Here is a 60,948-nt window from a genome sequence, read left to right as displayed (position 1 = left end):
TTGTAAAAACCACACAGCTGCTGAATGAGTGCACTTTCGAAATTGCAACCCTGATCAGAATGAATGCGGGCTGGAACACCAAACCTCGAAAAACCACTCCGTGACGAGCACCTGTGCCACTGTAGAGGCACTCGTGTCAGGGGTGGGAATGGCAAGAGTATATTTACTGAAAACATCCGTCAACACAAGGACGTTTTCCAGCCCATTATGGGTGGGTTCGAGCAGGGTGAAATCTATTGCCAGGATTTCGTTAGGCTCCGAAGCAAGCAGATGTCCCATACTGGTGGCCCGGAGTCCTTAGCCACTTGGCACCGCTCACAAGTTTGACACCAGCGCCTCACATCCGATGACATCCCCGACCAATAGCACCGCTGCCTGAGCAACTCCAGAGTCCTGCCCACCCCCTGGTGGCCATAATTTTGATGGACCTCCATGAGGACTTGATCCACGCTGGCTAACAACATTTAGCAACATAAGCTCACCATGACTCACCTATGCTCCAGTCAGCGGCGGTAAACGAGCCGAATAATACGTAGCTTCGACCACAATGGAACTGCCGGATTAAAAGGAGTTACGGGTTGAGTTCAATGAAATGTTGACGAATGTAAACAAACAGCCTGCTAAAGTGTGCCTACCTGTGCTCCAAGGTGAGCGGCAAAAGCAGCGACCCGGAAGTGGGCGGGCCGAAAAGACAGGAAGCGAGAGGTCGGTTGAAGGGACACGTCTTACTTTTATCCCCTCTGCTGTACAATGATTGGCTAATAAGCCAGAGAGGGCAAGGTGAAGCAGAAGCTTGTGACAGTGGTACCTCGTACCACTACACACGCATAAAAACACATTTTAAAGCAATTCTTACCTTTCTGGCATTTTTACGCTTTTTTGTTGTAATCATAAAATGCTCCTAATAAGCGTATAGCACAATAAAATGTAAAAGAAATCAACTAGGCGTTGAAACTCATCTTTTAATTCTCATATATTTCTGATAAAAGTCTGACCAATCATTTTATTCGGTCCGAATAAATTGATTTGCCGAGCTTCCTGTCTGTCATCCGTCGCCGCGTCCCTCCCAGTTGCACCACTGTCATGGCTCGCAAGTCGCGTGCCTCTCAAGTCACGCGCCTCTCTGGTAGAGCAGTAGAGCGGTGAGAGAGAGCAAGGAACGGAGAACTGACAATGACTGACCAAGGCGAGCTGCCACTTCCATCATCAGCTTCCCCCACAGAGAAAATTATCAGGACAAAGAAGACTATTTCACAAAAAGCTGCCTTAAAGAAAGAGCTTGATCCGACAAGAGGCAAGACTGGAGTCAACATCGGCTCTGCTTTCCAGCAATGGAGGAGGCTAATGCAGCTTCATCTGGAGCAAAAAAGAGATGAGATGGTCGCAGAGTTTCTGCTGGACAGGTACGTTAAGTTTGCCTAATCCTAAAACACAACATTACATGTGATAACATCAGGTACCAGTTACTGTCGTTCTGTAATATTATGTTATTTGTGCAGGGAAATTTAGCCTAGCGTTAGCACCGGTAGTGTAAACAAACTGACTCCACAGCTTGGTTTGTTTAACGTTACACTACCGGTGACGTTAGCTTCAGCGTTAGCCTCAGTGTTTATTGGGAAGTTGTCATTAACCCAGTTTTAGTATTATAACTCGGGGTTGCGTTTGACTTGGTTGGTTGTACAGTAACCAGAGCTAGTTCAGCACATTGCTAGAAGACTTCTCCGGCTAATAGATAATGCTGGCTAGCTGACATCTGTGTAAATAAGACCGATCTGTCTATGTTTGAGACTTTTTCCATCCTTGGGAAGAAGTACTATTTACCAGTAGGGAATTTTAAATTGTAATAAGTTGATACATAAACTTGCTCCACTTACTGTACATTGTGATAACATCACTCTGTGCCAAAGCAGCCTAAGATCTATATAAAATCTAGCCTGTTTGAGTTTATGCAATTTATATCCTGTGTCACGTTTCTATTTTTTTTTTACTCTTTGTCAAGGTACACCACTCCCACAGTAATGGAGGACATCCAGCACCAGCCAAGACTTGGTACCCCTGGAACTCATGAAGAGCTGAATGTTACATCTAAAAGATTTGTTTGCATTACTTAACAGTAATCTTGCAAGTGCCTTATGTTATTTATTTGCTTTTTTATTGGGACCAAATAACTAATTTCTTATAGAAGACAGCTGTAAAAAAAAAAAAAAAAAGATAAACTGTGTACAATATAAATGTTTTTCTAAAAAAATGATTTTAGTAATTCACTGCAGTTCATTCAGATGAAGTGGGAATATGAAAAAAGGGGCATAATGGAAGTAAAGCATAATAAACATTACGTTATGTGAGTAAAAAGACCAAGGCAATTATACAATGCAAGGTTTTATTGAACAACGTGAATAAGAAAAAATACAAAACTATATGAACTGCTGGACTCGGATGAGATCGTCAGGACTGAGTACAGCAGGTCCACGTGCCCTCCGACTGGCTCTTGTTGTGGATCCTGGAAGGACCTGCCCTTCTCGGGGCTCTTACACCTCCTGTGCTGGTTCCTGCTGTAGGCTGCTGCTGTCGGCCCCTGCCTCTGAAGATCCGGAACGTAGTCGGGATCTCCAACCACACTCTCCTCCAAGAAGCATCACAATTTAAAAAAAAGAAAGAGCCTTTTACTTTGTGACTATATAACATAAAGTTAAAAGAAAAAAATGTTGAAGCTAAACGTCTGAACGAGGGCTAAAGTTAGCTACCGTTAGCTGACAAAACAGGTTCTCAACAAAGTTAACCTGTAAACAAAACTGCTTGTACTGCTCCTAATTTTATGACAAACGTTACCGGGACAATTCAGGCAAGGTAAGACGTTATGACAGCAAGAAAATATTAATTCTGCCGAAAAACGACGCATCTGACTGTAAACAAACAGGCGATGAAATGCTATAATTACGATAGTAACGTTGGTAGTTCGTCAGACTACAAAAGGTAACTAAACGTTACGAGGGAGGGAATTTTATTTTATACCACATGCAGAATTGAATATTATTTAATTACCGTTGGTTAGTTTTAGACTTTGAAGGGAGGCGGAGTTGTTCTTGTTCAAATTTTAACTAAGTGCTAAGGGACATGCCAGAAAGGTAAGAATTGCTTTAACTGTGAATTATGTAAGATGGCAAATGTCTTGTTTGTCATGGGAAAGGTTGTGTCTGCTGCTAGTTATGTAACTACACTGTCACGAGCACATTTGTATACACCCTGAGTAATTATCAGTCACCTGTCTGGTCGTGTTAGTAGTGACTCATTCCTGCGTGTTGAACAAAGAAGTTTTAACAAGATTGAACAGGCTCTATCAAACCTTTGGCGCTTCAAGTGAGGACAAGGAAAGTCTCCCTCCTGCTGCAAGTTGAACTCGCTTCAACAATGTGGATTTATAAGTTTCTGCTGGGTTTAGACCTCAAGTGGCTACTCCTGTTTGTTTTTATTTTCATCATAATAGCAGACTATCTCAAACACCGGAATCCTCCTAATTATCCTCCAGGACCATTGGCTTTACCAATTGTGGGGAATTTCTTAAGTATGGACACAAAACAACCTCACATTTATTTTTCTAAGGTAAAGTTTAATACGACAGCTTCATTGAACAGTGTGTGTTCAGAGGTTAACTGTGGTAGAATTGCTGAATGGTTTTAGTCATACACTTTAAATTTGTTAAAAGTTAAGTATTACCTGAGCATGTTTTCATGAATTAGGTCTGTACTGTCTTGAGACATTGTCATTAAAGACGTTGAGCAATATCATTCAGGATGAGGCCTATGTGGACAATAATATGTAAAACTTTGTTGAAAGAAATGGAAATTCAATTCTTCATTTAATGGAGGTAATACATGCAGTAATGTGTGTGGTTCGTAAGTGTTCATTTATTGATTTACTATCCACAGCTGGCTGACATTTATGGGAATGTGTTCAGCTTCAGCTTTGGCAGAAGAAAGATGGTGTTTGTATCTGGCTACAAGGCAGTGAAGGAAGCCATTGTGACACAAGCTGAGAACTTTGTGGATCGACCTCCTGATGCAGTCCAGGACAGGTTCTACTCAGGAACCTCAGGTTTACAAATCTCTCCTTCTTGTCCTTGGCTGAAAAAACATTAGTCTTGCTGCTTTTACCCTACTTAAATTGCATGCATTTGTGAAGGTGGTCTGTTCATCAGCAAGGGTGAAACATGGAGGAGACAGCGACGCTTTGCCATGTCTACATTACGCAGCTTTGGCCGGGGCAAAAACACCATGGAGCAGAGAATCTGTGAGGAGATCCGACACCTGCAGGAGGAGATAGAGAAGGAGAAAGGTGGTTCACAAGGACTACAACACAAGCTCATAATCAGAAGTAGTAGGTCTTTAGCAGTGTTGTGTAAACAGAAACTCCTTTCCTGCAGGTGAACCTTTCAACCCGGCAGACCTCTTCAACAAAGCTGTGTCCAACATCATTTGCCAGCTGGTGATGGGGAAAAGGTTTGACTACAGTGACCACAACTTTCAACGCATGCTGAAATGTCTGTCAGAATTTTTTTTTCTGGAGGGCTCTGTATGGGCTTGGGTGAGTTAATAATAGCTTATAGTATTCAGGTGGTAATGTGACAGTCAATACTCCCAGGCTGACTGAGAGGTCCATGTCTATGGTCAAAAGTTTCTCCCACCTGTTTTCTTGCATGTAGCTCTACGTGATGTTCCCTGGAGTGATGAAACACTTGCCAGGTCCTCACAACAAAATGTTCAGTCACTTCAAAACCCTCTTAGACTTCATCAGTCAGGAGGTACAAAGGCACAAGAAGGACCTTGACCACAAAAATCTCCGGGACTACATAGACGCTTTCATCATTGAAATGAAAAACGTATGTAAAAACTACATTAATACCTTAAGTAATACCTTGTAGCCCTTCCTGTCAATCTACCAGTCATTGACCCTTGTATCTATTCTGCATTTTGGAATAGCACAAAGAGACTGATGTGGGCTTCAATGAGAACAATCTGGCTGTGTGCTCTCTGGATCTGTTCCTGGCTGGCACAGAGACAACCTCCACCACTTTGCTGTGGGCTTTGGTTTTCCTCATCCAAAACCCGGATATCCAGGGTAGGTGCAATGCTGCAGTCTTTACTTATCTAACTGTGACAACAAAATAAGATCAGATCAGATAAGATAATCCTTTATTGACCCAAAGAGGGCAAATTCGGGTGTTGCAGAAGTACAAAGACATAATAGCAAGTAAGTAAATACAGTATAAAAATAAGAATATATAAAATAAATACAACAAAATAAGATAAGAGGTATATAGCCTACAACTGGTATACAAGTAGTGACAGTGACAGTTATGAGATAAAGTGACATACAAATGCAAAATGCAGCAAAATGTTATTAGTATGAAATAATACAGTATGAGGAATAAGGTATAACATGTAGTAATGTATAGGTGCAGTATAAAAGTGGCAATAAAATACAGTATGGTATATACAGTATGTTTATGTATATAATGTAGCATGATATGGAAAAATAAATGAATAGTAAAAATGTCATATAAAAGTAACATTGCAATAATATAGTATATTAGTATAATATGATATACAGTATGTGGTATCAATAATAATAATAAATGTATGATAATAATGTAAAGTACAGCAATAGAGACAAGTCATCGGATATAATAGGTGTTGTACTGTACAGTATTCATAATATATTATGAATATATACATATAGAATACTAGAATATAATACTATATAATATACTATACTATATAACAGTAATAATAATAATAATTATAATAGTATTATATAGTGCAGTATAATATGAAGGTAAATAGTAGGTACAATATAGTATATGAGGATATAACAGCACAGTATATAGTGAGTAGATAACGAGTAAGTCTTGCTATAAGTACAAGAAAACAAGACCGTGCTGGTGGCACTGTGAGGCAGCTCTTTGAGCTATATGCTAACATCAGCTCGCAAACTTCCCTTACAAGGACAATGCTAACATGCTAATGCTTACCCTATTAGTTTAGGATGTTAGCATGGTAATATTATACAAAATAGTCTACAGTTTAGGCTACAGCTGGGGCTGTTTGAAATTAATGTTCGAGATGATACAGATGATGAGATTAAGAGTAGTCACCAAGAGACTAACAAACTGAGCAACTTTGCCATAGAGCCATTTCACTACGGCTAAGAATGATAGGAATTGTTTGTATACGGCTTATTTTCTACATAGAGAGTTTACACAAGGAGATTGTTTGCATATGTCCAAATTTATAAACTTATCTAGTGGGTAATGGATAAAGCTCTGAAGCAGATAAACAGTTCAGATGAATGTTTCTTTTGAGCGATAGTTACAGAGGCTTAAAGTTAAAGCAGAGGAAAAAAGTGTTTTACACTTAAAAGTTGTGGAGTCAAGGAGTGAAATGTTCAAATTATGTCGAATCTGTCTAAAACAATGCTCACATGCCTGTATATTTTAGTTCAGTGTAATCACTCCTCCTGTCCAAACTGGTCACAAAGCTATCAAGGGAAGAAACTCATGGACCTCATGAGTTACTTGATCATGAGGTACAACATTTTTTTCACTTCCTCTGTCACCACAAGCTTCTTTAATTTGATTTTATTTTAGACAAAGTCCAGGCCGAGATAGACAGGGTGATTGGACAAAACCGCCTGCCCACTATGGCTGACAGACCCAACCTGCCCTACACTGATGCTGTCATCCACGAGATCCAGAGATTTGGAAATATTGTTCCTCTAAATGCACACAGAATGGCTTCCAAGGACACGATACTGGGAGGTTACTTCATCCCCAAGGTGCATGTCGTACAAATTCAATACTTAACTTGAGTAAATCTGAGAGCTGCTGCAGCATCGCTTGAGTATAACCTTGTTGTTTTTCAGGGTACGACACTGCTTCCCAGCCTGACCTCTGTGCTCTTTGACAAAACTGAATGGGAGACTCCAGACAGGTTCAACCCTGGACACTTCCTCACTTCTGAGGGAAAGTTTGTAAAGAGAGAAGCTCATCTGCCTTTCTCTGCAGGTAAACTACGTTCAGTTCAACCTTAAGCTTAACTTTAACCAGAATTCAAACTTCCTCCTGAGCTTTTTCACTATTATGTGTGTTGTTGTTTTTGGTCATTTCAGGGAAACGTGTGTGTCTAGGAGAAAGTCTCGCCAAGATGGAGCTGTTCCTGTTTCTTGTTGGTTTACTACAGAAGTTTTCTTTCTCTGTTCCTGACGGAGTAGAGCTAAGTACAGAAGGAATTGCTGGAGCTACTCGAGTACCGTACCCGTACAAGGTTTACGCCAAGGTGCGTTGAATTGAATAACAACTATCTATCAGCATGTAATAGACAAGAAAGATCAAAATGCTTCATGTCTGTCACTGTTGTGTGATTGCCTTTCTGTACTGAGGACCCGTTTATTTGCATTTGATTCTGTGTGAATGTTATTCTTTACAAAAATGTCTTTGTATTGACAGGACTGTTTATATGATGTTCTCTTTGTCTTTGTTATTAATGAAATTGTACAGAATAAATATATTCTGTAGATGCACTCTATCTGTAAGGGTAAACTTATTTTTTACAGTTAATTAGCATATATATTAGTGAATATTTATTAGTGAATATTGACAGAACATTTACCTATCTAACATGACTACTTCATGATTTGTGTGACAAATCTGGTTATGACTCATGATGGACAATTTCAAAAATACAAATTTTGTCTTTTTCATATTGCACACATTTTTCTCCCTTTTCAAACTGGTGCCTACATTACCTCATGCAAGAAGCGATATACGAACACATTTTTTCTTATTTTGTTCGTATCCATTGGTTTCTGGGGTTCACCAGTTTTTTCTTATTTTTGCTCTTCTCTTAGGTAAAAGAACATTTTAAGATTGGTGGAGAGCACTCTTACCAAGATAAGAAGAAAACCTCCAGTTTTCACAGTCCACAAATGTTTGTCCAATGCACGGAAATATACGTTTTAAAACTGAGAAACATAAAAAATGCATCATACAATCAAATTTAGATTATTATATGTTTTAAGGGGAATTTTGATGATAGGATTAATTTAATTTTGGGCTAACCCTAAAGAGATACTATTAGTCACTTGATCCCAATTAGGCAGAGAGTGCACTTTTAGAGATCGCACAGATGTAACATGAGACGGATGAATGCTTCTGAGCCGTTTTAGATTGCAGATTCCATCTTCATATCAAACTCATATCATATTCATTTCACTGTTTTTTATTTCAGTAACCGTGCGTCACTCGGCTGACTCGGCATTCACAGCATCACAGATCTTTTGCCATTGCTGCATTTTTGATGTACCTGTTACGCAGTTCTCAGTTTTGTGCTATGTGGCGGCACCTAATGCACACGTCCCGATTTAAACAGATGTCCACAGTTGGTTCCCGTTGTCATGGTGTTAACTCTTGATTTGCAATAGGTTCAATCACTATTGTGTCACATCATTTGGCGATAGATAGTGACCTCACAGAAATTTATTTAAATGGAAATCTTTGTGATTATATCTTTAAGTTGATTTAAAAGTACTTTGATTTCGCAACTGCTGTAGTTCTTCTTCTTCCTACCTTTTTTCAGTGGCATTTCTTCTTCTCCTTGTGCCCGATTTGCACATGGCACAACATGCACCTGCCCTTAAATGTTGTTTAAGGGGCATTACCTATGCTAATTGCAAAAGGTCAACCATGCCCCTCCAGTTTCAGATCAAGTGGGATTCATCATTCAGCTCTCCTGGGTAAGAGCAGATTGGGGTGGTTAAGAACGTTTGGGGACTTCTCTTTTTTTTTCTCTTAACAGAAAATTAAGAGAAAATTTAAGAGACTGTTGCTGCATGAGGCTCATTGTTTCAGCTATCAAATACAGGAAGAACATCTGCCAAAAAAAGTCTTTCAGAAGCCTTTAATTAAAGCCCTCCCCGCAGAGGAGGCTATCATGCGGGCGCAGGCTAGTAACCTCCAGCAGCTGAAGGAGCCAGATACCAAAAAAAAATCACCAGCACTTAGTTTGCTAACAGAGACTGTGGAAAAAACAACGCCAACTAAGCAGTAACTCACTGATGTTGAGAACATTTAGCTGTGAGAGCACAGGCGCACATAACTATCAGGAGAAAGTCTGAAACGGTAACACTGCCTGGGCACTTCACAAAGATATTTTCAGCCACTCCGCCATGAAACAACGCTGAACAGTAGCCACATTGAGAACAAGCTAACGTTAGCCCAACTGCAACACCATCGTAACACAACGTCTCAGTAACCGCAGTCATCTTAGCAGTGTGAAACAAATACAGCAGAAATTAAGCTGGGGTAATAACCGGTCGAGCAGAACTGTCTAACTCAGCATCGCTTTTTAACCCTCTCAGGTCCCGTAGCTCTCTTCACCTCAGAAATGCCGCACTAATGTTTACTCTCGTTTCATTTCTGTCTTGGTCCAACTCTTTCTTTTTAGCTTGCTTTTTCCTCATTTCTCAATTGTTTTTAAGCCTTTGTGGACACAAACCGGCCAATGCTGCGCACACTGAAGAAATTGAGCTTTACCGTGTGAGCATGCGCGGAGTAGCGATGCTGTGCAGCGTGTGATTGACAGCAGCCTGAAAGTCTGCTCAGCTCTGATTGGTTGTGTGTTTCGGTAGCGCTTGTTCCTTACAAATGCCATTAGGAGCAGTAGGAGGAGCCAGACAATAGGGGTTGTCTGCGGCCTGCAAGACCATTCAAGTTACGCTTTTCCTCTCTTTTTTCCCCATACTGCTTTGCCAACTCCCTCTACCTTCATCATCAGTCTCCATGGTAGATGTAACAAAACATGGGTGTTTTATTAAAAAATAGTCCGAAATGGCCAAAGTTGAAGCAGACTCAGCTTCTCGCAATCCTCCCTCTGCGCTGCCAGCCTGCTGCGCTGCCTTCCCGCTTTTACATCTTGCAATGTTATGTGTTTTTGGTGCATTCCATTTGTACAAAGAAGTCATAATTTTCAAGTTCCCAGTTGGCTGACTTGGAAAGTCAGAGGAACCTCATCAACCCCAACCTCATAATCTCTGTGCATCAATAGTAAATAAAAGCTGTAGTATTAACTGTTTCACTTCTGTCTTATTTGTGTCTCATTGACTCAGTCGTACACACAGTACTGTCCAATTCCGACTTGTTGTACTGGAACGCAGTCAACTTGGGTGTGACGTCATTCCTAGTTCTGAATTCCAACTTCCAAGGTAAATGGAAGGCACCATATGATCAACTTCAAAGAAGGAGGCGTTTCTTGTAACAGGGGGCAAATCTTGTAGCAGGGGGGCGTAACTTGCAGGCCACAGACAACCCCCTCTCGAAAATAGGGCTTTAAATGAACAGAAACTGAGAGGGTAAACACTGATGGTGGCAGTAATGCAACATTGTGTACACCAATTGGTGTAAAAGCCTTGAAGAAGAAGAAGAAGAAGAAGAAAAATAGGAAGGTTGTTAACTTCCCTGCTCCTTTTCCTCTGCTCCGCCAGGTGCAGTGTCACTTTGCCTGCACTTTGCCGATGTCTCTCTCTTGCTTTACCAGTCGCTACGTCCCCGCCCCCCTGACTCGAGTTTAAGCAGGAGGACAGGTGAGATGTCGCAGCAATCATGTCATTGCTGAAATAAACAATCTCTCCTGGTTGTTCCAAAACAATAGTAGGAGTAAGAAGACCCTGAGGTAACTTCTTCAAATATTACATTATGCACGTTTCTCTTCATCATGATAGAAGGTGCTATTGTTTAATTAGACCACCATTATTGTGTGCTCACACAGCATGCGAGTCAGACAGACAGACGTAGATAATAAACATCTTGTACTTGTACTTTTACTTTCAATACTTAAGTACAATCATGACAACAAAAACTTTTGATACTTGAGTAAAAGTTTTAAGGTATCTGATCTTTTTTGTACTTAAGTAATATTAGAACAGCCAAATGACAAAGTCATTTTCTGGTTTGATATCTGTTCTTTTACTCATGTAGCCTATTGCTTTCAGGTACTTTATCCACCACTGCTCGCGGGCCATGTGGGCATTTGCTCGTGTGGTGAGATGGTGGCAGTGAAGGTTTAAGTAGATTGCAAACAACGATAACTCAAGCAGGAGCAGGCAATGCCACCTTGGGAATTTCATCCAAGGAAATAACAGCCAATATCACTACTGACACTCAAAAAGACTTTCAGCTTTGCTTACTCAGCGGCAGGAGATGTGATTCCATCAAAATATCAAAGCTTTATTATTTAAAAAAAGGAGCACTATATTAAAAGGAAGGCCAGTTCACACACACAAAATTCAATCACTCAAGGGGAGCAGCAGAGCTGAGGCCTAGACCTAGGCCAGGTGAGAGAAAATGTGTGCTAAATTAAACAAAAGAAACAAAACAAAATAAACTAACTGACACTAAATAACTAACTAAAAAACACACAAGGTTACCCTTAGAAAGTAATCAACAGATGTTGAGAAACGAGGAAAAATAACAAAATAAACTACATGAATCCAGACTTCATGAATAGTGAGGGACACGTTGGTTCAAAATAACAGGAATAACTGAACCTGACGGAACAATATTAAACCCCCGCGGCGGTTGGATGGCCGGCCTGAGGGAAATAAACAAACAAGTCATTAAGGCAAACCCCACTCACAGAAAGGAGCTTGCATTCATGCTGAATTGGCCCACGGTTAAGAAGACAGGCTAAAAACAGTAATACCACTGCATTAAACAGAACCCAACTATCCATAAGGTAGGGTAAGCAGCAAAGCAACGCAGGGTGAACAAAGTCAGGCAAAGCAGCAGCGTCCTTGCAGCATGAGCAACACAGCAGTTCCCCAGTAAGGCTGCTAATCAGTCTCTGAAATACATGCACAGAGGAATTAAAATTATGGGAGGGGGCTACACACCTGGGATATCTTCAGATATAAATTATCAGAGGAAGAAACGTCACCTTTAGTTCAGAAAACTCTTGCAACCTTACATCATGACCATCATGGGAAGTACAGCCTTTTCTGGCTCTGCACTTTACACTCTGAGTTGTCTTGGTATATTTTCCACTATACTAATAGTACTGACGCCCCCTATTGGTCCTAGCCTGCATTAGCATACAGCAACCACTTCATAACATCCCTCCCCTCTTAAATCCAAACTACTATGTAGTCATCATCATCTCAGCGGGTAACAGTCCAGTTGTTGACTGTGGAGTGATGCGATAGCCAAACAAAGCCCTGTTCAACTTTATCTCCACTGTAACACCGGTGCACTTTTTCATGAGCTCTCAAGTTTGTACAGCTCTTTCAGCCAAGCCGTTAGATGAGGGGTGGTATGGTGCTGATGTGACATGTGTGATTCCATTTCGTGTCATGAACTCTTTGATTTGTTCACTGAAAAAATATTGTGCATTGTCAGACACAATCATCTCTGGGATCCGATGTGAGCTGAAGCTGTTTCTCAGACAGTTTACTGTGATTGCTGATGTAGCTGAGGTCACCGGGTACACATCTAACCACTTTGAGTGTGCATCCACAATCACTAAGAACATTTTACCCATAAAAGGACCTGCATAATCTATGTGGAGTCTTCTCAGGCCACTACCAGGGGTGGAGTGATGCACATGCAGGTGCCTTTTTGTGTTGAAGTCATGTGGTGCATGACTTTACCTTGTTCCCAATGTCAGTGTCCATGTGGGGCCATCACATGTAACTTCTTGCCAGGCCTTTCATGCGGCTCATTCCTGGGTGCGACTGATGTAGCTGTTCCATCGTAGGAGCTCGTCCCCTCTCCGGGATCACAATGCGGGCCCCCCACAGTACACAACCATCCTGTACACTCAGTTCATGTTGTCTCTGTCTGTAAGGCATAAAGTCACTGTCATGGATATTTGGCCATCCTCTCAGGACATACTCATGCACCCTGGAGAGTATGGGATCCTTAGTTGTCCAATTCTGAAGCTGTTCTGATGTCATCAAAGGTGTCTGCTCTCCAACATCCAACATCAACACATGTTCCTCTGGTGCTGGTCTACCGTGTTTCTCTGGTAGTGGAAGACAGCTAAGAGCATCAGCGTTACCTGAGTTTACCCGCTCTGTACATGATAACATACTCATAGGCTCTTAACAGTACAGCCCACCTCATTATCCTCTGGGATGCCATCTGCGGTATAGCTTTCATCTCATGGAATAGAGTTATCAATGGGTTATGATCTGTGCAAATCACAGATTTCCTTCCATACAGATACTTGTGAAAATACTGTACTCCAAAAATAACAGCTAATCCCTCTTTATCTAGCTGGCAATAGCTCTTTTTAGCAGCTGAAAGTGTATACAATGGCAGACACACCAGTAAAAACCTGAAATGACGATCACCGCAGCCGTTTTATTACACCACCAAAACTATCAAAGCAGATACACATCAAACCTGTGGAAATCCGTGTTTTTACTGTGAACGGTTATCTACAGCTTATTCTACTTGACAAAACCACCAGCACAGCAGAAAAAACAGAACCAACTAAGCAGTAACACACTGATGTTATGAACATTTAGCCGTGAGAGCACAGGCACACAGAACTATCAGGAGAAAGTCTGAAACGGTAACACTGCCTGAGCACTTCACAAAGATATTTTCAGCCACTCCTCCATGAAACAACACTAAACAGCTGCACCATCGGGAATAAGCTGACGTTAGCCTGACTGCAACACCAACGTCAAATGACAGTAACCGCAGACATCTTGACAATATGGAGACATTTTTTGAAAACAAGTGTTGTTTCTCAGACATCAACGATGCGCAGGTGATGAAAGAACCTCCGTTGACACTGACTTGTTTGCATAAGAATAGGTTTATTACAAAGTATCAGCATCGATCAGGCTTCTAGAATACCTGGGAGAACACCCTCAGCCAAAATAGTGTCTCCTCGAATCACAGTTCAACATGCACTTATATATGATCGAGTTGATTGCATGTTTCTTTTACCATATTTGGACGGAGACCCCTTTTCTTTCAGGCCGAGGGGCGCATGATACATCAACTTAAAAGGAGTGGTCCTCTTCTCACTGTGCATGTCCATAGCGTCATATACATAATTTAAGACAGGGCATATACCATTATTTTACTACTCTTACATGAAACATTCCAGAGCTACTTGTGTAAGCAAGTCACGTCTCAGGTCAGATACTACACAGGTACTGCAGAAATTAAGTTGGGGTAATTACCTGTCAAGCAGAACTGTCTAACTCAGCACCGCTTTTTTATCCTCTCAGGTCCGGTAGCTCTCTTGACCCCAGAAATACCGCTCCATTGTTTCATCTCGTTTAATTTGTGTCTTGGTCCAACTCTTTCTTTTTTGCTTGCTTTTCCTCATTTCTCTTCTTTGGTTTAATGGTCTTTGTAGTGTAAACCGTAGTTGGCAATGTAGGGATGGGCAGTATTTCATTCCCATGGTTGTTTTTTAGCCATTGTGGACACAAACCGGCTGATGTTGCGCACCCTGACTTGGCTTGACCATGTAAGCATGCGCGGCGTAGTGGTGTTGCGCGGTGTGTGATTGACAGCAGCCTGAGAGACTGCTCAGCTCTGATTGGTTGTGTGTTTCGGGAGCGGTGGATTCTTACAAATGCCATTAGGAGCAGTAGGAGGAGCCAGAGGAACATTAATTTTTTCACAGATGATCTCTCTCATGTAATACTGCATGTTAAAAGTGACAGTTTGAGCAAATATGATAAAACGTTAGTTTTAATTTTTTAAGTTTTTAATCCTCTTATCAACATGGGAATGGACAAATATGCTTCCTTCATGCAAATGTATATTTATAATTACTGCAACATTCCAAAACAATGACAAATGTCCAGAAAATTCTACAGAATAACCTCAAAGGTACTGCATGCTCAAAAATATGCTGAAAGCATAACATGGCAATCATTGCATTGCTTTGTTGACTGAATTATTTTTGGCGCATGCCATTTCCGGGTCTGCTCCGTACAGACAGTTTTAGTCCGGATTCTACAGAATCTTTTATAAATGAGGCTAATGAGTTAATATATATCACCTCACTTGGTGCAATCATTCGCTCCCATGGTTTCTCATACCATTGCTATGTGGACGATACCTAACTGCTGGTACAGGCTTTTGTGATATCACGCAATGATTAGTGCAACTCCCTACTGGCAGGCCTTCCTGCATGCACATTTAAACCTCTGCAGATGATCCAGAATGCAGCAGTGCGACTGGTCTTCAATCAACCCAAAATGGCACATGTCTCTCCACTGCTCATATCCCTCCACTGGCTCACAGGCGCCGCTCGCATCAAATTCAAAACCCTGTTGCTTGCTCACAAAACAGCAACAAAACAAAACGCCTCCTGCCTACCTGAACACCATCATCCAGGTCTACACTCTGTCCCGCCCACTATGCTCTGCCAAAGGCGCCTGATTCTCCCATCACAACAGGGCCCTAAGTCGCTAAATAGACTCTTCCCCTCAGTAGTTCCCAGGTGGTGGAACGAGCTACCAAACTCCATTCTGTCCATGGAGTCCCTAAAGACCCAGCTCTTTCATGAACACCTCTGCACTTAATGATATCGATGCTATTGATGATGATGACATCGAGGATGTAGTTTATGCTGACTAGGACTATACTGATCTTGTTGATGTTGCTGATGATGATAATTATTAAAATAAAAAATTTTTTTAAAGCATCCTATACACTGCCTGTCGGCATCAGTGTCCGATCGCACTTGAAGCAGTTTTTTGGCACTTACTGACATTGTTCCCTCCTGTCTTGATCCTCCTGACTCTCATGCTGTGCGATCACACAATAATGCTGCGCTAATTAAACAATAGCACCTTCTATCATGATAAAGAGAAACATACATCATTTTATTAGTCAACCTTTTGGAGAAGTTCAGGGTCTTCTTACTCTTACTACTGTTTGGAACAACCAGGAGAGACGCAATGACATGATCTCTGCGACATCTCTCCTGTCTGCTGCCTGCTGTAACTTGTGTCGGGGGCAGGGGGGCAGGGTGGCGGGGACGTAGCGAGTGGTTAAGCGAGAGAGAGAGAGAGATCAGCAAAGTGCAGGCGAAGTGATGCTGCACCGGTAGAGCAGAGGAAAAGAAACAGGGAAGTTAACAATTGTCTTCTTCTTCCTCTTACAGGTTTTTCCACCAGTTGGCGTAGATGATGTTGCATTACTGCCACCATCAGTGTTTAACCTAAGTTTCCATTCATTTAAAGCTGTATTTTCAGTTAAAAATCCACACTAATTAGACCAACAAATGTCTCCCCATTGACGAAGTAACGAGTAACGGATATTCTTCGGGGAAATGTGTCTGAGTAAAAGTACAAATTTTACTCAGGAAATGTAGTGGAGTTTAAAGTAGAAGTTGTCAGAAATTTAAAAACTCAAGTTAAGTACAGATACTCCAAAAAAATACTTAAGTACTGTAACTAAGTACTATTACTTCGTTACATTACACCACTGGTGTAGCGTTGCATCGTCACGTTGTTCCTACCGGTGTCTTCTGGTGCTTTTACAGCTCGTAATGACGGCGTCCGCTCTTTGTGCAGTAAAATGCAATTCTTCTTCTTGTCTAGAATTATGTTATTATGTTGTATGTCTGCTCTCTGCAAAATGCGCTCTCAGTGCTTGGCAGGATGCAGCTGGTGCCCTGGCGTGTACTCTACAGCAATTTCAAAACCAAGCAAACTTTTTATTGTCTCCATCTGTTATCTTACTCAATTTATCGTTTTAACTGTGCTTCTACGAAGAGGTCAATCAAGAAAACAGACTGGAAATTTTAACCAGTCAGTTTAATAATAAATTTAATTTTCTGGTTTGCGTGTGTTACCTTCAAAATAAAAGTGCAACTTATGTTACAATAGTGTTGAAATTGTCTGTTAGAAGAAACGTCCGTCAATCACATTCAAGTTAATGTAAACAAAAGTCTAAGCATTAAAATATGGGGCCTACAATAAGTACCTATTATGCAGAATAATAAATCATAATTAGTTGACTATATCTTGTATTATTTTGTATAACAACTGGTGCTCAGAAAAAGACTCAATGCAGGGATCACACAGAGAGGAGCAGGTGTAAAACAGTTTACTTTAGGCAGTAGGCAGTAGGCAGTAGATCATACACAGGAGGTCAGTCACAACAGCAACAGTACAGATCAGGGTCAGGCTTTCAATCAGTATCCAGGAACAATCCAAGGTCAAACACTAAACAGACTTACAGAGGGGCATAGACAAAATCAGAGCCCAAAAAGCAAAGCAGAGGTCAAAAACACATGAAGGCAAAACACGAGAAAAAAGTATGGAAAGCTTGTTGCAAAAGAACGAAGACAATCTGGCAGAGTACAAGTGATATGGCGGTGGTATATATGTTCAATGACTAATTGGAAGTAGTAACAGGTGTGGCTGATTGCAAGGCGGGAAACTTACAGGAAATGACATCAGAAAATGAGGATGAAACTAAACTTAACAAAATAAAACAGGAAGTACAAGAAAAACACACTCCACAAAAACAGAGTCCAGCATCACAAGTCTGTGGTAAGTGAAGGGTCCAAGATGATACTGGCAGCACTCCCATGACTGCTCTTGACCACCTTGTGATGTGGGAAGGGCTGATGAATCGAGGAGCCAACTTTCTGGACTCCACACGAAGAGGCAGGTCTTTAGCAGACAACCAGACATGTTGACCTGGCTGATAGGCAGGAGCTGGTCTGCGATGGTGCATACTCAATCCACAACAGTTGCTTACTCCAAGAGGTGGGGTTCTGAGAAGCTAGGCAGCGCAGACCAGGCTCCATCTCCTGGTTGTAGTGCTCAGTTTGGCCGTTTGACTGGGGATGATATCCCAATGACAGGTTGACCATGGCTCCGATGAGTATGCAGAACTCCTTCCAAAAGTGAGACGTAAACTGAGGTCCACGGTCGGGAACACATTCTGGGAGACCCAAACTTGTTTACATTCTCAATACACCCCTGCTGTCTTAATTAAACCGAATGGCATCAACAGATACTCATAGTGTCCACTATGAGTGTAAAATGCCGTTTTCCATTCTTCCTTCTCTTTTATCCTCACTAAGTCATAAACGTTTTTCAGATCCAGCTTTGTGAAAATAGTAGCTCCTTAAAGGAGTGCGAAAGCTAAGGAAATGAGTGGAAGAGGGTACCTGTTCTTGAAAGTGATTTCATTGAGACCTCAATGCAGGGCCGCAGAGAACTATCCTTCTTTTCCAAGAAAAAGAACCCCGCTCCAGCTGGAGACGAGGAGGGGCGAATGATACCTGCAGCAAAGGAGCTCTGAATGTAATTGTCCATTACCTCTCAGTGGTAGAGTCGGTTGTCTCTCAATGGGAAGGTTGCGGATTCAATCCCTGACAGCTACAGTCACATGTCGAAGTGTCCTTGGGGAAGACGCTGAACCCCAAATTGCTCCCTTTGACATATCCATCGGGTATGAATATGCATGGATCTGATTGGAGATTGGCATTTAGGCCTTTGCCATCAGTGTGTGAATGACTGTGTGAATAGGTGAATGTGACATGTAGTGTAAGAAGGAGCCTTGAGTGGTCGCAAGACTAGAAAAGCTCAATTTAAATACAGTCCATTTACCATTTAGCATTTCAATGACGGAGGGGAGGATTGGAAATGTGCATAGTTGGTGGGGACTATGCAGATTCTGAATTTTTTAATGAGGGAGTAGGAGGAGATGTCTTGAGAAGATTTTTACAAGGTAATTAAATGTATTTTGCAGAAACAACAATTTATTATTTCAAGCAGAGCATTTTATGTCTTAAAACATGACTGGAGCTGGACTTAGCTATCTCAGTTGATCTATGATGCTTCATGTCTGAGCTGGGTTTTGAAAGACACCTTGCCTTATGACTTGCATATGAGTGCACACTTGATCAGTGAGATACCCTTTATTCCAACTGCACTTTGTATTGTTGGCTTATTTCTGTTTACACTATGGGCATCCAATCAAAGTCTAAAGTCCTTAAAATGCAGTCGAGTTACGGAGACCTGATATGACTTGTCGTACTGCCTAGCCAAGATTGCTGATGAATGAGTGATTGCCAAAACATTAGTGTATCCATGCATAAAAACACATTTTAACTGTCACTTATGCAAGATGACAAAGGTCTTGTTTGTCCAGGGAAAGTGGGTGTGTCTGCTGCTAGTTATGTAACTACACTGTCACAAGCACCTTTGTATACACTGATTAATTATCAGTCACCTGTCTGGTCGTGTTAGTAGTGACTCATTCCTGCGTGTTGAACAAAGAAGTGTTAACAAGATTGAACAGGCTCTATAAAACCTTTGGTGCTTCAAGTGAGGACAAGGAAAGTCTCCCTCCTGCTGCAAGTTGAACTCGCTGCAACAATGTGGATTTATAATTTTCTGCTGGGTTTAGACCTCAAGGGGCTGCTCCTGTTTGTTTTTATTTTCATCATAATAGCAGACTATCTCAAACGCCGAAATCCTCCTAATTATCCTCCAGGACCGTTGGCTTTACCAATTGTGGGGAATTTCTTCAATATGGACACAAAACAACCTCACATTTATTTTTCTAAGGTAAAGTTTAATACGACAGCTTCATTGAACAGTGTGTTCAGAGGTTAACTGTGGTAGAATTGCTGAATGGTTTTAGTCATACACTTTACATTTGTTAAAAGTTAAGTATTACCTGAGCATGTTTTCATGAATTAGGTCTGTACTGTCTTGAGATATTGTAATTTATTAAAAATTGATTTAGTAGATTTATCGACATTCACAATCAATACAACATCCTTCACAAAGAAGTTGAGCGATATAATTCAGGATGAGGCCTATGTGGACAATAATATGTAAAACTTCGTTGAAAGAAATCGAAGCCCTTTTTTATACTTCAGGAAACGTACATTGACATTTCAATTCTTCATGTAAAAACTAACTAACTAATGAACAAGAGGAAAAAGGTAATACATGCAGTAATGTGTGTGGTTTGTAAGTGTTCATTTATTGATTTACTATCCACAGCTGGCTGACATTTATGGGAATGTGTTCAGCTTCCGCTTTGGCAGAGACAAGATGGTGTTTGTGTCCGGCTACAAGGCAGTGAAGGAAGCCATTGTGACACAAGCTGAGAACTTTGTGGATCGACCATCTGATGCAGTCCAGGACAGGTTTTACTCAGGAACCTCAGGTTTACAAATCTCTCCTTCTTGTCCTTGGCTGAACAAAAATTAGTCTTGCTGCTTTTACCCTACTTAAATTGCATGCATTTATGAAGGTGGTCTGTTCATGAGCAATGGTGAAACATGGAGGAGACAGCGACGCTTTGCCTTGTCTACATTACGCAGCTTTGGCCTGGGCAAAAACACCATGGAGCAGAGAATCTGTGAGGAGATCCGACACCTGCAGGAGGAGATAGAGAAGGAGAAAGGTGGTTCACAGGGAGTACAACACAAGCTCATAATCAGAAGTAGTAGGTCTTTAGTAGTGTGGTCTAAACAGTAACTCCTTTCCTGCAGGTGAACCTTTCAACCCAGCAGACCTCTTAAACAAAGCTGTGTCCAACATCATTTGCCAGCTGGTGTTCGGGAAAAGGTTTGACTACAGTGACCACAACTTCCAACGCATGCTGAAATGTCTGTCAGAATTATTATTTCTGGAGGGCTCTGTATGGGCTTGGGTGAGTTAATAATAGCTTATAGCATTCAGGTGGTAATGTCACAGTCAATACTCCAAGGCTGACTGAGAGGTCCATGTCAAAAGTTATCACAAAAGGTAAAGCTGACGCTAAGTTTCTCCCACCTGTTTTCTTGCATGTAGCTCTATGGGTCATTCCCTGGAGTGATGAAGCACTTGCCAGGTCCTCACAACAAAATGTTCAGTCACCTCATAACCCTGGTAGACTTCATCAGTCAGGAGGTACAAAGGCACAAGAAGGACCTTGACCACAACAATCCCCGGGACTACATAGACGCTTTCATTATTGAAATGAAAAACGTATGTAAAAACTACATTTATACCTTCAGTAATACCTTGTAGCCCTTCCTGTCAATCTACCAGTCATTGACCCTTGTATCTATTCTGCATTTTGGAATAGCACAAAGAGACTGATGTGGGCTTCAATGAGAACAATCTGGCTATGTGCTCTCTGGATCTGTTCCTAGCTGGCACAGAGACAACCTCCACCACTTTGCTGTGGGCTTTGGTTTTCCTCATCCAAAACCCGGATATCCAGGGTAGGTGCAATGCTGCAGTCTTTACTTATCTAACTGTGACAACAAAATAAGATCAGATCAGATAAGATAATCCTTTATTGACCCCAAGAGGGCAAATTCGGGTGTTGCAGAAGTACAAAGACATAATAGCAAGTAAGTAAATACAGTATTAAAATAAGAATAAGATAAATACAACAAAATAAGAGGTATATGGCCTACAACTGGTATACAAGTAGTGACAGTGACAGTTATGAGATAAAGTGACATGTAAATGCAATATGAAGCAAAATTTTAGCAGTATGAAATAATACAGTATGAGGAATAAGGTATAACATGTAGTAATGTATAGGTGCAGTATAAAAGTGGCAATAAAATACAGTATGGTATATACAGTATGTTTATGTATATAATTTAGTATGATATGGAAAAATAAATGAATAGTAAAAATGTCATATAAAAGTAACATTGCAATAATATAGTATATTAGTATAATATGATATACAGTATGTGGTATCAATAATAATAATACATGAATGATAATAATGTAAAGTACAGCAATAGAGACAAGTCATCGGATATAATAGGTGTTGTACTGTACAGTATGCATAATATATTATGAATATATACATATAGAATACTAGAATATAATACTATATAATATACTATACTATATAACAGTAATAATACTAATAATAGTATTATATAGTGCAGTATAATATGGAGGTAAATAGTAGGTACAGTATAGTATATGAGGATATAACAGCACAGTATATAGTGAGTATATAACGAGTAAGTCTTGCTATAAGTACAAGAAAACAAGACCGTGCTGGTGGCACTGTGAGGCAGCTCTTTGAGCTATATGCTAACATCAGCTCGCAAACTTCTCTTACAAGGACAATGCTAACATGCTAATGCTTACCCTATTAGTTTAGGATGTTAGCATGGTAATATTATACAAAATAGTCTACAGTTTAGGCTACAGCTGTGGCTGATTGAAATGTTAAAACATTTTCAGAAATTACTAATTTACCAAAGTAATGGAAAAATTAATGTTCGAGATGATACAGATGATATTGATCAAGAGTAGTCACCAAGAGACTATCAAACTGAGCAACTTTGCCAGAGAGCCATTTCACTACGGCTAAGAATGATAGGAATTGTTTGTATACGGCTTATTTTCTACATAGAGAGTTTACACAAGGAGATTGTTTGCATATGTCCAAATTTATAAACTTATCTAGTGGGTAATGGATAAAGCTCTGAAGCAGATAAACAGTTCAGATGAATGTTTCTTTTGAGCGATAGTAACAGGGGCTTAAAAGTTAAAGCAGAGGAAAAAAGTGTTTTACACTTAAAAGTTGTGGAGCCAAGGAGTGTAATGCTCAAATTATGTCGAATCTGTCTAAAACAATGCTCACATGCCCGTATATTTTAGTTCAGTGTAATCATTCCTCCTGTCCAAACTGGTCACAAAGCTATCAAAGGAAGAAACTCATGGACCTCATGAGTTACTTGATCATGAGTGACAACATTCTTTTCACTTCCTCTGTCACCACAAGCTTCTTTAATTTGATTGTATTTTAGACAAAGTCCAGGCCGAGATAGACAGGGTGATTGGACAAAACCGCCTGCCCACTATGGCTGACAGACCCAACCTGCCCTACACTGACGCTGTCATCCACGAGATCCAGAGATTTGGAAATATTGTTCCTCTAAATGGACTCAGAATGGCTTCCAAGGACACGATACTGGGAGGTTACTTCATCCCCAAGGTGCATGTCGTACAAATTCAATACTTAACTTGAGTAAATCTGAGAGCTGCTGCAGCATCGCTTGAGTTTAACTTGTTGTTTTTCAGGGTACAGCACTGATTCCCAGCCTGACCTCTGTGCTCTTTGACAAAACTGAATGGGAGACTCCAGACAGGTTTAACCCTGGACACTTCCTCACTTCTGAGGGAAAGTTTGTGAAGAGAGAAGCTCTCCTGCCTTTCTCTGCAGGTGAACCACGTTCAGTTCAACCTTAAGCTTAACTTTAACCAGAATTCAAACTTCATCCTGAGCTTTTTCACTATTATGTGTGTTGTTGTTTTTGGTCATTTCAGGGAAACGTGTGTGTCTTGGAGAAAGTCTCGCCAAGATGGAGCTGTTCCTGTTTCTTGTTGGTTTACTACAGAAGTTTTCTTTCTCTGTTCCTGATGGAGTAGAGCTAAGTACAGAAGGAATCACTGGAACTACTCGAGTACCGTACCCGTTCAAGGTTTACGCCAAGGTGCGTTGAATTGAATAACAACTTTCTACCAGCATGTAAATGACAAGAAAGATTCAAATGCTTTATGTCTGTCACTGTTGTGTGGTTGATTTTCTGTACTGAGGACCTGTTTATTTGCATTTGATTCTGTATGAAGGTTAGTTTTTACAAAAATGTCTTTGTATTGACAGGACTGTTTATATGATGTTCTCTTTGTCTTTGTTATTAATTCAATTGTACAGAATAAATATATTCTGTAGATGCACTCTATCTGTAAGGGTAACATTTTTTTTTTTACAGTTAATTAGCATATATATTAGTGAATATTTATTGGTGAATATTGACAGAACATTTACCTATCTAACATGACTACTTCATGATTTGTGTGACAAATCTGGTTGTATGACTCATGATGGACTATTTCAAAAATACAAATTAAAAAACAGATGTCTGTTTCATATTACACACATTTTTCTCCCTTTTCAAACTGGTGCCTACATTACCTCATGCAAGAAGCGATATACGAACACATTTTCTCTTATTTTTGATCTTATCCATGATTTTTTCTTATTTTGTTCGTATCCATTGGTTTCGGGAATTCACCAGTTTTTTCTTATTTTTGCTCTTTTCTTAGGTAAAAGAACATTTTAAGATTGGTGGAGAGCACTCTTACAAAGACTAAAGAAAAAAACCTTTTCACAGTCCACAAATGTTTGTCCAATGCACGGAAATATACGTTTTAAAACTGAGAAACATAAAAAATGCATCATACAATCAAATTTAGATTATTATATGTTTTAAGGGGAATTTTGATGATTGGATTAATTCATTTTTGGGCTAAAGAGATATTATTAGTCACTTGATCCCAATTACGCAAAGAGTGCACTTTTAGAGATCGCACAGATGTAACATGAGACGGATGAATGCTGCTGAGCCGTTTTAGATTGCAGATTCCATCTTCATATCAAACTCATATCATATTCATTTCACTGTTTTTTATTTCAGTAACCGTGCATCACTTGGCTGACTCTTCACAGCATCACAGATCTTTTGCCATTGCTGCATTTTTGATGTACCTGTTACGCAGTTCTCAGTTTTGTTCTATGTGGCGGCACCTAATGCACACGTCCCGATTTAAACAGATGTCCACAGTTGGTTCCCGTTGTCATGGTGTTAACTCTTGATTTGCAAAAGGTTCAATCACTATTGTGTCACATCATTCGGCGATAGATAGTGACCTCACAGAAATTTATTTAAATGGAAATCTTTGTGATTATATCTTTAAGTTGATTTAAAAGTACTACTGATTTCGCAACTGCTGTAGTTCTTCTTCTTCCTACCTTTTTTAAGCGGCATTTCTTCTTCTCCTTGTGCCCGATTTGCACATGGCACAACATGCACCTGCCCTTAAATGTTGTTTAAGGGGCATTACCTATGCTAAGTAGAATTCATCATTCAGCTCTCCTGGGTAAGAGCAGATTGGGGTGGTTAAGAACGTTTGGTGCATCCGGCTTTTTTTTTCTCTTAACAGAAAATTAAGAGAAAATTTAAGAGACTGTTGCTGCATGAGGCTCATTGTTTCAGCTATCAAATACAGGTAGAACATCTGCCAAAAAAAGTCTTTCAGAAGCCTTTAATTAAAGCCCTCCCCGCAGAGGAGGCTATCATGCGGGCAAAGGCTAGTAACCTCCAGCAGCTGAAGGAGCCAGATACCAAAAAAAAATCACCAGCACTTAGTTTGCTAACAGAGACTGTGGAAAAAACAGCGCCAACTAAGCAGTAACTCACTGATGTTGAGAACATTTAGCTGTGAGAGCACAGGCGCACATAACTATCAGGAGAAAGTCTGAAACGGTAACACTGCCTGGGCACTTCACAAAGATATTTTCAGCCACTCCGCCATAAAACAACGCTGAACAGTAGCCACATTGAGAACAAGCTAACGTTAGCCCTTTTTCTGACTTGGAAAGTCAGAGGAACCTCATCAACCCCGACCTCATAATCTCTGTGCATCAATAGTAAATAAAAGCTGTAGTATAAACTGTTTCACTTCTGTCATATTTGTGTCTCATTGACTCAGTCGTACACACAGTACTGTCCAATTTCTATCTGTGGACATTTTGTGGACCTCATATTTGTTCGGCAGTTGTCTGTATGGTTGGTTTTCCGACTTGTTGTACTGGAACGCAGTCAACTCGGGAGTGACGTCATTCCTAGTTCTGAATTCCAACTTCCAAGATAAATGGAACGCACCATATGATCAACTTCAAAGAAGGAGGCGTTTCTTGTAACGGGGCAAATCTTGTAACAAGGGGGTGTAACTTGCAGGCCGCAGACAACCCCCTCTCGAAAATAGGGCTTTAAATGAACAGAAACTGAGAGGGTAAACACTGATGGTGGCAGTAATGCAACATTGTGTACACCAACTGGTGTAAAAGCCTTGAAGAAGAAGAAGAAGAAGAAGAAGAAGGTTGTTAACTTCCCTGCTCCTTTTCCTCTGCTCCGCCAGGTGCAGTGTCACTTTGCCTGCACTTTGCCGATGTCTCTCTCTTGCTTTACCAGTCGCTACGTCCCCGCCCCCCTGACTCGAGTTTAAGCAAGAGGACAGGAGAGATGTCGCAGCAATCATGTCATTGCTGAAATAAACAATCTCTCCTGGTTGTTCCAAAACAATAGTAAGAGTAAGAAGACCCTGAGGTAACTTCTTCAAATATTACATTATGCACGTTTCTCTTCATCATGATAGAAGGTGCTATTGTTTAATTAGCACACCATTATTGTGTGCTCACACAGCATGCGAGTCAGACAGACAGACGTAGATAATAAACATCTTTTACTTGTACTTTTACTTTCAATACTTAAGTACAATCATGACAACAAAAACTTTTGATACTTGAGTAAAAGTTTTAAAGTACCTGATCTTTTTTGTACTTAAGTAATATCAGAACAGCCAAATGACAAAGTCATTTTCTGGTTTGATATCTGTTCTTTTACTCATGTAGCCTATGGCTTTCAGGTACTTTATCCACCACTGCTCGCAGGCCATGTGGGCGTTTGCTCGTGTGGTGAGATGGTGGCAGTGAAGGTTTAAGTAGATTGCAAACAACGATAACTCAAGCAGGAGCAGGCAATGCCACCTTGGGAATTTCACCCAAGGAAATAACAGCCAATATCACTACTGACACTCAAAAAGACTTTCAGCTTTGCTTACTCAGCGGCAGGAGATGTGATTCCATCAAAATATCAAAGCTTTATTATTTAAAAAAAGGAGCACTATATTTCAATACAAAATTCAATCACTCAAGGGGAGCGGCAGAGCTGAGGCCTATAGGTAAGAGAAAATGTGTGCTAAATTAAACAAAAGAAACAAAACAAAATAAACTAACTTACACTAAATAACTAACTAAAAAACACACAAGGTTACCCTTAGAAAGTAATCAACAGATGTTTAGAAACGAGGAAAAATAACAAAATAAACTACATGAATCCAGACTTCATGAATAGTGAGGGACACGTTGGTTCAAAATAACAGGAAGAACAACCGAACCTGACCAAACAATATTAAACCCCTGCGGCAGTTGGATGGCCGGCCTGAGGGAAATAAACAAACAAGTCATTAAGGCAAACCCCACTCACAGAAAGGAGCTTGCATTCATGCTGAATTGGCCCACGGTTAAGAAGACAGGCTAAAAACAGTAATACCACTGCATTAAACAGAACCCAACTATCCATAAGGTAGGGTAAGCAGCAAAGCAACGCAGGGTGAACAAAGTCAGGTAAAGCAGCAGCGTCCTTGCAGCATGAGCAACACAGCAGTTCCCCAGTAAGGCTGCTAATCAGTCTCTGAAATACATGCAAAGAGGAATTAAAACTATGCATATTAACTATAAATTTATATAAATAGCGCCAAAGGGGGCTACATACCTGGGATATCTTCAGATATAAACTATCAGAGGAAGAAACGTCACCTTTAGTTGAGCTGGCCTTATTGCAGAAAACTCTTGCAACCTTACATCATGACCATCATGGGAAGTACAGCCTTTTCTGGCTCTGCACTTTACACTCTGAGTCGTCTTGGTATATTCTCCACTATACTAATAGTACTGACACCCCCTATTGGTCCTAGCCTGCATTAGCATACAACAACCACTTCATAACATCCCTCCCCTCTTAAATCCAAACTACTATGTAGTTTACAATGACTTAACACAACATCACCACAACCATTTTTCTCATTTGCCTACAATAAAACATTAACAGGCATAACAAATTGTTTATCAGTGTAACAGATTTCAATCACAATTCACTTTTCTTCTTTTCTTGTTTTCAACAACCCAGGCCTTTTATTACAGTTAATTCAAACTTAAATAAACAAGGAGTAAATCAAAAAAATGTAATACAAATTAAAACAACAACCGAAGTTATGCCAAAAAATATGAGAATTAAATGTGGTCTGTTAAATATCAGATCACTGTCATCTAAAGCTCTATTAGTGAATGATCTGATATCAGATTATCATATTGATTTACTCTCTTTAAAATGTTTAAATGAATCCACTCCTCACAGTCATCCTTACACTCATATTCCTCGAGACACTGGTCGAGGTGGTGGAGTGGCAGCTATTTTCAGTTCTAGTCTTCCAATCAACCCTAGACCAAAACTTAGTTTCAGCTCTTTTGAAAGCCTTGTTCTGAGTTTTTCACATCCAGCTTGGAAAACTTTACAGCCTTTTTTATTTGTGATAGTATACCCCCCTCCTGGCCCATACTCTGATTTTCTAACTGAATTCTCAGAGTTTTTATCAGATTTAGTCCTGAGTTCAGATAAAATAATTATTGTAGGGGACTTCAATATTCATGTAGATGTTGATAAGGATAGTCTTAGCATGGCATTTATGTCCCTTTTGGACTCTATTAGTTTCACTCAAAGTGTAAACCAGCCTACGAACCACACCCCTTGTTCTAGCTTATGGCCTTGAAACCGAAAACTTAATTGTCTTTCCACAAAATCCTCTTTTATCAGATCACTATTTAGTAACATTCAATGTCCTGTTAACCGACTACTCTACAGTTGACAAAAATGTACTCACAAGATGTTTGTCTGATAGGGCTGCTAAATTTAAGGAAGCAATTCCAGCTGCTTTTAATTCTTTACCACATCTGTTTACTACAGAAAGCTCTTGATCAGTTTGTTGATAGTACTGCAGGTTTGCTGAGAAGTACTCTAGATTTGATTGCCCCTGTAACAAAGAAGATTATCAAACGACAGAAGCTAGCTCCATGGTATGACTCAGAAACTCGTAACCTGAAGCAAATGTCGCGTAAATTTGAAAGAATGTGGCGATCCACCAAAACAGAAGAGTCTCGTTTACTCTGGCAAAATAGTCCTAATAAATACAGCAAGGCCCTACGGAATGCTCAAGGTGTCTACTACTCCTCTCTCATGGAAGAAAATAAAAACAATCCCAGGTACCTTTTCAGCACTGTAGCCAGGCTGACAGAGAGTCACAGCCCCATTGAGCCATGTATTCCTATAGCTCTCAGCAGTGATGATTTCATGAGCTTCTTTAATGACAAAGTCCTAAAGATTAGAGACAAAATTTGTAACCTCCTGCCGTTAACTGGTGCAGATGTATCTTTGGAAACTGCTCAAAAACCTGATGTTTACCTTGACTATTTTTCACAAATTGACCTTCCTGAGCTAAATTCTCTGATATCTTCGTCTAACCATCAACCTGTCTTTTCGACCCGATTCCAACCAAGCTGCTTAGGAAGTCTTTCCCTCAATTAGCACTTCTTTACTAGATATGATCAATATGTCTTTACCGGCTGGCTATGTACCCCAGTCTTTTAAACTAGCTGTAATTAAGCCACTTCTCTAACAACAGTTTATTTGAGGACTTTCAGTCAGGATTTAGAGTCCACCATAGCACTGAGACAGCCCTTGTACGAGTTTCAAATGATCTACTTACTGCTTCAGACAGAGGACTTCTCTTTGTACTCGTCCTGTTAGATCTTAGTGCCGCTTTCGACACGATAGACCATTACATCCTGTTACAGAGACTAGAACATTTAATTGGCATTACAGGATCTGCATTATGTTGGTTTAAATCTTATTTATCAGATCGATCTCAGTTTGTAAATGTTCATGATGTGTCCTCTATGCACACCAAAGTTAGTCGTGAAGTTCCACAAGGTTCTGTGCTCGGACCGATTCTTTTTACCTTATATATGCTTCCTTTTGGTAATATCATGAGGAAACGCATCATTTTCATTGTTACGCAGATGATACTGAATTATACTTATCAATGAAGCCAGACGAAACCAATCAGCTATCTAAACTAGAAGCATGCCTTAAGGACATAAAGATCTGGATGACTAGAAACGTTCTGCTACTTAATTCAGACAAAACTAGAGTTATTGTGCTCGGCCCCAAACACCTTAGAGATTCTTTCTCTAATGATATAACTGCCCTAGATGGCATCAGCCTGGCATCCAGCACTACTGTTAGGAATCTGGGAGTTCTATTTAATCAGGATATGTCCTTCATCTCCCATATAAAACAAATATCAACGACAGCCTTCTTTCTTCTTCATAACATAGCAAAAATCAGACACATCTTGTCTCAAAACAATGCAGAAAAACGAGTCCATGCATTCGTTACTTCCAGGCTGGATTATTGTAACTCGTTACTATCAGGCTGCCCTAATAAGTCACTAAAAACTCTTCAGCGGGTAAAAAATGCTGCAGCACGTGTGCTGACAAGAACTTGGAAGAGAGATCACATCTCTCCTGTATTAGCCTCTCTGCACTGGCTTCCTGTAAAATCTAGAATAGAATTTAAAATCCTTCTTCTTACTTACAAAGCTCTTAAAGGTCAGGCACCAGCATATCTTAAAGAGCTCATAGTGCCATATTACCCCTCTAGAACATTGCGCTCCGAGGATGCAGGCCTGCTTGTGGTACCTAAAGTCTCTAAGAGTAGTGTGGGAGGTAGAGCCTTCAATTACCAGGCCCCCCTCTTCTGGAACAATCTACCAGTCAAGGTCCGGGAGGCAGACACCCTCTCTTCTTTTAAGAGTAGACTTAAAACTTTCCTCTTTGATAAAGCGTATAGTTAGGGCTGGCTCAGGTTTGGACTAGCCAATAGTTATGCTGCTATAGGTTTAGACTGCCGGGGGGATCTGACACACCAAGTTCCTCTCTCTCTCTCTCTCTCTGTCTCTCTCTCTCTCTCTCTCTCTCTCTCTCTCTGTGTGTTTATCTGTCTCTCTCTCTGTCTCTCTCCCACTCTCTCTCTCTCTCTCTCTGTTATATTAATGCAGCTCATTAACTCTGTATCTTCTGGTCCCATTAATATTACTAACCATATATCTTCGCTGCTCCGACCTCACACGTTGCCATGACAACGGCGAGAGTTACTAAACTTACCCCTTTTTCTCCTAATGATTATTGTAATATTTTACCTTTGTTGCAGTCCTTAAGAATTTAATTTCACTGCTTTTTTGGTTATTTTGTCATGTCAAAGTATTACATAAGCATTATACAGTATTAGTAAATTTCCTTTGTTACGTTCGTCCTGGCCAATAAAGTTTTGTTGTGGATCATGTGACCATGCTGCTCGCAGACGTGGTGCAGCGCCAGAGAGACTGAAAGCTGGCGGGTGGAAGCGGCACTTGTTGATCCCGTCTTTTATTTTGCATTTCTGTTGGTCTACCAGGCGAACACGGTAAATATTAAGTTATTTTACTTGTTAATTTACTGTCTTTATTTATTTCATGTTAAATGTCTGAAATTGTCTTCTTTCGTTTTGTAGTTTTCACAGTGTTTGATAGTCTTCTGTGAAGATTAAACATGATTGTGAACATCAGTATGAGTCGTGGATTCCTTTAAAGACCAGCAGCTATACCGGGAGTTCTTGTGCTCCCTTGTCTTGAAGGTTCCTGGGGATCGTTGCTGCAGACCACCTGCTGCTGTGGACCTGCTCGACTGCAACAACTACTAACATCAGTCTTCCCCATAGTATCATCATTTTTGCTGCTAATGCCAATAGTAGACCTGATGACTTCAACTGTTACAATTATGATTACTACAGCCTTTATCATTACTCTGCTTCTTGCGCTAATTTATTTTTTTGCTAATTTTCACACTAGTGTACCACTATTATTGGCATTGTAACCATAAGTATGTATTACCTGTTGTTGTCCATGTAACAAGGACATATGTTGTTGTTGTATCAAGAACATATGTTGTTGCTGCTCTCTTTGCCTGTCTCTATCCTGCATCTCCTTCTATCCCATTTTCGGCCCATACAGTTGAGGCAGACGGCTGTTCAACATGAGTCTGGTTCTGCTCGAGGTTTCTGCCTGTTAAAAGGAAGTTTTTCCTTGCCAATGTGCAGAATATTGCTAATTGCTAATCATGGTGATTCATGTTGGGCCTCTCTTTAAATAACATAACAAAGAGTCGGTCTAGACCTGGGGTCCGTTTCACAAAGCAGGTTCAACAAACTCTGAGTCTAACCATGAACTCTGAGTTGATCTACTCTGAGATAGGAAACTCTGAGTTTTCGGTTCCAGGACAGCTGATCAGAGTTAGTTCAATCAATTCTGAGTAGGTTCAGCCAGAGCTAAGTGCATGCACGCTGACTATAAAAAGCCAGCATTAATGGAGCCCCGATACCACGATTCACCATGGCAACGGTACACAAAAAGCGGTCCTCCTACGTCACACCAGTGGAGCTCGAAATCCTCATGCGAACGTTCAGCGAATACGAGCATGTTTTTAGAAAAATAAAGTAACACGGCTGCAGCTGCAAAAGAGAGAGAAGTGGCACGAGTGAACGCGTACGTTTGAACTGGTCTGTTTATTTAATACTTAATCACGACCCGAAGCTAAAATGTATATTAATTTAGGAACAATCCAGCTGGAGAAAAAAAAGTACATGGAAGTAGTTAAAAATAAAATACCAGAACATCATTCAAAGGTGCGGCTTAGGCAGAACAGGCTCATGGCTGAACCTCACTTCAATCATATTTTAAATATTAAACTAATGAAATATCATTCAGTGGCTATTTTAATGTGCATTAGCTTTATCCCTAACATGATGCTGACTTCACATACATTATAATTTATGTTGATTAAACTGAATTGTGTTAGTTTAAAAAAATAATAATAATAATTCCAATAACTTACGGCGTCTTATTTGAGTGCTCTCTGCAGTGGTGGTGGAAAATCTAAAAATGATGACTTTGACACAGATTTGTCTTTTAATTTTTTTTTATCATAATTATAAAAGACTTTTGCAAAGGGGTCAGAGCAGCACAAAGGAGCACAGTTTCTTCGTTTAATTCGGTAACCACTCAAACACACGGGTGAGAAAGGCTGAATGAATGAGGAAGTCGAATGAGGGTTTTATGTTCTAGAGGGAGGAGACAGAGCGAAACTCTGAGTTTCCTGAAGAAAACCTGCTCGCGACCAGGTTAGGTTCACAGACACAGTTACCATAGTAACCAACTCAGAGTTAAAGTTACCTCTCTTTCTGAAACGGCAAACCTGAGGTTTCCCTCATTTCAGGGTTAACAAACTCAGGGTTTTTACTAAACCCGCTTTCTGAAACGGACCCCTGCTCTTTTTGTAAAGTGTCTTGAGATAACTGGTTATGATTTGGCACTATACAAATACATTTTGATTGATTTGATTGATTGATTGTGTCACACCCACTGCTGCCTCCTAGCAGGTCTCTCTCCCTCCCTCTTTCTGTGTGTCTGTCTCTGCTTAATTACAGGAGTGGGTTCAGGTGTGTGGGAGCCAGTGGGCAGCTGCTAATCATCTAATCAACTCCGCTACAAATACCCGGCTTCTTCACACAGCCAGATCGTAGACTCAGTTCGACAGTTGGTACGCTTCGGCCTTTTGCTCTCCAGATTTTGCATTCCTGTTTCTCTTACCCTTATTTCTTCTGCCTACAGTGCCTTGGACCTGCTCCCTCCACCAGCCTTCTCCTGGAATCCTTTTTTTGACCCACTCCCTCAGGAAAAGAACCTTGGCTCCCCTTACCTCAGCCCTGCCTTCACCTTTGTACCTTTTTTTGAGTTTGTAATACACTCTTTTGCTTTGAAACCAGCCTCAGTGTCTGTGTTCTGCTTCTCGGGTTCAAGTTCCTTTTTCCTGCGCAACAGTACGATCTGGCCAGAAAAATGAACCCAGCAGACACAGGTTTTGAAAATCCATCAGATTTCCAATCAGGGCATTCTCCTGGGGGGACATGATCAAGTGTTGAAGACCCTCTCTGAAAGTAATCAGGCCATGCTTTATCAAATTACCCTGTTAACAAACCAAGTAGCCAATCTCACCACTCATCTCATTCAGGCTGCTCCTACTCTGCCAGTCTCACCCCCTCTGGCTTCTTCCACAGCAGCTCCTGATCCGGCTTCCAATCAGGTCCCTGTCCCCCGTGAGCCTTTTGTCCCAGCCCCAGAACGTTATTCTGGAGATCTGGGTTCCTGCGGGGTCTTTTTAACTCAATGCTCCTTAGTGTTTGAGCAACAGCCCCTCTCTTATGCCACTGACCACTCCCGCATAGCTTATGTTATGAACTCCATGACTGGAACTGCTCGAGCCTGGGGATCTGCATTTTGGGAGAGCCAGTCGCCTATGTGTTTCTCCTATCAAGCCTTCACAGCGGAGATGAGAAAGGTATTTGATCACCCTGTTCGGGGCAAAGACGCTGCTAAACGCCTGCTCATTCTCCGGCAGGGTTCCCAAAGTGTGGCAGACATGGCAGTGTATTTTCGCACCCTAGCAGCGGAGAGTGGATGGAATGATGAAGCGTTGCAGGGGGCTTTTCAAAATGCCTTAAGTGATGTTATCAAGAATGAACTTGTGTCCAGAGATGAACCCGAGTCCCTAGATCAACTTGTTGCCTTGGCCATTAAAATTGATAACCGTCTCCGGGAGCGCAGCAGGGAGAGAAGTTCCAAACTATCTGCTTCCTTACCAGCCCCCCCTCGCCACACTCCTAAGGTAACTCCCGAACATACCCGAGCATTCACGGGAAGCACTGAGGCTGAGCCCGAGCCGATGCAGCTAGGCAGAGCTCGGCTAACACCTGAGGAGAGGACCCACCGCATCAACAGTAAGTCCCGTCTCTATTGTGGTTTAACTGGCCATTTCATCTCCACATGCCCATCACGCCCAGTAAAAGACCAGGCTCAGCAGTAATGGGGCAAATCATGGTGAGCCGAGCAGCTAGTTTTTCTTCCCCTCGTCTTCAGTTACATGCCTCCCTCCAGTGGCAGTCCCTATCATTACCACTTTTTGCCCTTGTTGATTGTGGGGCTGATGAAAGTTTCATTGATGCACATGTTGTCCAACAAATGGAGATCCACACTGAACGCTTAAACACACCCCTTAATGCCAAAGCCTTAAATGGACACCTGTTAGCCCAAGTAGTACACCAAACAGTCCCCATTAACCTCAGGATTTCAGGTAATCATTTAGAAAAGATCAAGCTACACGTCATTGACTGCCCCCAAACTCCACTGGTCCTGGGCCTCCCTTGGCTGAAGACCCATAATCCACACATTGACTGGGCTGCGGGTAAAATTACTTCTTGGAGCACCTTTTGTCACAGTAACTGTTTGCATTCTGCCCTAACCCCAGTTTCCTCTGAACCTCAGCCACAGCCTGAACCTCCTGACCCCTCCTCTGTACCAGATGTTTACCATGACCTCGCCCAAGTGTTGAGCAAGGATCAGGCCCTGTCTCTTCCTCCTCATCCTCCTTATGATTGTGCTATAGACCTCCAGCCTGGTGCCGCCCTTCCCAGCAGTAGACTCTACAATCTCTCCCGACCACAACATGAGGCCATGGAGAACTACGTCAAGGACTCCCTTGCAGCAGGAATCATTCGCCCCTCTTCTTCTCCGGTGGGTGCTGGTTTTTTCTTTGTGGGAAAGAAAGATGGATCCCTCAGACCTTGTACTGACTATTGTGGTCTTAATAATATCACCATTAAAAATAAGTATCCACTGCCTTTAATGGACTCTGACTTTGCCTCTCCCCATGGAGCTACTGTGTTTTCAAAGTTGGATCTACGCAACGCTTACCACCTGGTTTGTATCCGTGAAGGAGATGAATGGAAGTCATCATTCAAAACACCCTTGGGACATTTTGAGTATCCGGTAATGCTGTTTGGCTTGACTAATGCGCCAGCTGTTTTCCAGGCCCTTGTCAATGATGTTCTCCGTGATATGCTAAACAGATTATCTGTTTGTGTATCTAGACGACATCCTCATTTTCTCCAAATCTACTGTATATCTGAGCATGAGCAACAAGTACGTCAGGTTCTGCAGCGCCTCCTGGAGAATAAGCTGTATGTTAAGGCAGAGAAATGTGAATTTCATGTGTCTAAAATCTATTTCTATTTATATCTATCTAAAAAGGGTCCTCTGTCTTATGTACAGGTTGCCAGTCTACCGTGAGAGCTTTAATCCAACCTCGCCCCACTAGACTGGTGCCTGAACCCCTTACAACCACTACTGCTAACATCTTAGCAATGCCTTTGTGTTCAACTTTGACTTTTGCTGCTCCTAATACTGGCACTCTATGGTCACCGTAGGTTCTCAGTTTTAGACTGCACTTGACTAGCCTGGGTTTCTTGTTGTCTTTGAATAAACAACCTTACATCATGACCATCATGGGAAGTACAGCCTTTCTTGCTCTGCACTTTACACTCTGAGTCGTCTTGGTATATTCTCCACTAAACTAAGAGTACTGGCGCCCCCTATTGGTCCTGGCCTGCATTAGCATTCAACAACCACTTCATAACATCCCTCTCCTCTTAAATCTAAACTACTTTGTAATTTACAGTGACTCAACACAAAATCACCACAACATTTTTTCTCATTTGCCTACAATAAAACATTCACAGGCATAACAGATTGACTTTTTCCAACAAAGAAAACATACATATAACTCTGAACACAATTAATGCTACGATGCTACAAATGATATGGTAAGCTGCAAGAGAATTAAAGAAGAGGACAACAATTCCATGATAATCTTTTCAGTCCTGCCTCCAAAGCCCTCCCTGCAGAGGAGGCTGTCATGCGCGCGCAGGATAGTAACCACGGCAACTGAAGAAGCCAGCCATACAATGGCGGACACACCGGTAAAAACCTGAAATGACGACAACCGCAGCTGTTTTATTACACCACCATAACTATCAAAGCAGATACACATAAAACCAGCGGAAATCAGTGTTTTTATTGTGAACGGTTATCTACAGCTTATTCTACTTGACAAAACCACCAGCACTTAGTTTGCTAACAGAGACTGTGGAAAAAACAGAACCAACTAAGCAGTAACACACTGATGTTGTGAACATTTAGCCGTGAGAGCACAGGCACACAGAACTATCAGGAGAAAGTCTGAAACGGTAACACTGCCTGAGCACAAAGATATTTTCAGCCACTCCTCCATGAAACAACACCAAACAGCTGCACCATCGGGAACAAGCTGATGTTAGCCTGACTGCAACACCAATGTCAAATGACAGTAACCGCAGACATCTTGGCAATATGGAGACATTTTTTGAAAACAAGTTTTGTTTCTCAGACATCGACGATGCGCAGGTGATGAAAGAACCTCCGTTGACACCGACTGTGTGTACTCAGCATCGATCAGGCTTCTAGAATACCTGGGAGAACACCCTCAGTCAAAATAGTGTCTCCTCGAATCACAGTTCAACATGCACTTATATATGATCAAGTTGATTGCATGTTTCTTTTACCATATTTGGATGGAGACCCCTTTTCTTTCAGGCCGAGGGGCGCCTGATACATCAACTTCAAAGGAGTGGTCCTCTTCTCACTGTGCATGTCCATAGCATCATATACATCATTTTAGACAGGGCATATACCATTATTTTACTACTCTTACATAAAACATTCCAGAGCTACTTGTGTGAGCAACTCACATCTCAGGTCAGATACTACACAAGTACAACAGAAATTAAGTTGGGGAAATTACCTGTCAAGCAGAACGGTCTAACTAGGCACCTCTTTTTTATCCTCTCAGGTCCGGTAGCTCTCTCCACCTCAGAAGTACCACACCATTGTTTACTCTCGTTTCATTTCTGTCTCGGTCCAACTCTTTCTTTTTAGCTTGCTTTTCCTCATTTCTCTTCTTTGGTTTAATGGTCTTTGTAGTGTAAACCGTAGTTGGCAATGGAGGGATGGGCAGTTTTTCATTCCCGTTTTTTAGCCATTATGGACACCAACCTGCTGATGCTGCGCACTCTGAAGAAAATGAGCTTGACCATGTGAGCATGCGCGGAGTAGTGGTGTTAAGCGGTGTGTGATTGACAGCAGCCTGAGAGACTGCTCAGCTCTGATTGGTTGTGTGTTTCGGGAGCGTTGGATTCTTACAAATGCCATTAGGAGCAGTAGAAGGAGCCAGAGGAACATGATTTTTTTCACAGATGATCTCTCTCATGTAATACTGCATGTTAAAAGTGACTGTTTGAGCGAATATGACAAAATGTTAGTTTTAATTATGTTACGTACTACAGCTTTAAGTATTGAAAGTAGGGTTGTCAATCGATTAAAAAATTGAATTGCGAGGTCAGTCGAGAAAACTTTAAATTTTCTGGTTTGCGTGTGTTACCTTCAAAATAAAAGCGCAATTTTTGTTACAATAGTGTCGAAATTGTTTGTTAGAAGAAACGTCCATCAATCACATTTAAGTTAATGTAAACGAAAGTCTAAGCATTAAAATATGGGGCCTATTATGCAGAATAATAAATCATAATGTATTAGTTGACGATATCTGTATGTATTATTTTGTGTAACAACTGGTGCTCAGAAAAAGATTCAATGCAGGGATCACACAGAGAGGAGCAGGCGTAAAACAGTTTACTTTAACCAGGCAGTAGGTCATACACAGGAGGTCAGTCACAACAGCAGATCAGGGTCAGGCTTTCAATCAGTATCCAGGAACAATCCAAGGTCAAACACTAAACAGACTTACGGAGGGGCATAGACAAAATCAGAGCCCAAAAAGCAAAGCAGAGGTCAAAAACACATGAAGGCAAAACACGAGAAAAAAGTATGGAAAGCTTGTTGCAAAAGAACGAAGACAATCTGGCAGAGTACAAGTGATATGGCGGTGGTATATATGTTCAATGACTAATTGGTAGTAACAGGTGTGGCTGATTGCAAGGCGGGAAACTTACAGGAAATGACATCAGAAAATGAGGATGAAACTAAACTTAACAAAATAAAACAGGAAGTACAAGAAAAACACACTCCACAAAAACAGAGTCCAGCATCACAAGTCTGTGGTAAGTGAAGGGTCCAAGATGATACTGGCAGCACTCCCATGACTGCTCTTGACCACCTTGTGATGTGGAAAGGGCTGATGAATCGAGGAGCCAACTTTCTGGACTCCACACGAAGAGGCAGGTCTTTAGCAGACAACCAGACATGTTGACCTGGCTGATAGGCAGGAGCTGGTCTGCGATGGTGCATACTCAATCCACAACAGTTGCTTACTCCAAGAGGTGGGGTTCTGAGAAGCTAGGCAGCGCAGACCAGGCTCCATCTCCTGGTTGTAGTGCTCAGTTTGGCCGTTTGACTGGGGATGATATCCCAATGACAGGTTGACCATGGCTCCGATGAGTATGCAGAACTCCTTCCAAAGGTGAGACGTAAACTGAGGTCCACGGTCGGGAACACATTCTGGGAGACACAAACTTGTTTACATTCTCAATACACCCCTGCTGTCTTAATTAAACCGAATGGCATCAACAGATACTCATAGTGTCCACTATGAGTGTAAAATGCCGTTTTCCATTCTTCCTTCTCTTTTATCCTCACTAAGTCATAAACGTTTTTCAGATCCAGCTTTGTGAAAATAGTAGCTCCTTAAAGGAGTGCGAAAGCTAAGGAAATGAGTGGAAGAGGGTACCTGTTCTTGAAAGTGATTTCATTGAGACCTCAATGCAGGGCCGCAGAGAACTATCCTTCTTTTCCAAGAAAAAGAACCCCGCTCCAGCTGGAGACGAGGAGGGGCGAATGATACCTGCAGCAAAGGAGCTCTGAATGTAATTGTCCATTACCTCTCAGTGGTAGAGTCGGTTGTCTCTCAATGGGAAGGTTGCGGATTCAATCCCTGACAGCTACAGTCACATGTCGAAGTGTCCTTGGGGAAGACGCTGAACCCCAAATTGCTCCCTTTGACATATCCATCGGGTATGAATATGCATGGATCTGATTGGAGATTGGCATTTAGGCCTTTGCCATCAGTGTGTGAATGACTGTGTGAATAGGTGAATGTGACATGTAGTGTAAGAAGCAGCCTTGAGTGGTCGCAAGACTAGAAAAGCACAATTTAAATACAGTCCATTTACCATTTAGCATTTCAATGACGGAGGGGAGGATTGGAAATGTGCATAGTTGGTGGGGACTATGCAGATTCTGAATTTTTTAATGAGGGAGTAGGAGGAGATGTCTTGAGAAGATTTTTACAAGGTAATTAAATGTATTTTGCAGAAACAACAATTTATTATTTCAAGCAGAGCATTTTATGTCTTAAAACATGACTGGAGCTGGACTTAGCTATCTCAGTTGATCTATGATGCTTCATGTCTGAGCTGGGTTTTGAAAGACACCTTGCCTTATGACTTGCATTTCTGAGTGCACACTTGATCAGTGAGATACCCTTTATTCCAACTGCACTTTGTATTGTTGGCTTATTTCTGTTTACACTATGGGCATCCAATCAAAGTCTAAAGTCCTTAAAATGCAGTCGAGTTACGGAGACCTGATATGACTTGTCGTACTGCCTAGCCAAGATTGCTGATGAATGAGTGATTGCCAAAACATTAGTGTATCCATGCATAAAAACACATTTTAACTGTCACTTATGCAAGATGACAAAGGTCTTGTTTGTCCAGGGAAAGTGGGTGTGTCTGCTGCTAGTTATGTAACTACACTGTCACAAGCACCTTTGTATACACTGATTAATTATCAGTCACCTGTCTGGTCGTGTTAGTAGTGACTCATTCCTGCGTGTTGAACAAAGAAGTGTTAACAAGATTGAACAGGCTCTATAAAACCTTTGGTGCTTCAAGTGAGGACAAGGAAAGTCTCCCTCCTGCTGCAAGTTGAACTCGCTGCAACAATGTGGATTTATAATTTTCTGCTGGGTTTAGACCTCAAGGGGCTGCTCCTGTTTGTTTTTATTTTCATCATAATAGCAGACTATCTCAAACGCCGAAATCCTCCTAATTATCCTCCAGGACCATTGGCTTTACCAATTGTGGGGAATTTCTTCAATATGGACATAAAACAACCTCACATTTATTTTTCTAAGGTAAAGTTTAATACGACAGCTTCATTGAACAGTGTGTTCAGAGGTTAACTGTGGTAGAATTGCTGAATGGTTTTAGTCATACACTTTACATTTGTTAAAAGTTAAGTATTACCTGAGCATGTTTTCATGAATTAGGTCTGTACTGTCTTGAGATATTGTAATTTATTAAAAATTGATTTAGTAGATTTATCGACATTTACAATCAATACAACATCCTTCACAAAGACGTTGAGCGATATAATTCAGGATGAGGCCTATGTGGACAATAATATGTAAAACTTTGTTGAAAGAAATCGAAGCCCTTTTTTATACTTCAGGAAACGTACATTGACATTTCAATTCTTCATGTAAAAACTAACTAACTAATGAACAAGAGGAAAAAGGTAATACATGCAGTAATGTGTGTGGTTCGTAAGTGTTCATTTATTGATTTACTATCCACAGCTGGCTGACATTTATGGGAATGTGTTCAGCTTCCGCTTGGGCAGAGACAAGATGGTGTTTGTGTCCGGCTACAAGGCAGTGAAGGAAGCCATTGTGACACAAGCTGAGAACTTTGTGGATCGACCATCTGATGCAGTCCAGGACAGGTTTTACTCAGGAACCTCAGGTTTACAAATCTCTCCTTCTTGTCCTTGGCTGAACAAACATTAGTCTTGCTGCTTTTACCAAACTTAAATTGCATGCATTCATGAAGGTGGTCTGTTCATGAGCAATGGTGAAACATGGAGGAGACAGCGACGCTTTGCCTTGTCTACATTACGCAGCTTTGGGCTGGGCAAAAACACCATGGAGCAGAGAATCTGTGAGGAGATCCGACACCTGCAGGAGGAGATGGAGAAGGAGAAAGGTGGTTCACAAGGAGTACAACACTAGCTCATAATCAGAAGTAGTAGGTCTTAAGCAGTGTTGTCTAAACAGTGACTCCTTTCCTGCAGGTGAACCTTTCAACCCAGCAGACCTCTTCAGCAAAGCTGTGTCTAACATCATTTGCCAGCTGGTGATGGGAAAACGGTTTGACTACAGTGACCACAACTTTCAACGCATGCTGAAATGTCTGTCAGAATTATTATTTCTGGAGGGCACTGTATGGGCTTGGGTGAGTTAATAAAAGCTTATAGCATTCAGGTGGTAATGTGACAATACTCCCAGGCTGACTGAGAGGTCCATGTCAAAAGTTATCACAAAAGGTGAAGCTGACGCTAAGTTTCTCCCACCTGTTTTCTTGCATGTAGCTCTATGAGTCATTCCCTGGAGTGATGAAGCACTTGCCAGGTCCTCACAACAAAATGTTCAGTCACTTCATAACCCTCTTAGACTTCATCAGTCAGGAGGTACAAAGGCACAAGAAGGACCTTGACCACAACAATCCCCGGGACTACATAGACGCTTTCATCATTGAAATGAAAAACGTATGTAAAAACTACATTTATACCTTCAGTAATACCTTGTAGCCCTTCCTGTCAATCTACCAGTCATTGACCCTTGTATCTATTCTGCATTTTGGAATAGCACAAAGAGACTGATGTGGGCTTCAATGAGAACAATCTGGCTATGTGCTCTATGGATCTGTTCCTGGCTGGCACAGAGACAACCTCCACCACTTTGCTGTGGGCTTTGGTTTTCCTCATCCAAAACCCGGATATCCAGGGTAGGTGCAATGCTGCAGTCTTTACTTATCTAACTGTGACAACAAAATAAGATCAGATCAGATAAGATAATCCTTTATTGACCCCAAGAGGGCAAATTCGGGTGTTGCAGAAGTACAAAGACATTATAGCAAGTAAGTAAATACAGTATAAAAATAAGAATATATAAAATAAATACAACAAAATAAGATAAGAGGTATATAGTCTACAACTGGTATACAAGTAGTGACAGTGACAATTATGAGATAAAGTGACATGTAGCAAAATGCAGCAACATTTTAGCAGGATGAAATAATACAGTATGATATGAGGAATAAGGTATAACATGTAGTAATGTATAGGTGCAGTATAAAAGTGGCAATAAAATTCAGTATGGTATATACAGTATGTTTATGTATATAATGTAGTATGATATGGAAAAATAAATGAATAGAAAAATGTCATATAAAAGTAACATTGCAATAATATTGTATATTAGTATAATATGATATACAGTATGTGGTATCAATAATAATATATGTATGTATGATAATAATGTAAAGTACAGCAATAGAGACAAGTAATCGGATGTAATAGGTGTTGTACTGTACAGTATGCATAATCAGAAATTACTAATTAACCAAAGTAATGGAAAAAATTAATGTTTGAGATGATACAGATGATATTGATCAAGAGTAGTCACCAAGAGACTAACAAACTGAGCAACTTTGCCATAGAGCCATTTCACTACGGCTAAGAATGATAGGAATTGTTTGTATACAGCTTATTTTCAGAAAAAAGTGTTTTGCACTTAAAAGTTGTGGAGCCAAGGAGTGAAATGTTCAAATTATGTCGAATCTGTCTAAAACAATGCTCACATGCCCGTATATTTTAGTTTTGTGTAATCATTCCTCCTGTCCAAACTGGTCACAAAGCTGTCAAAGGAAGAACTTCAATGTAACCAATGAGGAACAAAATCCTCCTCTGTCACCACAAACTAAGTTTCTTTTAATTTGATTGTATTTTAGTCAAAGTCCAGGCCGAGATAGACAGGGTGATTGGACAAAATCGCCTGCCCACTATGGCTGACAGACCCAACCTGCCCTACACTGACGCTGTTATCCACGAGATCCAGAGATTTGGAAATATTGTTCCTCTAAATGCACTCAGAATGGCTTCCAAGGACACGACACTGGGAGGTTACTTCATCCCCAAGGTGAATGTTGTCACAGTTAATACTTAACTTGAGTATCTCTAAAATGTGATTGCTGTTTTTGCAGCTTGCTTGATTTTAACCTTGTTGTTTTTCAGGGTACGCCACTGATGCCCAGCCTGACCTCTGTGCTCTTCGACAAAACTGAATGGGAGACTCCAGACAGGTTCAACCCTGGACACTTCCTCACTTCTGAGGGAAAGTTTGTGAAGAGAGAAGCTCTCCTGCCTTTCTCTGCAGGTAAACTACGTTCAGTTCAACCTTAAGCTTAACTTTAACCAGTATTCAAACTTCCTCCTGAGCTTTTTCACTATTATGTGTGCTGTTGTTTTTGGTCATTTCAGGGAAACGTGTGTGTCTTGGAGAAAGTCTTGCCAAGATGGAGCTGTTCCTGTTTCTTGTTGGTTTACTACAGAAGTTTTCTTTCTCTGTTCCTGACGGAGTAGAGCTAAGTACAGAAGGAATTGCTGGAGCTACTCGAGTACCGTACCCGTACAAGGTTTACGCCAAGGTGCGTTGAATTGAATAACAACTTTCTACCAGCATGTAATAGACAAGAAAGATCAAAATGCTTTATGTCTGTCACTGTTGTGTGATTGCCTTTCTGCACTGAGGACCTGTTTATTTGCATTTGATTCTGTGTGAAAGTGAGTTTTTACAAAAATGTCTTTGTATTGACAGCCCTATTTACGCGATGTTGTTAATGACAATTAAGGTTTCATAAATATATTCTGTAAATGCGATCAATGTGCACGGGTAAAAAATGTTTACAGTCTCTTTGCAACAGTTTTTATTAGTGAACATTGAACTGAAACATTTACCTATCTAACATGACTACTTCATGATTTGTGTGACAAATTTGGTTGTATGACTCATGATGAATAGTTTCAAAAAAAATAAAAATAAAAATTTAAAAGACAGATTTCTTTTTTTTATTATACACATTTTTCTCTCTTGTCAAACTGGTGCCTACATTATCCACAATGACAATCAAGCGTCGAGAGTTCAGTCGGAGACTCTGTTTTTTTAGAAAGAAGTAATCTTAATAGACCTCCATGGCCGGCTCCTTTCTGCTTGAATTGCCAGGAGCTGGTGGCTACGCTGTCGCTCAAGTGAAGTCACTAAGAGCCACAAAAGCCTTGATACTATTTTTCTTTCTTTTCTGTGGTCCCAACAAGTTTCAGAATAACATTATTGTCCTCATCCTCTGCCTGAACAACTGCTGCCTCTTATCATTCATCCCCTATATAATTAAGTTTTTAAAGAAGTTAGTACTACAGATTGATCAAGCTTGTTATCAAACTAAGTGCCCTGGAGCTCAACACCGACCCAGGCTGGCAGGAGGGGGCGTCAGAGCTCTAACATCTAGGGGCCAGAAAGATCTCTGTCTCATTATCACTGAAAGGGAGGGCACTGATTGTGGACTACTGGACACAAATAAAATTACAATTAATGTTATCTCATAACTTTACATAAAGAACAAAGGCCAGCAAGCAAGTACAGTACCTTTTCCTTATCTGGCCTCACTTACCCTAACAAAAGCTATCATGCTTATTGGTCACACTACCATAATCACCACCTTGATAAATCAATCTGGTTTTTCACAATCTAGCCCCGAGTGTGTTTACATAAAGCATTTAACCAATGGCAAACTCTTGATATGAGCCAGCAGAGGGCATGTATCACTAACAAAGAGCAAACTATAATAATAATACAGAAATACAAAGAAGTTATACACAGAAACCAGGCTAAAAGCAACATTGTTTCAGCTATCAAATACAGGAAGAACACCGGGCAAAATCTTTGCCTTTCAGAAGCGTTTAATTAAGGCTTATAGTATCACTGCCACATCACTTGAGAACAAGTACATCTAAGTGTTCTTGCAATGTATGTTTGAGCCCTATTATCTTAGCTGCAACCCTGGTGATGTCAAAATAGAGAAAATACAAATCAAGCATTAAAACATAATTTCAAGCAACTTACTTTCTTCATATCTTATAAGTACAAAAGTAGAAGCTTTAGTGTTTAAAGCTATATACTTGCAACAGGAAAAAAAACAGCCTGAACCCTGACCTCTACTCCTGTTGTGCTGCATGTCCGCAACGAGTGTAGAGACTTAAAAAGACAAAGAAATCCAACTGGGAGCAGGCAAAAAAGTCCAATAAACAGGAAAGGCTGATAAAACAAAGCAAAGATGCCAAACACAAAGAGAGCCTGGAAGGACAAACTGACAGAGCGAAGGGGACAAAAAGCTAAGAGTGAGTCAGGGCTTGGCAGGCAATCACATAGGCCGGAAACATGACAGAGCAGGAAATTAAGTCACAGAAATGAGAAGAGAAGTAATAACATCAAAATAAAATAATAAACAATGAACACATGAAACAATGGCAAACAAGTAGGAGGGAAAAAACATTGAAATACAGTACTACAAGTTCATTTTTCCTGAATATGTTTATGAAAGTAATTGGCATGATATAGGCGACTTATATCTTTATTCTGATTTAATGTGTGTATCAACAAACTAAAATGAGAAGGTGATAAAGATATCAACACAACAAAAAAAGGAAACACTTCCTTAGCAGTGGCAATAACTTAACAGTGCTACACTGCTTTACCTGGATATTGTTTGTCTCTCTGAAAATGCTTCTGCAATGTATTGTGTACCACAATACATTACCAGAGGATATGAGTGGAAGAGGGCACATGCTCTTGACCATGACCTCATTCAGGCCTCTGCTGTCCTCCAGCAGTGTCAATGCATCTACCATGCAGTATTAGATCTACCACTTGCCTGTGCCATACGTGCACAAAAGGATGTTAAAGGTATCAGTATCAGTGACTATGATTATAAGGCTAGCTTGTTTGCTGATGACATTTTATTAACACTAACAGATCCAACCCATTCCATTCCTCAAGTACTCAAGCTTATAGAAACTTAAGGTCAATTGTCCGGATATAAAGTAAACTACAGCAAAAGTGAGGCAATCCCACTTCATCAACATACTTTTCAATCACATTTAGGTTCTGCTCCTTTCAGCTGGAAGCCAAAAGGCATGAAATACCTGGGAATTAAGATCCAATTTCCTACTGAAAAGATTGAGATTAATGCACCTGACCTTCTTAAGACTATTAGAGAGGATATCAGAAGACAGTCTTGCCTCCTTTCCTATGGGGTAGATCTGAAGTCATAAAAATGAATTTGTTACCAAGACTGGTTTTTTTGATGTCCTGTATACCGCTCAAATTCCCCCCAAACTGGTTTAAGGAAATAAATAAATCATTATCAGGCTTCCTATGGAATGATAAAAACCAAGGATCTGTCATAAAAACGAATTAACGGTTCCGGTGACGTCATCACAGCGAATGGCAGCCTAAACTAACGTCTCCCCCGATAAAACTGTTATTTCGCCCCGTCAAAGTGTCAAATAACTCAATTTTCGTCTAAACTGAAAATAGTTAACGGGGCGAAGATGGGAAAAAAGGATGCACAAAAGAAAAACGCTGCTGCAGAGCCTGGAAACGATGAAAATGCGAAGGACAGCTCTCCTGCACAGGTAGATGGAGAGTTAGCTAACTCTGAACCTCATGCGGCTAGCTTGGCTAAAGTTTTGGAGGAGATACGGGACTTTCGCAAAGACAATAAACAGCAACTGAATGAAATCAAATCTGAGCTCACAAACGTCAGCCTTCAAATAACAGAGGCGGAGATGCGAATTGAAAATGTAGAAGACCGCGTTCAAAACGTCGAACTTGTGGTTAGCAAGATGCTAAGAGTGATGAATCAACAAGAGATTAAACTGCTCGACCAAGAAGGAAGATCTCGCTCGCACAGAGACCCGTCAAAGACGAAAGTAAGCCACGATCGATCATAATTAAGTTTCTCCGCTACACAACTAAAGAGGAGATTTTGCGCAAGGCCTGGGGGAAAAAGAAAGTGCTTTTGAATGGGAAACAGATATATTTCGATCAGGATTATCCTCCAGTAATTTTGCAAAAGCGCAAAGAATACTCTGAGGCGAAGCGAGTATTAAAGCAGAAAAACATTCGCTTCCAGACCCCGTTTCCTGCCAAACTGCGAGTGTTCTATGAAGACGGGACGAAGTTATATCAGTCAGCGGGGGAAGCAACTAAAGACATGAGGGACAGAGGTCTGTCCGTCACCGCCATCACACCGAGGGAGAGCCTGGCTGAACAGCTGTCCCGCACTGCATGGGAAACGGTGGGTGGATTGAAACAGCGAGGCACGGGAGAGGAGAGAGAGAAGGATATCAGGGAGAAACTGCGTGCCTTCAGGAGAGAAGCCTCATCCCCTGCAGGAGAGAACCCATAAGATCTGACTATCTCTGAAGCTGAACAGACTTTGATAGAGACAATGTCCTATACAACCTTCTAAAAATGCACAGGTAAAGGTAAACTGCACCTTTTTTCTATTTTATTTTCTTCAATTATCCTATTTCCCAATTAAAATAAGAATATAAACGTGGGAGAAATACTAAATAATCTGTAAGTATATGGAAAGAGACCTTTTTTGTTTTTTTGGATGCTGCAGTGGGGGCCCTCAACACATCGGTAGAAGATTGCTTTCCCCCACAGCTAGACGTTTCCTCTAGCTTTGTTCAGGGTCTCCTGCGAGAGACCCCAGCCTTGGAACTGCACTGTTTTTTTTTGTTGTTATGGATATTGGTTCCTTTGTTCTGGTTTGTTCAGGGAGTAAATCTGTTAAATGCTATTTTGTTAATATCAGTGCTACACAAATATAACTATTACATATGGCTTGCGGCAAAGTGAAATTCATGTCATATAATGTCAATGGGCTATTAAATCCAATCAAACGCAGTAAAATTCTATCTAAACTAAAGAAAGAACAAGCCCATATTGTGTATCTACAAGAAACTCATCTAGACGATAATGAACACAGAAAACTTAAGAGAATGGGCTTCACTAATTTGTATTTTTCATCATACAAATCCGGACACAGAAGAGGAGTTGCCATTCTCATCTCTAGCAGGCTAAACTTTGAAAAGGTATCTGAAATAGGAGATAGAGAGGGTAGATTCATTTTAGTAAGAGGGAGGATAGATGGTAAATCCATTACTCTATTAAACCTTTATGCACCCCCAGGAAGTGATGTTAGCTTCTTCCAGAAAATTACAAATATTATGGTAACAGAAACAGAGGGCCCTTTGATCTGTGGGGGAGACCAAAATATACACCTTCAACCTGAGTTAGATTGTTCTAATAGAAAAACTCCTGAGAAAAAGTCTCTATATAAGAAGATAAATGTTATCTTTGACGATATTGGTCTAATAGATATATGGAGACACATTTTTCCTAACAGAAGAGATTATACACATTACTCTGCCCCACACTCCCTATACACAAGAATAGACTATTTTTTAATATTTGGGAGAGATAAGGACATAATAAAGGACTGCAGAATCGGGACAATAGACTTAAGTGACCACGCACCTATATATTTATCTGTTGACCTTGACCTACAACCAAAAAACACTACATGGAAATTAAATTCAAGTCTACTCAGTGATTCTCACTTTAGAGAACAACTTAAAAAAGAAATCAGCCTCTACCTAGAATTCAATGACAATGGCGAGATCTCGCCTCCCACCTTGTGGGACGCCTTTAAAGCTGTATTAAGAGGGAAGATTATATCATTGTCTTCTTATAAGAAAAAAATAAGAAACAAAATAAGTGAAGAATTGCAGATCAAACTAAGTGAACTAGAAAAAAAGCACAAAGCACTGAGCCCGGAGCAAAATATATTAGAGGAGATTAAAAGCATTAGGAATTAAATTAACGACTTAGCGGCACAGGAGATAAGAAAAAAACTGATGTTTTTGAAACAGAGACACTATGAAAGTGGATCTAAATCAATGAAAATATTAGCCTGGAAATTGAAAAAAAAACTGGCAGAAAAAACTATTTATAAAATTAGGGATTCGAGAACAAAAGTGATAAAAAATAACTTCAATGAGATTCAGGAATCCTTTGAAGGGTTTTACAAAACATTATACTCTAAAGTTCCAGGGGGAAGTATAGGACAAATTGATGCTTTTTTAAATTCTTTGGAGTTACCTACACTGAATGAGGAACAAAATGGAATAATGACTGCAGAAATAACTGAAGAGGAATTAAAAATTGCCATCAGCAGGCTTAAACCTAATAAATCACCAGGATCAGACGGCTATACAGCCGAGTGGTACAAGGAATTTAAAAGTGAATTGATACCTATCTTACTACCAACAGTGAACTGGGCTTTAAAAAAGGCGCAAACGCCGCCCAGCTGGAAAGAGGCGATAATATCAGCTATACCAAAAGAAGGTAAGGACAAACTAGAATGTGGATCATATCGACCGATTTCTGTTCTTAATGTGGATTACAGATTATTTACCTCGATTATGGCCAAACGGCTAGAGAAATTTCTGCCAACATTGATACATAATGACCAGACAGGTTTTATACAACAACGCCAAACACAGGATAATATAAGAAAGACCTTACATATTATAGACCACATACAAAAAAATAAGATTAAGGCCACAATAATTAGTATAGATGCTGAAAAAGCATTTGATTCAGTTAACTGGGATTTTCTTTATAGAGTTTTACATAGGTTCGGTTTTCACCAAACAATTATTAAAAGTATTCAGTCGCTGTATGATAATCCTACTGCTAGAGTTAAGGTCAATGGATATCTATCAAAAAGCTTCACTCTAGAAAGAGGCTCCAGACAAGGTTGTGCATGGTCACCTTTACTTTTTGCACTATACCTAGAACCATTAGCTCAATACATTAGACAGGAGAAAGATATTAAAGGAATCTCTGTCAAGGAGACAGAATATAAACTAGCCTGCTATGCAGATGATCTTTTAGTGTATTTAGAGCAACCGACAATCTCTTTACCCAAACTGATGGAATCACTGAAACAATTTGGTCAATTATCGGGATACAAGGTTAACATAGGCAAAATGCAATTACTTTCATACAATTACATCCCACCAGAAGAAATAAAAAATAAATATCCACTAGTATGGCAAACAACGCCCATCAAGTATTTGGGCATAACCATACCAAAGGACCTCACTAAACTATCAGAATACAACTATCAGCCTATACATAAAAGAATTAAAGAGGATATAACAAGATGGAATCTGATTCCTTTCCTTAGCCTCCACTCGAGAATTGAATCTATCAAAATGTGTGTACTACCTAGATTATTATACCTATTTCAGACCCTGCCAATAGAGATCAGCCAAAGCCAATTCAATGAATGGGAAAAAATGATATCCAGATATATATGGCAGAGCAAAAGACCAAGGGTTCGTCTCAAAACCTTGCAACTCAGCAAAGAAAAAGGAGGATGGGGTCTACCTTCTCTTAGAGATTACTATTTTGCAGCACAGACCAGGGCAATTGTATGCTGGTGTAACCCATCATATAATGCCCAATGGAAAATTATGGAAGAAAAAACAAGCCCTATTCCCATACAAGCAATTTTAGCTGACAACAACCTACAGAACTACATAAACATTATTGATAACCCATGGCTTAAAAGTACTCTTAAAATATGGAAAATGATTATAAAAGAATATAAAATAAAAGGTGACATGGTAGCTCTGAAATGGTGTGCCTACGATTCAGACTTTGCTCCTAATAAATTAGACTCTAGATTTAAGGATTGGACACAAAAAGGAATAACAGCTCTGTTCAAGGTAATGAAAGGAAGAGCAATGCTCAGTTTTGAAACAATTAAAGAGACACACCTCCTGGAAAAACAAGATTTTTATCGATATTTGCAGATGCGTCATTATGTCATTATGGAAATGAAAAATGTGACAGAAGCAAATATAAGTTTTATAGAAGTGTTTAGAAAAGCATACAATTCAGATAACAAGGGTAAAATTATCTCACATATATATAAGAGTTTGTTAGATCTTAAAACACACTCTACTACATACATTAAAAAAAAATGGGAGAAGGAAGGGGGGATTAAAATATCTGAGGAAGAATGGACAAAAATGTGGGAATACAACTGGAAGTGTACCAGTTCGCAAATATGGAGGGAATATAGTTGGAAAAGCCTGATAAGATATTTTATAACACCTTCACAGAAATCCCACTATGATGGAAATATCCCCACATGTTGGAGGAACTGTGGTAATCAAAAAGCAAACCACTACCATGTTCTGTGGGATTGCCCTATTATTAAAGAATATTGGAGAGGGATACACAATGCCTTGCAAGATATTTTTGAACATGTTATGCCTCTGGAGATAAAGATGTTATATTTTGGGATTATACCTCAGAATTGGTCAAAAGGAGACAAATATTTAATGAACATTTTGCTGGTTGCAGCTAAAAAGACATTAACTAAGAAATGGTTGTCACAGGAGAGCCCAACTCTACATGGATGGATGGACATTACAATGAACATTTACAGTATGGAAAGGACTACGGCTTTTATTAATCAAAAGTTAGAGCAATTCACTGCACACTGGAAAAGATGGGTTAATTTTGTAACTTCCCATAAGCCTGATTTTATTTTCACTGCTTATTAGTTATATTGTAAAGAAATGATTACTCCCTAACTGTACATACTTTTCTATTAGTTTTGTATGTTATGTCATTTTGTCGGTATGTGTACCTCTGGAACAATGGTTTTGAGACTCATGATGAGAATATAGGGAGGATGAGTACACTCAATGTCAAATATATACAATGGAGATGTTTGATGCAAAATGTCAATAAAATATAAATTAAAAAAAACAAAAAAAAAAACGAATTAACCCACAAACCAGCGGAGGAATAGGTTTACCAGATATCTATCAATATTATATTGCATATAACTCAAGATACCCCCTGCAATGGGCATATAATGGTGTGAGACAGATTGGTAGTTTGACTAAGAACCAATTTTAGAGGTTTTAATAATGGCTGAATTCCGTTTAGCTGCTTTTCTTTCTGGGTCATGATGCTGTGCATATTGCCTCGCTGTCAAAGATGGAGCACTTAAATAGGACAGAGCCGTTGTTAATTTTATTTGTAACATTGATGGTTTTCCTACTTTGACAAGTCAAAATGTGAAAAAATATATATGACAGTCAACTTATGTGTCTGTTTTCCAAGTTTAGGGCATTCAAAGAAAGGTTCATGTTGTAGACATTAAAATAGCACCACCTGCTGTCAGTAAAACAAATTACCCTCAGGCAACTTGTGAAGAGTACAATTAGTTATATAATGTACTTCAGTACTTTTTGGGGTACTTGTCCTTTACTTAAATATTTCAAACCTCAAAATTCATCTTTTATATCCATTCCACATCATTACTCTGACAGCTCTGGTGATTTTCAGAACAAGATTTATAATAAATGCAATCATGTCTAACTTATAAAGTGTACTTCAGTGTCATAGATTAAAGTAGTGGTTCAGACCCTTTGTTTGGCGTTGTCTTGTTAGGGTCCCGTGTCATGTTTTCAGTGTCGATAAATTATTAGCATTTACAACAAAGAGACAATCTATTCTAAGCATGTTGGATGATGTGATCTTAAGGTGAACTGTGAACACAACAGGTAACAGTCAATCAATACTTTCACAAAGAAAATGTATTCGCTTTTCCTTCTCCATTAATCATCTTCTGACCCCTCCGATTTATGACCTTTTGGCTTGGCTCCGATCCCTCGGTATATCCCTCATATAACAGTTCAAATTGCTTAGTAATGCACTCAAAATTTACAAGAGTAAAATATTATAATATATGAGTCACAGGGGACATTTTAGTGCATGAGTATTTGCATTTCAAATTTCTAAATGTTGCTGATAATATATTTGGAGTAGGTGTAGGTGTGGTATTTAACATTATTGCATTCAGTCTTTGTCAAAAATAAGGGATCTGAGTATTTCTTCTAGTAATGTTACACTATTACACATTTTTGTAATGCATAACATAGCAGCCCACAACATACAGTGTAATCACTCCAGAGCTACAGTGAAAATGTATTACTGTACATTGCATCAGTAAATAACATACCTATTGTCATGAATTGTTTGGTTTTGTGTTTGGTCTGTTTCGTTAATCTAAAAGCATTTCCTATTTTATTTTGTAATTTACTCCCTTGTGTTGCTTTACTTCCTTCCTTTGTTTCTTTCCCTCCATTGTGATTGTGAGTCCCGGCCTTATTGTTTTCACCTGTGTTGATTGTCTTCACCTGTGTCTGATTACCCTGAGCGTATTTAGCGTCTGTGTTCCTTCCTTTCTGTGCCAGTTCATTTTCATTACTAGTGAAACCCTTGTCATTCTCCGTAATACTTGTGTCAAACCTTGAATCTACCTTGAAGCTACCTTGTGTTTGCACCCTTTTTATAAACCTTATTGTTTCTCTGTGGATTTAGTTTTCTAGGAAGTTTTTGTTGCTCTGCCTTTTGATTATCCTTTTTGTCTTGGATTTAAGATTTAATTTTTGCATTTTGGCTTCAGTTGATTAAACTTGTATATCTTAGTCTGCATCTGGGTTCTCAATCTTTTTGTTTCAACTGAAAACGTGACACCTATACATAAGGTGCTCTTCGACAGCAGGAACTAGGAACCTTTTGAGGAACTCTGTGTGTTTCGACAGCAGGAAGTGGGGTCTAAATTTAGTTCCAGGGTAATTGACTTACCCCCTGAAAAGTCCCTGCTCAGGGGCAGTGGCGCCTCCAGAATTTTTTCCTGGGGGTGGCCGGATATGGGGAGAAATCTTGGGGTGGACACCAAAACCAAAAGTTATACACATATGTTAGGCGTAAAAAGCACCTCCTCACCGCAGCTGGCTATGCATTTTTTCATTTTCTTTCACACAAACTATACACATAACATAGCTTGTGTTCTAGGCTCCAACCTCATCACTCCTCGCTGATTTATTTTACATGCAGAAATTGAGGAGTGATGAGATTCCCCATAAGCACTGCGGCTACATGAAAAATATACTACCTAGTGAACTGCTATGTGTGAGTCTAGGCACCTGCCTTGTGGCCACTCCCCATAAGCACCACAGCTACATGAGGAATATACTACCTAGTGAACTGCTATGTGTGAGCCTAGGCACCTGCCTTGTGGTCACTCCCCATGAGTATGGTGCCTGCATGAGGAGTATACTACCTAGTGAAAGTGCTCAGTGTGGGCCTCCGACCCCACCTAGTGGAGAATCTCATGAGCACCATGCTGCATGGTAAATACGATTTCCAGAGAAAATTGTTATCCCACCAGCATATTGCAATTGTTAGCAAAGATATGACTGCTCTAAACCCAGCAAACCACCTGATATGCAATGATTGGATTATGCAGCAAAGCTGTTACAGATATCAAGCATCAAGGACTGTAGGAACTTTGGACAGCTGTATAGCAGTATATGAAACTAAATACCTTCTACAAGCTTGATACTTTGCATTTGAAGATCGCAGGATTCAAAGGAAAATTCAGAAAGAGCTATAGCTACACAGTTTCAAAGCCCAAGATTAAAGCAGCCTGCAGGATGTTATTTAAATCAGAACAGAGAACCAAGTTAATCCCATAAGACTATTCATTATTGATATTTCTGAGAGGCCTTTAATGATTATCTCTGCAGAGTTGTCGTACGACAACAGAATTTGTTTCCTGGTCCATCTGGCACCCATATTATTGTAAAACCCCCAAAAACCAACAGAAAGGCTACATCAGTAAAAACTAGAAAGAATCTGAAGAGTCCATAAGTCATTAGAGTAGAAAGGAATGACATCATGAAATCTTAAATTTTTTTGCAGAGTTAGCCAAATTGCAAGCGTGATTCAAATGAAAGACATTGAGGGATGATACGCATAGCAATTTATTTATTTTATTATTATTTTAATGTTTTATTATTTAAATTAAGATGATTGTTATTACAGTGATTCTCAAACTGTGGGGCGCGCCCCCCCTGGGGGGCATGACAGGGGGGCCGCGCAACCGCTCCTGTGTGTTTTTTTTTCATTTGGAAAATGAAGCAGGCGGAAGTATTTTTTAAACGTCGGACAAGGACTCATTTTCGGGTGGCACAGTACACAAACGCGTTGCCCTCGCATATGTTAATGATTTCTGTGAGAAGCACATCACATGTAGACTTCCACACTCTAATTGTACTCTTTTCTTCACTGTATTAAGTTTTAATTCACAATCTACTTTAATCTGATAATTTTGCTTTGCTTCAGTCCTCCAACACACCTGCACCTCTGCTCTCTGCACAGCTGCTTGCCCCGCCCCCTCTATCTGTCTGTCTCTCTGTCTGCTTTGTTGACTGCCTTCATCAGCAGTCTGTGTAATTAAGTTACAAAAGACAAAAGTTTACTGTGGCCAGACTAAGACACACCTGTGCAATAATCATGCTGTCTAATCAGCATCTTGATATGCCACACCTGTGAGGTGGATGGATTATCTCGACAAAGGAGAAGTGCTCACTAACACAGATTTAGAAAAATTTGTGAACAATATTTGAGAGAAATAGGCCTTTTGTGTACAAAGAAAAAGTCTTAGATCTTTGAGTTCAGCTCATGAAAAATGGGAGCAAAAACAAAAGTGTTAATAGTCAATTTGGTCAATATCTTTTATCATGGCCAGCCCTATCATGTGAGTTAAAATAACTTTTCACGAGTCAATTTCCTTGTATGTGCCCACATACTTGGCCAATAAAACAGATTCTGAATAAATGGAGGCTGGGAGACAGTCTTTGACCCAATAGGAGCATTTGGGTATGACACATGTGCAATGTAATTGGAGATTAGATTGTACTGCGCATGTGTTGTAAATGATATGACACTGTGACCACTAAACTAAGATGGGGCATAGGCTGTTGAGTCATTTTGTCATATCTCATAACTTCCTTGATTTAAAACTCTTTCCTAATTCCTTTTTTTCTTTATTTTAAATTTTTCTTCAGTTTTGACTTTCTTCTCTTTTTGGCCAAGCTGATCTGCTCTTTAAATGCACTGCACTAATCTACTGCTGAAAAAAAAGGAGAGATAAAGAACTTACAACACGGGGTTACTTACATTTGGAAGTGGAGGAGGTCACAGCTGGCACAGCTGGTGCAGAGGAGGTGACAGCAGGTGCAGAGGAGGTGACAGCTGGTGCAGAGGAGGTGGCAGCAGGTGCGGTGGTGGTGCCAGCTGGTGCAGAGGAGGTGGCAGCAGTTGGGTGGTGGTGGCAGCTGGGGCAGGGGAGGTGGCAGCAGGTGCAGTGGCAGTGGCAGCTGGGGCAGAGGAGATGGCAGTAGTTGCAGTGGTGGTGGCAGCTGGGGCAGAGGAAGTGGAAGCAGGTGCGGTGGTGGTGCCAGCTGGTGCAGAGAAGGTGGCAGCAGATGCGGTGGTGGTGGCAGCTGGTGTAGGGGAGGTGGCAGTAGGTGTGGTGGTGCTGCCAGCTGGTGCAGAGGAGGTGGAAGCAGGTGCAGTGGTGGTGGCAGCTTGGGCAGAGGAGGTGACAGCAGGTGCGGTGGTGGTGCCAGCTGGTGCAGAGGAGGTGGCAGCAGGTGCGGTGGTGGTGCCAGCTGGTGCAGAGGAGGTGGCAGTAGGTGCGGTGGTGGTGCCAGCTGGTGCAGAGGAGGTGGAAGCAGGTGCGGTGGTGGTGGCAGCTTGGGCAGAGGAGGTGGCAGTAGGTGCAGTGGTGGTGCCAGCTGGTGCAGAGGAGGTGGAAGCAGGTGCGGTGATGGTGGCAGCTTGGGCAGAGGAGGTGGCAATAGGTGCAGTAATGGTGGCAGCTGGTGCAGAGGAGGTGGAAGCAGGTGTGGTGGTGGTGCCAGCTGGTGCAGAGGAGGTGGCAGCAGGTGTGGTGGTGGTGGCAGCTGCTGTAGAGGAGGTGGCAGCAGGTGCGGTGGTGGTGGCAGCTGGTGCAGAGGAGGTGGCAGTAGGTGCAGTAATGGTGGCAGCTGGTGCAGAGGAGGTGGAAGCAGGTTGGGTGGTGGTGCCAGCTGGTGCAGAGGAGGTGGCAGCAGGTGTGGTGGTGATGGCAGCTGCTGTAGAGGAGGTGGCAGCAGGTGCAGAGGCTGGGGGACACCCTATAATGTTTGCTTGGAATCCTTGGTGTCTCCTCATGGTAAAGTTTTAGGTGATCAATGTTGACCTGGATTTTCCTGAACTATCGACAAGGTCAACACTTTTCCCCACAACTTTTGCCACACTAAAAGGTCCGAGGAACTATGGGTCCAGCTTTCCCCCTTTCCGTTGCTGGCTCCGAACATTCTTCCTGCACATCATGTCCCCCACCTGAAGGCTTTGGCTGGGTTTTCTTGCTTCCAATTTCCTTTTGGTTTTCTCCTGAACCTTATCTGTGTTCTCCTGGACAATATTTAAAATGTTCTCCTGTTGCTTAATGTCAATTGCCACCTCTTCTTCTGAAAACTCATCCTCAAAGGATCCATCAACCTGTAAAAATAAAAACACAAATGGTGGGAGGATATTTGACTTTGTTACAGTTCAATACCACTTGACTACATATTTCATATGGTTTAAAAAAGTTACTGGAAAACAAGATTAGGTAAGAAAAATTGTAGTAAACCTAATAGTTCTCTGCCACCTCTGAAGGATAACATGCTTCCCTCCTGAACATCAAAAAGAATTGCTTCCCGCCGAACAATGTTTAATTCTGCGCATGCACTCGAGCAAGTGTCTTTACAATAACCGCACACCGAGGGCTTTCGTTGTTACCATGGATACCATGTTAATTTGACAATTTGGTTAGATAAAACGGTAAGGTTTGTTGAGTCAGAAAGCCAACTTGAGATAATGCTTTCCAGAAATAATGGGATTTCCCAAATTTAATAAATACGCCAAAATATAAAGACATAACTGGTTTGCTAGCTCAATCTTTAAAAAAATGTCCATGTAAGAATTGTTGTGTCAACACTGGCGCACCTGATAAAGGAGCTTCTAGATACATCAAGGCTGAACTATAAACTATAGGCCTAGCTAAATAAAGGCTTTGGTATAATATATATTATTCTATTGTGTTATATATTATGTCACGTTTCATTTCGAGCGGCCCTTATGATTATAAAATATTTACAGAGAGAAATTAACTTTCTACGGGCCACAGCCCTGCTCTGTTGCTGTCGTTTACCAGAGGTGTTTTGCTTTTGAAAGAAATACCCTACTACACTTCTCCTATTTAGACATTTTTGCTTGCCACAAAACAATTCTGTGCACTGACGAAGAACTAAGTCTGGTGTGTTTAACATAATTCTTGCTGGTCTATTGTTGCTGCTTTTCTTGTGACCCCACAAATGAATACATTTGTTCAAATTACTGAGAAGATAATAAAGCGCTACCTGGTATTTGCCTCATTTATCATGCAGATGGAGTCACATTTTCTGATAGCCTATCCAATTAGTGTTTATTGTCATGTTTCCTTACACTTAAATCTGAAAAATGTCATTGAAACGGTTCATGCAAGTCTAAGTTGCAGTTAAAAACAAGTTAATGTAAATATTGCAAATGACACTCATACATGCTGGCACAACACATTTTTCAACATTTGCCTAATTTATTATTGAATTACAGTGGGGTCACACTTTCTGATGACAGCCGTCAAAAATGGAGACCTCTGTACTGCTGCTTTTCTTCTGACCCCACAAACTAATACATTTGTACAAATTACTGAGAAGATGATACAGCAGCCTGGTGTTTTCTGATAGCCTATCCAATGTGCTGGTTCATCAATTAGTGTTTATTGTCATATTTCCTTACAGTTAAATCTGTAAAATGTAATTGAAACAATTCATGCTAGTCTAAGTTGCAGTTAAAAACAAGTTAATGTAGATATTGCAAATGTCACTCATACATGCTGGCACAACTAAACATTTTTCAACTTTTTTATAGTTAATATAGCCTAGTTAAACGCTGTACTGATAAAAACAGAACAGTATTGAAAAACATGTTTTAAAGTGTTCATGCTACTAACTTTCTATTGACATATCGTGCCTGGGATGGTTGTTATGATCCACCAACGTTGCCTCTTTCTGAACAACCAGCCTTTACATGCACTGGACACTGGAAATGTATATCTCCCTTGGATTAGGCAACAAACAAAGAAATAAAATGCCAGTAGAACGGACATGTAGCAGGTTAACTGTATTACCGACTTCTTGTTGTCGCCATCAAAACAATCGGCATCAAAACAAACAATTGCAAATGACAGGAAAAAAGTTCAGTGTCCGCTCTTTAGCTCTACTTTAGTTTCTATGATTTACGACTGTATTTGGATTTACGCCGTTCACGTATACGCTCTTCTTCATGCCTGTTTTCAGCAACACACATGCAGAAAATATTCAACAGCAGTCCCTGTGGTCACATATTTTGATGGTCACAGTTTTTGGTGCAACAGCGGCCGGCCAGCGTTTCACCTTTGATTGGAGCGCTGTGTGGATTTCAGTGCTTGGATTGATCGGGACATAGGCACGGCTTCCTGAATCGGGAAGTAATTAATAGGCTCCTTGTGTTTAAGACCAGATACAACTGAGATGTTCGGAGTGAATGACTCCTCCAGTGCATAAAGCATGTCATTGCGGGAGATGCGGAGTTACGGCACGGGGATTGAGTCCATTCCTTCCCCTGAGAACCGTTACTCACTGGCGAGACATAGCGACCAACATGACCAAAAAGAAAAGGTAAAATGACAATCACATGGTACGATACCTAATGCTGAAAGTAAGAGCGCAGTATTGGTGCAGGGCAGTGATGGCAATGACAGAGCAGAGGGAGAGACAGGAAATCTTGCAGCCTAAATAGACCGCCAATTGGGAGGAAGTGTTTGTCAGGTGATGTGGAAGTGACGTATATCAATTATTAAATCAGTGCAGCTCGAGTTGTCTGTCTGAACTAGCTCGCAGGCGTTGCCCCATTAATGAAACAGACAGCTTCACTGGTTACTAGATTTAAACATAAATGTCACTGTGGTGGTCCTCTCCTCCTCCAAGCAGCTAGTCAGAGACAAAGCCGGGTCTGCGGGAGCGTGGATTATAATTACACACTGTAAAAGTCCCAAAACGCAAGCAGAGCTGGAATACGAGGGCATTTAATTCACTGAGTACGCCTCACATGGCCCGTGAGTGTTCACAAACACATACAGTGAACTTATATTGGGAGAGAAGGTAGCGACGAATGTTACAGTGACAGCTTAAAACCTCTTATTAATAAGTAAGAAGAGAGTCTGAGCATGTGATAGGATATAACAGTTA

General features: G+C 40.6%; 3 protein-coding genes across 3 annotated transcripts; all 3 read left to right on the top strand.

Moving 5' to 3' along the window:
- The first annotated feature begins 3,372 nt into the window (after positions 1–3,372).
- Positions 3,373–7,444, top strand: LOC138606973 (cytochrome P450 2J6-like). Its single transcript, XM_069679471.1, has 9 exons — positions 3,373–3,600; positions 3,927–4,092; positions 4,180–4,332; positions 4,421–4,581; positions 4,700–4,876; positions 4,977–5,115; positions 6,644–6,831; positions 6,919–7,060; positions 7,165–7,444. The coding sequence occupies exons 1-9, from the start codon at positions 3,409–3,411 to the stop codon at positions 7,338–7,340; spliced, it is 1,494 nt and encodes a 497-aa protein (XP_069535572.1). The 5' UTR covers positions 3,373–3,408; the 3' UTR covers positions 7,341–7,444.
- Positions 7,445–19,373: 11,929 nt separating this feature from the next.
- LOC138606965 (cytochrome P450 2J6-like) lies at positions 19,374–23,933 on the top strand. The gene is made up of 9 exons (XM_069679464.1): positions 19,374–19,614; positions 20,059–20,224; positions 20,312–20,464; positions 20,553–20,713; positions 20,854–21,030; positions 21,131–21,269; positions 22,833–23,020; positions 23,107–23,248; positions 23,353–23,933. Exons 1-9 carry the CDS (start codon positions 19,423–19,425, stop codon positions 23,526–23,528), a joined length of 1,494 nt encoding a protein of 497 aa, XP_069535565.1. The 5' UTR covers positions 19,374–19,422; the 3' UTR covers positions 23,529–23,933.
- Positions 23,934–40,633: 16,700 nt separating this feature from the next.
- LOC138606966 (cytochrome P450 2J4-like) lies at positions 40,634–44,541 on the top strand. Its single transcript, XM_069679465.1, has 9 exons — positions 40,634–40,876; positions 41,321–41,486; positions 41,574–41,726; positions 41,815–41,975; positions 42,112–42,288; positions 42,389–42,527; positions 43,533–43,720; positions 43,816–43,957; positions 44,062–44,541. Exons 1-9 carry the CDS (start codon positions 40,685–40,687, stop codon positions 44,235–44,237), a joined length of 1,494 nt encoding a protein of 497 aa, XP_069535566.1. The 5' UTR covers positions 40,634–40,684; the 3' UTR covers positions 44,238–44,541.
- Positions 44,542–60,948: the final 16,407 nt, after the last annotated feature.

The sequence above is a fragment of the Semicossyphus pulcher genome, unplaced genomic scaffold (assembly GCF_022749685.1).
Source record: "Semicossyphus pulcher isolate SPU_LCO1_2020_fin unplaced genomic scaffold, fSemPul1.0.p SCAF_4, whole genome shotgun sequence".
In the NCBI taxonomy this organism is placed as follows: domain Eukaryota; kingdom Metazoa; phylum Chordata; class Actinopteri; order Labriformes; family Labridae; genus Semicossyphus; species Semicossyphus pulcher.
The sequence above is the reverse complement of the archived record's forward strand: the minus strand, read 5'-3'. Positions and strand labels throughout refer to the sequence as shown.

Coding starts and splice junctions, on each gene's coding strand:
- LOC138606973 (XM_069679471.1), top strand. CDS start 3,409: ATGTGGATTTATAAGTTTCTGCTGGGTTTAGACCTCAAGTGGCTACTC. Junction 5,116..6,643: donor CCAAAACCCGGATATCCAGG/GTAGGTGCAATG, acceptor ATTTTATTTTAG/ACAAAGTCCAGGCCGAGATA. Junction 7,061..7,164: donor TCATCTGCCTTTCTCTGCAG/GTAAACTACGTT, acceptor TGGTCATTTCAG/GGAAACGTGTGTGTCTAGGA.
- LOC138606965 (XM_069679464.1), top strand. CDS start 19,423: ATGTGGATTTATAATTTTCTGCTGGGTTTAGACCTCAAGGGGCTGCTC. Junction 20,465..20,552: donor GGAGATAGAGAAGGAGAAAG/GTGGTTCACAGG, acceptor CCTTTCCTGCAG/GTGAACCTTTCAACCCAGCA. Junction 21,270..22,832: donor CCAAAACCCGGATATCCAGG/GTAGGTGCAATG, acceptor ATTGTATTTTAG/ACAAAGTCCAGGCCGAGATA.
- LOC138606966 (XM_069679465.1), top strand. CDS start 40,685: ATGTGGATTTATAATTTTCTGCTGGGTTTAGACCTCAAGGGGCTGCTC. Junction 41,487..41,573: donor GTTTTACTCAGGAACCTCAG/GTTTACAAATCT, acceptor GCATTCATGAAG/GTGGTCTGTTCATGAGCAAT. Junction 43,958..44,061: donor TCTCCTGCCTTTCTCTGCAG/GTAAACTACGTT, acceptor TGGTCATTTCAG/GGAAACGTGTGTGTCTTGGA.